The sequence below is a fragment of the Podarcis cretensis genome, assembly GCF_951804945.1.
Source record: "Podarcis cretensis genome assembly, chromosome: 6".
NCBI lineage: Eukaryota > Metazoa > Chordata > Lepidosauria > Squamata > Lacertidae > Podarcis > Podarcis cretensis.
This window is the reverse complement of record NC_137175.1, coordinates 17,558,196-17,615,360: the sequence shown is the minus strand read 5'-3', so window position 1 is coordinate 17,615,360 and position 57,165 is coordinate 17,558,196. Positions and strand designations below refer to the sequence as shown.

Sequence of the window (57,165 nt, the reverse complement as noted above, 5' to 3'; positions counted from 1 at the left end):
AGTATTCTTAAAGAAGGATTGGCTAGCTGGCTGGCTGAAAGACAGAGGAGGGAGCACTCTCTCAGTGTCTGATCTAATTGCCCTCATGTCCCACTTGCTCACTGGAAGGACAGATCGTGAAGCTGAGGCTCCAATACTTTGGCCACCTCATGAGAAGAGAAGACTCCCTGGAAAAGACCCTGATGTTGGGAAAGATGGAGGGCACAAGGAGAAGGGGACGACAGAGGACAAGATGGTTGGACAGTGTTCTCGAAGCTACCAGCATGAGTTTGACCAAACTGCGGGAGGCAGTGGAAGACAGGAGTGCCTGGTGTGCTCTGGTCCACGGGGTCACGAAAAGTCAGACACAACTAAACGACTAAACAGCAACAACCCCCTTGTGGACTTCTGTCATCTGGTGGCCAGGGCAGGAAACAGGATTGCGGGTGTGCATCTTATGTTCACCATAAACAATATCGCTGCATCTCTTTATTGTTGTTGTCATTAAGACAGAGCAAAGATGCGGTATCAGAGAGCATCTACTTTGAGGGCTGAAAGCAGTGAGAAGGGGAAGTTACCCTATTTTTTGCTCTATAAGACGCACCAGACCACAAGAAGCACCTAGTTATTGGAGGAGGAAAACAAGAAAAAAAATATTCTGAATCTTTCCAATCTACTTTTACTTTCTAATCATCTTGTTGTTGTTTAGTCCTTTAGCCGTGTCCGACTCTTTGTGATCCCATGGACCAGAGCACGCCAGGCACTCCTGTCTTCCACTGCCTCCCACAGTTTGGTCAAACTCATGTTGGTAGCTTCGAGAACACTGTCCAACCATCTTGTCCTCTGTCATCCCCTTCTCCTTGCGCCCTCCATCTTTCCCAGCATCAGGGTCTTTTCCAGGGAGTCTTCTCTTCTCATGAGGTGGCCAAAGTATTGGAGCCTCAACTTCAGGATCTGTCCTTCCAGTGAGCACTCAGGGCTGTTTTCCTTAAGAATGGATAGGTTTGATCTTCTTGCAGTCCATGGGACTCTCAAGAATCTCCTCCAGCACCATAATTCAAAAGCTAATTCATAATTTAAAAGCTAATCATCTTACTTTGGACAAAAGCCTCAACTTCCCTTTTGGCAAAGGCCCATTTAGTCCAGTATTCTTTTTCTCGCAGTGGTCAACCAGTTGCCCATGGGTAGCCTGGAAGCAGGACATGAAAGTACCAGTTCTCTCCCTACTTGTGAATCCCAACAACTGGTATTCACCCGGGAGGCATACAACTTCCCACAGTGGCGGCAGAGCATAACCATTCTAACTAGTAGCTGCTGAAAGCCCTGTCTTCTCTGAATTTGTCTAATCTTTTAAAGCAATGCAAACTGGCAGTCTTCTCTACCTCTTGCGAGAGCCAATTCTGAATTGTTCATGCAGTCCCTTCCTCCTTCTTAGGACAGATGTTCGCAGTCAGTCTCCTTGATTTAAAAGTTACTTTGCATCCATGTATCTGTGCTTAAGTTCACGAACTAACCTAATAAAACTGAAGGTATCCTTCAGAAACATCACAGAGGTCACAGGGAGAGCCAGGAGCATTTTATTTCATTGTTATGGAAAACTGAATTCCCCCACTCCACTGGCCTGACTGATGTTCTGTGGTGCGACAAATTGTGTAGCACTATAAACTGAGGCTTATATTTCAGTTGTGCTCAAGCACATCTGGAGCTGAAGATGCACTAGGTGGAAAAAAGCTGCCCTGCAATTGCTCCAGTGTGTGGAAGAGATGAAGGGTGAAAGGAATGCACACATGTCTTCTTTCAAGTGCTGTAGAAATTGCTTGGGAGTCGTTTCCCAATTCACTTAATGCTTGTTAATTGCTGTTCACGAAGTCAGATGACCCAACACACTTGTCAACTCCCCCTGCAAAAAACAAAAACAAAACAAAAAGCCCTCCAAAATGCAGAGAACATGGTCATTCTTCTCCCCATGCGAGACATACTTTTGGTATTAAAATTATTTTGCTACCAATTGTATGCTACTGAGCTAGCTTTGAAGTTCTTGTAGTAGCTAATACTAGCCCTGGTCGTCTCACCTCAAATGAATATTGTAGAGTTGGGAAAAGTTCAGAAAAGGTAAGCCAAAATGATAAGGGGATAGAGTGATTCCCCCAAGAGGAAAGGTTATAGCAGGCACGTCAAACAGGTAGATCACTGGATATCTCTGGTAGATCACTGGCTCCCCCAAAAGAAGCTCAACAAGTTTGACTCACCAAAAAAAACTCACCAAAAAACCCCCCCCTCCCAAAAAAAAGGGTGTGGATCACTGCCAATCTTTAACTCTGTGAGTAGATCACAGTCTTTTGGGAGTTGGCCACCCCTGGGTTACAGAATTTGAGACTTAGTTTAGAAGAAAAGCAAATAAGAGGCAACATGAGCAGATAGTCTACTCAGGCTTTACTTCCTTCCTGCTTCTTCTGCAAGTTCAGTCAGTATGAGTTAGCATATACTGGTGTTAACTTCTTGGATCCATATTGGTCACATTTAAAACTTAGACTTGGAATGGCTTTATTTGCCATGAGTAATAAATATTAAGTTTTCTTTATCCTTTCAACTAGTGGTCTAAACCACTGAGCCTCTTGGGCTTGCCGATCAGAAGGTTGGTGGTTCGAATCCCTGCGATGGAGTGAGCTCCTGTTGCTCTGTCCCAGCTCCTGCCAACCTAGCAGTTCGAAAGCATGCCAGTGCAAGTAGATAAATAGGCAACTCTGTGGCAGGAAGGTAAACAGCATTTCCGTGCACTCTGGCTTCTGTCACATTGTGTCAGAAGTGGTTTAGTCCTGCTGGTCACATGACCCAGGAAGCTGTTTGTGGACAAATGCCAGCTCCTTCGGCCTGAAAGCAAGATGAGTGCCTTTGACTGAACTTAACCATACAGGGGTCCTTTACCTTTACTTTTTACCTTACCAGACAATATTTACCAAACATCAGTAACCAGCAGGGTAAAGTAGCCTTGCATATAGTACCATAGGGGGGGCACTTACACATTGCCAAGAAAGGGCACACAGATTTGCTTAAAACTTGCATGTGCACTGGCATGCAAAATTGGGTGAGTATGTATAATGCATGCAAATGTGTGTCCTGGATCTAAGCAATGGCCGATCTAGTCCATTGCTCTGTTTTCCTCAACTAGCAGGCTCTAGGGTCTATGCTAGATTGTGGCTAATGTGTGTATTAGCTGATACGGTGTTCCACCACTCTGTCCCATTCAGTTTAGTAGAAATGGGATATGCAAAAACTGACTTAGGTACAATGTATGTAAACAGTCTGTGTGGTGGTTAGTCTCCAAGAACACATCCATTCGCTTTTAAAATACTACAGTGGTACCTCGGGTTAAGTACATACTTTGTTCCGGAGGTCCGTTCTTAACCTGAAACTGTTCTTAACCTGAAGCACCACTTTAGCTAATGGGGCCTCCTGCTGCCGCCGCACCGCTGGAGCACGATTTCTGTTCTCATCCTGAAGCAAAGTTCTTAACCCAAGGTAATATTTCTGGGTTAGCAGAGTCTGTAACCTGAAGTGTATGTAACCTGAAGCGTATGTAACCCGAGGTACCACTGTATTGTATAATCTTCTTCCATCAACTCCATATCAGATTTAAAATAACTGTGACCATGAATGATGACTTTCAGTTGAAACACTAAAAATGCAAATGAGTTCTCTTCAGGAATGTTTATTGAATCAGGAGAAAATCAAAATATACAACTATTTAGAATTCAGGTGCTAGTTTATATCATTAGTCTTATTCTTCCTTGCTTTTACAATAACATACATATCTGAATTTTCCATGAACACTATTAAACTTGCATCTCATATGATCTTTTGGAAGCAGGCAAAATTTTGTTCAGTCTTATAATCTGGTATAGTTTTCGTTTAAGAATTAAGTTTAGTTACAGGCATAAACTAAAAAATGTTTCTGTAAAACTGAAGTGTTTTTCTTTAATGATAAGAAAAAAATTAATAACAAAAGTAAATACATCCTTTGAGTTAGTGATATAAAGGGCTCCATTGTGCTGCATTTTTGTTAATACTTTAATCACTTTCTTTTCAAAAGCTAATTCCCCCCCATTTTATTACATCAAGGAAGAAAATAGATGAGAATGAGTTAGAAGTCCTGTACATTTCAGCCTTTTCAATATTAATAACTTGAAAATCAATTTGAAGCACACTCTTAAAAGTTGAGTTATATGACCTTGGCACTTATAACCACAAACTTTTTTTATTAAAAAAAATATTGTCAATGTTCAATTTATCAAATGATGATTTTAAAAGCTTTATACTTATTCTTCCACCCTCCACATAATTTTGCCACAAAAACAGAATCCTTCTTATCACCTCCATCTAACTATAATTATTTTAAACAGGACCCTTATTATGCTGTGCAACCCAATGCAATGTCTACTGTTCAATAAATCTTAATTCTGAGTAATTGTATTTTGTTTAGAATTGCAGGCTTAGAATGTTTTCTTACTTTGTTTGTTAGAATAATCATTCCATCTTCCACATTACCCTATGCAGACATAACACTTAGCTGTGGTTTACTTTCTTAACCATGGTTAAGCACTGCATCTGATTAATTAGATGATCATTAAGAGTTGCCTGGAAAATAGGGTGGGAAACTATGGACTGAAGTGTGTTTGCAAACCATAGTTTCCATTAGCTGTGGTTATGTACTGCATCTGTAATGACCAAACTACGGTTAAGGCAACAAGTTCGCCCTATATACATTGGGCAATTGTTTCAGGCTTCATAAGCCACAGGTTAGGAAACCACATATTTATGAAGCTGAGAATGACTAACAGAGCTATTCTCTGGTTATAGAGCATAACTAGGAAAACTAGATCTTTTCACTGCAAAGGATAGAACCAGGGTTAGCAACAAATGCTAACCATGCCCATTATATCTGCACCAGGTTACAGAGAGGTGTAAGAAGACTGCCGCCTCTTAAAAGGTTGTCTCTCTCACCTGACGATACATCTACAAAACTGATTTTGATTCCTAGAGTAGCCACAGGCAATCGAAAGGAACAACAGCACAGTGAGAGAACTCATACTTTGCAATATTGTAGGTGACAGATTCAATCTCACATATTGGGATGGGAAAGACCTGAGATCTTGGAGGGCTGTGACCATTTAGAGGCGGCAATGCTGAGCTATATGGACCAATGGTCTCAACACAGTATAAGATAACTTCCCCATGTTCAGAGATAGGCAAGTGGGAAGATCTGAACCTTCAGGTTGCAGTTTTGCTGGCTAACACAAACATTGAGCTTTGACCACCATCTTCCTGAGCAACTTAGTCTCCGCTATTCTCCACGCTTATGACAAGGAAGGATTCTACACCACTTGACTGCAACACTGCTGCGTGCTCACAGTTATTCTAATCAGTCCAGCTTAAACTGGTATGATGTGCTGTAAAGATTGTTAACAAGTAGACATCTGCATAGGTACACATAGGTACACATACAAGTAGACCTTATCTGCATAGGTACACATACAGGGAGAGCTTGGAATGCAGGCTTGGGATAAAGAACCGTTAGGGCTGTAATCAGCCTGCAAACCAGGGAAACACAATCTGCATATTGTGTAAAGAAAAAAGCAATGAAGATACAAATTATGAATATGCTAACTGGGTGCACTAAATTTGGCAGCTCTAATAAACTGCCCAACATGTTTACTGCAGCTGGGGGTAATAAGAGACTCTCATAATTTTGCTTTCCCCTTGCAGGGGTTAGGTGAAGTGGATCAATATGCTGGGCTCAGCCCTGGACAAAGGCATGCACATTAAGATCTGGTCATCAGAGACGTATGTCTTGGTTCAGTGAGGCTGCCCAGAGACAGAGTATGGGGGGGGGGAACTCTGCCATAAGATGGCATGACAGGGCCAGATGTGGGAGCAGAGGTCTCCAGTCAAAACCAAGCATTACTTTAATGCTCTAATTAGCAACCACATCTTGTTTTGAAAAACTCAAGACCAGGCACATGCTTTTCCCCGCCTCCCCAATTTTCATAGGGACTGCAGCATGAAGGAAAGGGAACCTTAACAATTCTCTTCCCAGATGCAATCCTGACAAAAATTGCCCTCCACTAACAGCAATTAGCTTTGATAGAATGGGAAGAAGACACTCCCTTTGCTTAATTTTAATCAGCTTCGTAGCTGGGGGGGGGAGGGATAAACCTCCCCTCCCCACATGCCCCTGGTATTCAATTTTAAAATGCACACATACACAGATGTGGTTGATAATAGAGCTATTAAAGTAACATCTGGCTTTGCCCTAAGAATGGTGAGCTTTTGTGTCGTGAGGATTTTTATGTTGGTGGCCATAGTCAATATTGCTCTCCCTACCCCTTGGACTGACACAACTCTCTTGTCTTTTCCTTTCCCATTAACCTTCCCAGCAGCTGAGCTGTCCTCAACTCTAAGAGTTTCTCCATTGCTTTTCTGTGACCTTTAAGTTAGCCTATTTGAAGAAAACCTTCTGAAGAAATCCAGAATGTACACCAGTCTTTGCTTGAGCCTAGCACAGCTATTGTTTGGCAACAACCACACGAAGCAAGGGGGTGGAAGGGAAGAGAAATGAACCGAAGGAAGTCTCCTTTTTTGCACTGCATGGGTGGGGGAAAATGATGGCAGAGATCCAACGATCCGTCATTTGGTTCGGTGTATTCATTACTTGGGTTTCACAAAAGGCACAATTGATACTGGATCTGTTTGTACTTCGGCATCGGACATCCGTTTGGGGCTCTGTTGACGGGGGAAAAAACAGAGAGAGAGAGAGAGATGTAAAGATATTGATGAAGATGCTAAATAGCTGATTATGTTGGAGCATCACATAGGCGTTTTCCACTTACATTCTTACTAAGCTTGTAGCCCATTTTATACAGACAGTGAAATAGGCTGTGTGTAAATTTTCACTTAAAAACAATTCTACACAATGCTGAGTAAAAAAAAAATTGTATCAAAAGAAAACCTGTAATATGTCCATAACCAGTAGGTTATGGGGAGGAGCCAGGACTTTGAAATAGTACACTTAGACTACTGGAAATCTTATTCAGCAGCTCTTGAGTCAGAGACTGCTTGCATGCTTGCAACTTAAGGTTGGTAAGCAAAAGGACTAGAAACTTGGGTTTTTAAGAAAAGAAAGACGAGGTTATGCACCCAGTGATCCCATTTTGCACTTTCTCTGTGCTTGTGCAGAATCACAGAAAACATCCAGTCCTGGCTGTAGCATCTGAAAGCTCATGTCTCAGGAAAGTTTATTTTGCATTTAATGTCATTCATAAGATAACCTTCATGTGGTTTGAATTATTCATGCAGAAAAGCCAGTATGTTGTGGGGCCTTATGTGATCTGGTAGGCAAGAAGAGGTTAGACCAGTTTAGATTTGCCAGTTCTAACACATTAGAAGTTATGACCCTACGTACATACATTGTTTAAAAAAAAAAAATCACCATTAGCATTCACATGTATAAGGAAGGCTCAAATAAATGATGTTATTAGCAGTGGCCTCCAAGAGGTTCCAGGAGTCTCTGCTTATCCCTTTAGCTTTCCTTATAGCAAGTAGTTGGAAGAGATGAAGTCAAAGTGCTTTCAGTATATACACGTATGTATTGCTGTTGTTAATTTAGTTCCCCCTGCTAAATGATTAGCAATTGGAAAAAATAAAGCACAAAGTATCCTGCCCAAAGGCTCACAATCTAGAAGACATGACACATATATGAACAGGAGATGGGAAGGGGTAAGAATTGGCAGGGGTAAGAAGGGATAAGAATTGACACATATATGAACTGGAGATGGGAAGGGGTAAGAATTGGGATTGATCCAGCAGAAGAAAAGATGAAAAACAGGCAGTCAGGTTCACAGTCCAAGATTCATAGGAAATGTATGATGGTGGCGGCTGTTGAATCAGCCTTTTTACCCAGTGTTTCTCTTTTCAATACTGGACTAAGTGCCACCCCACTGCTGTTGTCACCGGACAAGGTTAGGGAGGAGTAGTAGTAGGGAGAAATTTACCTTACTTGCATTTTAATGCAATTTTAGTGCAAAAACATCTAATTTGTATGTCCCCAAACAATGCATGAACCATAACACAATTATCCATCAAAATCCAGACTTTTCTGAATTTTGCAACCAAAAATTGTTTACAAAAGTGTATAAAAAGGGGAATGTGTACTAAAATGCAGAAACACCATGCAACAATGCATCATAGTAGGAAAATTGTTTGCAAAAATGTGTATATAAGGCAAAATTGCACACAAAAGTGTATAGATTAGGAGAAAACCCAGATATTTTTTTTCAGAGGACTTAAAAAAGAAAAAGTTGAAAACTGCTATGGAAACATGGAGAACTGAATATAAGTTTGGAAAAATGAGAAACCAAAATTGAGAGATTTGTCCATGCCTAAGGAGAAGGCTCCTTGCCCAGCCCCCCTTTAAATTTAGCACCGGCCCTGCTCTTTACCAAACGCATTACAACCCCAATTGACAAACTGGCATACAAGTGAACTCCTGGGAACAGAACATGCTTATACACGAAAGCTTCCCAGAATGGTGGCTACACCAGGATTGCTAAAGAAAAATGAAAGGTAACGTACAAGGCCCTTAAAAAACCCTCCGAATGACTGTCTCTTCTCTATCCTCTTCACAGTGTTTTCCTTCGCAGCTTCCCCTCCGTTCTGAAGGGAGTCTGTCTCGGCTGTTTGTTGCTCTGTGGAGTCTGGCTGGTCTTTGGCTTCCTGTTTGTTTCCTTGCTGGTTCTCTGCTGAACTCTCTTGGCTCCTCTCAGCCACAGGTTCTCTGTTCTCAGCCTGGGTCAAGGGCCTGTCTTTGAAGTCCAGTGTCTAAAGCAGTTTCAAACAGCAGTTATTTTTTAAAAGAAGAAAGAAAGAAAGAAATGCATTTGGCAGGAGGCCCCCCAGTTTATTTAAAATTAAAACTACTTCGCCTCCAATGCACATGCAACCCAAATGGTGGAAAATCTATTTGCTGCAATCCTATGCACACTTAATGAGGAAATAAGAGCCATGGTAGGGTTTATTTCTCCCTGCATATGCATAGGATTGGGCTGCATATCATAATACTAGTATGTTCAGCCTGCCACCCTCCTGCCCTCTCTCTCTCACACAAGTTGCCCTTTTTACAGTTGTGGGACTACTCTCGTGGAGGAAAATGCACAAGTGGCTTTCTGCAAAGCATTTCTTTTTACACATGTCTGTTGTTTTTATATTTCTCCATGCATAATAAAAAATCGAGGAAAGGCATTTAAGTTAGGGCCATGTCTAGATGGATCTTATTCAGGCATCCCTAACATGTTTTTAGAGAGTGTCCAAAGCATGCCACAAATATAATCTTGGTAGTAGTTACAACAATCCTCTAAAGCAGTCCAGGGTGACTGCCACTCCCATATTATAGATGGAGTTCTGAGGCTAAGAGGTAGCAGTTTGCTGAAGGCTGCTTAGTGACTTCAAGGCTGCAGCGATATTTGAACCACATGGCAAGACACATGGGCTGTTTGAATCAATGCCGCTCACCCAATTGACTGGAACCAGCTGCAGATGAACGTGGGATTTGCATGGTGTACTGCTTAACACTGCAATAACCGCCACAGCTTCCTAAACCAAAAAGGTATCCCCCTTTTTATGACAGAGCACTTTCTTTTCGAAAATTAACTATGAACTCAAAATTTAGGAACCCCTCCAAACCTGTGCCAAAGTTTTGCAGTTGTTTTGCAGCGAAAACCCTGTGTTTTGCAGCGCCCCACAAAATGAGTAATTGATACATAAAACACAGGGTTCGTACTGGATATGAACTATGAACCCCCAAATTTGGAATCCCCTCCAAACCTGTGCCAAACCTTTGCAGTTGTTTTGCAGTGAAAACCCCACATTTCACTGCACCCCACAAAATGAGTAATCGATACATCAAACACAGGGTTCATACTTAACATTAACTACGAACCCTAAAATTTGGAATCCCTAATGGGACCACTTTATTTGCATGCAGAAGGCCCTAGTTAAATCCTTGGCATCTCCAGGTGAGGCTTGGAGAACCCCTTTCTCAAATCCTGCAGAGCCACTGTCAATCAAGTGTGGTCAGTACTGAACTATATAGATTTCTGGCCTGACTTGGTATAATGCAGTTTCTCATGTTGGCAACTAGGCTGGCCAGATGCAAAGGAGATCAGGGCTCCTGCACCTTTCATAGTTATGCAGAGTAGGAAATGTCAGCAGGTATAATTTGCATAATAATAGGATCTATAATCTGGAGCCTAGGAAGTTACCATCTAAACACAACCCTAGAGACACAATGTTTTCTCATGCATGCATGCAACAACAGCATTACAACAAAGCAGTAACAGTGTTCTCTTCCCACGCCAGAGATGGGAGACAGAGACAGAGAAAGATTTGAAAGATCAAGATAACAGATAAATGACACTGGGCTACAGAAAAGAAAGATTGCAAGGAGAAATTTCCACAGTGTAAAATTACAATACTCCACCAGAAGATTGACAAGCCATGATTTGGTCAAGGTAGTCCAATGCCATAGAAAATTCTGCATGGAATTGCAAATGGAGAAAACATGACTTTTTACATTCATTCATTTTTAAAATATTATTATTGTTTCCAAAGTAACAACGATTACAAGACAGTTCACTATAGCAAAGGGAGTGAAATAAGAACAGGATATGGACAAAGTTCAAAAAGGTTCACAACAAAATGCTACAGTTTGTTTAAAAGAAAGAGGAAGTGAACGGCAATGTTAGATTACAAAGTGAAACGAAATAATATGACCCCTTTCCCTGCCTTTAGCCATTATTGTGCATCTGGGATGTTATGCCCAAGCTATACATCTGGAAGCCACACACATGCTTTAAAGGTGGCTGAAAGTCACAGGTCATGATATTTTCAGGGTTTATAGGCAACCTGTGGGTTAATGTAAAACTCTTAAGTTTTAATTATTATTTTTTAAAAAAACATTCTGAATTTAATTTGCTCGGGCAGCTTGCCTTGGTGTATGAAACCTCTGAATCCATACCTCTGGCATAATAACATTTACAGATTGCAGAATCAGCTTCTGGAGTCTGCATGAAGGAAGTTCCCATGCTGTTTCTTTTCAAACATCCCTACTATTATGTGTAGGCTGGTGCACAAGCAGTGCCTTGCTCAAGACTCAAACCACAATTAAGAGATGTAGGTGTGGGCTGCTTGATTGCAGAGACCCTCACTCATAGTTGCCAACTCCCTGGGACCCTGGGTGCCTGAGCACCCACAAATTTCCCCATGAAGAGGCTGGGCACCTACAGATTTGGGTGCCATGGTCATGCACACTGCATGGCACCCATGGCCCCCAGGCAACCATGGTCGCGGGGCCATGCTGGCACTCCTGCCCTCCCTGTAGCTCTTCCCTTCTTCTCTCTGTAGCTCTTCAATTTCTCCAAATACCTACAGTTTTTATCAGCCACACCGTTAACCACTGTGATAACACAAGCCCAGTATTTGAAACAAAGGTTAGCTTAGGTGCATCGTTGTCCACCATGGTTACAACAAACAATGACTAAAGGCTCGGGATGGCTGACTGAACCATGGCAAACAAGCAAACTATGAGCAGTAAGCCATAGAACAAACTTTGGCTTCAGTTCCTGGTTTGTCTGCTAGTTAAACAATGAGCCTGGGTTAGGATGTAACACTAAGCCAAACCATGGCTTGGCTTTCTGCAGCAGAGCAGAGCAGGACCAGAGAAGAAGCAAAGCAGTTCTCTCCAGGAACCCACATGCCTGCTCATTTGCACTAAGCCATGATCTGGTTTAGTGTTCCATGCAGACTGGGCCATTATGTCTACACAAACTATTCATGGCTGGTTTGAATTAAAAGCTGAGGGACTGACATAAGGGATAGGTGGGTTGGGGAAGCACTAAAGGAAGTATGTGACCCTCTAGCAATTACTAAGGATGTACAGTTAAGAGGAAATTATTCCCCCCCCCCCCCGTTTCCACCTGCCATGAAACTGTTAAAAACACAGGAGCTCTGCATTTTTAAAAATGCAGCCCCACCGCAACCACCCTGTGATTTCTAAGATCATCCCACTCCTTCTCTTCACAAGTTTCAGCTGACTGTGAAGAACAAATGGTGGTGTCAAGAAAAGGTTGCCCTTGAGCTAAGTGGAAAGAGCATGTTCAGGGTATCATCTTATCTTTGAATCAGGCAGAATATCAGCATGTTTCAAAGCAGCAAATTTGGCACATTTTAATGTTGAAGGAAAGAACGCAGGGAAATAGAAAAGTAAAGCTGTAAATAATGAACTGTATCACTCCCCTTCCTAACAGCTGATCCAGACCCAACAATCTGTCTCAGCTTGTAGGCAGCAAGCATTTTTTGAGAAAGGAAAACCAGATTAATGGGATCATAGTTTTCCCGACGAATGCTACTCACGTCTGCCCCAGAGATTTTAATTGATTCGAGACCTGAATCAATCAAACTCTTCAACCTTTGGTGGACTGCATTTTGGTAAAGATCAGGAAAGTGATAGCAGAGCATCCCAGAGGGGATGCCCCCAACAGAGGAGAGGACAAATGGGCCCTTGCACTGGCAGTGCTCCAGAGTGGTGCAGCAAACAGTCTTATTCTGCACGTTTTTTTGCTGTGCTGTGACCTCTTCCCTCTTCTTTCAGGGCTCTATACTGTTGCCACCACCATGAAGTTAAATGGAGCTGATTGGGAACTGTTCCCTTAGCAACGGTGAAGTGTTGTAGGCACATTGCATATGTACAGTGTTATAATGTAAGGCCTCAAGGCTTACTGAAAGGGACGGTCGGCTAAATGAATTGATAACAACCAGTGCAATGCCCAACACCAAACATCGTAAAGAAAAGTAAGTGTCCCCTATTTACCCAGTGCAAACTGAGAAGGGGTGTTTATTTGTTACACTTATTGCTGACTTTTCTTGCAAAGAGCTCACAGTGGCTTATATATGGTTCATGGGCAGTCAGTCCTTCATCCAGAGAGCTTACACACCCCACACACTGGGTGCATCTTCCAATGTCATGTTGCTCCTGGAGGGGTTGTGATGGGCCAGTGGGACCCCTGAGCCCCCAAAAGATAAGCTTCGGCTAGCTCACAGGCTTCAGCAATAGGCCTATGTTTTGTGGCTCACAATGGACAGCAAGGAGTATCCACATTTCACAAATGAAAGCTATCAGTCTGCTGCCTGTACTGTCCACGTCAGGTACTAAATCTCAAATCATTTGATCCAATATATGAAGACTGCAGTACAGCCATTTCTACTTCGTTATGTATTAATGGTGGCAAAGGTTTTAACAGCACATAACTGGGAAAAAGAAGCAAAGGTACTTATAATCACTGGTTGCAAGATAAAGAGCTAACCTTTAATTAAATGCAGTAAATTAATATACTAGTTGGAAGTTCACTTTTGCAATGGAACACGAGTTCCATCAAGATAGGATCTTCCTCTTCTTTTCCTGTGACACCCTCCACCCCAAATCTGCTCTGGAAAGTCCCCCAACTGTCTGGAACAGTTATTGAGTTACTGAAAGGAGAGGGAGAAGTTCTGCATAAGTGAAAATCTGCTGTGTGAGCAGAACAGCAGTGTTGGATTCAACCCATTAACTTTTAAATGTATTATTTCACTACTGTAGAAGAAATAGCAAACTAAGTTAATATGAAGTGAATGGACTTGATACAGTATTAATAACTTTACACAGATGCCAGACTGACATGCACTACACATAAAAATAAGAACATAGGGAGGATTTTAAAACAAACTTGAGAACAAACATACAGATAAGACGGAATTGTCTTTATTTATCCTTACATTGAATTTTTGTAAAGATCTGGTAGCTTAAAATGGTGTTAGAGGTTCTTTAGAAATGTATAAAATGCATGAACTATTGGATATATGATTGCAGTGCTTTTGCTAAATCTGGTCATTTAAAAACCCAAACAATTTATTAATTTTAGTTTTGACTGCAATTATGGATACAGAGATTTGTTTCCAAAGGCGATAGTGACAGTTTTTAAACCCAACAGTCCCAAATTCAGTTGCAAAAAATGAAGCAAGTAAAGTATGGAACACAGTTGGTCAGAGGCTGAACAAAACATGCTCAATGGACAGATGAGTTTTGCTGTCATGAAAGAAGAAGAAACAGCAAAGTAAGGCTCTGGAAGTAGATACCAGCTGAACCCGTCACCAAGAGAAGATCGAATCCATACACTTACTTGGGCATCAGGGGCTTGCCCATTTACCTCTTCTGGAGCAACTACTACTGCGTCACCTCTGACTGGCTAGAATAACAAAGGGTTAGATGCATTTCTTCTTACCATGTTTCTGTAATGTTGTGGTTACAGAGGACTTTAACAGGCAATGCTAGCTAGATTCCTTAGCCCCTAACCCTGTTTTTACACTTGTGAACTTTTTTCAAATGAATCCAATCCAGATAAAGCATACCTCCCTCTTTCAAATCTACGGAGCCCCTTAAATACTGTATGTCAGTTTAGGGCAAATGTGGAGACTTCTCATTTCCTCGGGTGTTCTTTATAGGCTTGCTGCAATTCTGAAGGCAGGCAACAACTTTGAGCAGGTCCTGTTAGAGTTCACTGGTGGGTGCTGTTTGACTGATTGTGTGGAGTGAAAAATCAACAAACATTTAGAAGAGGGAATGGCCTTAAGGTTCTCCAGAAATTGGGGTAAATGTGGATTAAATGGGAGGAAATTATACATTGGCATTTTGATGCTGGCAGTGTCAAGAAACGTGCATGTATGAAGAGCTTTGATTCCACAATACACACCTGTCTGGAACTTCTAAGTGCCCATTATCTGTTGTATGACTTATGGAGGTGGTGAGTTTACTCTATAGTTCTGACTGTTTCTAATATGGTGCCTGTTGCAGGTGGTGGGAGTAAGGAAGGGAGGTGAGATGGTGAGATCATGAGAGGAATTGCTCCACCATAGGCCACCAACAAATGTTGTGGTACTCAAACTACTCTGTTTGGCTTTTTCAAATACTTTACAAATTATCCCCTTCTAGATCATACTTTATACCTCCTCTCATACAGATTCAAAAATACCCTTCTTACCAATTTAAATAATTTCCTCAGATCCTTAGTTTTGCTGGGCTTCTCATCTCCTTTGGACTTCACTTCTGCGACTTCCTGACTTCTGCTTTCAACTTTAGCTGAGGCTTGGGGAGATGCTTCGATCCTCTCCGTGTTTATCACCTCGATGTCATCTGTTGGAGTCTGCAGGTTATTTGTAACAAATGTTAAGGAACAGTGGAATGCATTTAGATAAATCTAGAATTTAATTTAATTAATTATTTAAATAAATTAAATTGGCCTACTTTAGAAATTCAGAATCACAGGAATAAGAGTCATCATCTCAGAAGGATGAACATTTATTTCAAACTTAAAGAGACCGATTTTATAGGAAACAGGTTGGATTTTTGCACCCTGGATGCCACTCCCACCTTCTGTGAAACACAACTAGATTTTAGAGTTTCCTTGGAGAAAATCCTTTCTAGTAACTTCCTGCATATATTTGGCTGCTTATAAAAGCTAACAAACTGCTTCAGTGATATAAACTACTTTGAGATCTGTTGATAGTCCACAAATGACTTAAACAAACAGACCATCAGATCCCTTCCCAAAGAAAATTAGCATGCCAGGTGGAAAATTAGGTTAGAACCTTTTCCCCTGGTATGCTACATTTCTACATGCATGGCATTTATTTTTATGTTCAGACATGCCATCCCGCCTACCTGCAGCGTGAAGTGGTATAGTATAGCAAGAGTACACCAAGTGATTTCATTGAATGTATAGATAAAGCTCACATTCACATGCCCATGGTATCTGTAAATATCGCTGCTCAGTCCACTTTTGGCATGGCAATGGTGGAGTTTCTGCAACACTGTGGTTAACAAAGTGCCAAGGAGGTAGGCTATGAAATCCCTACTGCCTGTTTACTCACTGGTGCGGTAACCCATAACATTAGATGTTGGGGAGGAACTGAATGTTAGGGAGCAGAGAGTTGCTGCTGGAAGGTGGCAGTCAGTGATCCAGTTCTTCCATTTCTCCTTGGTAGTGTGAAGTGAAATTTTCCATGGTATTGACCAACATAATTTGCTACCCTGCTGCTGACCAGGGGGCAGTCAGTTATGTGGAGCAGAGTTGGGGAAACCCATAAAGCTGTGTTGTCAAGCATGTGGGCAAGATTAGCAAAACAGTCACAAGGAAAAAGGAGAAAACTGAACACAGAGCTGCTTTTCTTGCCAGCAGCCCATTGTTTGCATCACAATGTGCAGTTTCACGCTTAAATTTCAAGAGTGAAGTAACCATTAGCTACTTAGCCTGTGGTGTTATTAACAGTAGTAATAGAAATTACATCAATTGAGGACCCCTCCAGACATTTTGCGGGTGTTCATTAGTGGTGGATTTATATTGGACAGTCCACTTTATTAGTTGTTGAGAGATGCTGCTGCAATGTTGGAAAGGAGTCTGAAGGGGCACACGTGTGCTATGGCACAGCAAATTATGACCAGCGAACATTTGTGGTATGGAATGTTACAGGGTTTCAGGAGGAAGTTGGGGAGATGCACTGTTTGGAAATGCATCAGTACGTTTGCCCCACTGAAAGCAGGATTGCAAATAATCGCCCCGATACCACCATCAGCACAAATAATCATGAATTCACATAAAATGGATGTCTGGAGAGGTCCTGAGTTTACTGACAAGACAGTTAGAACAAATAATAAATCAGAAAATACACAACCTTAAAAAGAACCAGCACCATTATTAGCGGCTGTGATATGGTCACCATGTCATCTTCAACTTTTATTTTACTCTTAGTATAAAATGTAATGCAGCATTGCTATATTGCAACAAAAGATGACCGAACAGAAAGACAGAATACCTTAAATCACAGCTATGAAATAAAATACAGCATGGACATTAAAATCCAATGGCACTGTTCAAAGAAACCCTTGTAACCACTCCAGAACAACAAATATTGATGTGGTGCTTGTCAAACTGCATCCCCATTGATGTAAATTTTATTAGCATATGGCATTAGCTGTTGCACTGATGCAATTAAATTTGGTCTTCCAGCTCACCAGATGTAACCAGTTATCTAGCTGCAGGAGAATGCATCCTCAATAAGGCAGAATGCATCCTCAATAAGGCAGAGCAGAAGCAATCTCCTGGGACTTCATTTTTTTAAAAACAGTATAGTGTGGGATCATATTACAGCCAGTGCTGCTACAGCTGTAGCCCAAATGCGTTCTGTCTCTCATGCTATGTTGATGCAGTGGGTTTAGTTTCACCAGTGATAACAGTTGTATCCTGGGAGGAAATTCCAGGCACGTCTGGGTTCAAGGAGAATATCCAGTCATCCAGGAAGCCTAACTGACTGGCTATTTTATGGCTTACCAAAGACATAATGTTGCATTGATGGTACCCCTGCTACTGATTTGGCTCTCATTTGCTGATGACAGTTACTTTTGTTGATAGGGATACCTCAGCTGATGTGTTAATAGAGGTATGTTTGATGTAATTAAATCTAGCACAAATAAAAGCGACGTTTGATGTTTCAAGTTGCTATTATATTGCAGGTTGCTTTGAGCTTTTGAGAAATGGACAGGGCATGCATAAAAGACAAATGAGCGGTTATTTCCTTTAGCTCTGCTGCTCAATGAGCAATTTTTGAAGTCATTGACATGTGCAAGTAAATAAATAAAGACTCTCCCATGGAAAACCTGCATTTAATCTGGTTTTGCTGTGGCATCATCCATTCTAAGAAGCCTTTCAACACTGGGTCAACCCAGGACCTATCGTGAGGTATATGAAAAAACTCCTATAAATAAATCTAGCCAGAAAGGAAAACGGCTATCCAGAAAATCCACACGTACCTTTTTTCGAAAGAATTTACTTAGGGGTGTAGGAGTAGAAGAAGATCTCTCCTTTGTTATTATTATTTCTTTTGGAGTTTCGTTGGTGACAATCACTGTCGCTGTGGCTGGTTGTGGCGCAGGAGGGTCAGGAGCCCTTGTGTTCTGCTTTGCGGCTGGACTCTCCTGTGGTGGAGCGACGTTTGCTTCCGATGTCACGGTAGCAGTGATTACAGGCTGCTCAACAATCTGGAAACATACACAAGAATTTGTAAGTAGACAAAGGGCCATTTAAAGATTTGCAGAATGGGGTGGTGCTGGCCCACGCCAGACATTTACCTCAACACACATTTAAAGCACACGGCTTCCCCCCAAAGAATCATGGGAACAATAGTTTCTTAACGGTGCTGGGAACTGTAGTTCTGTGAGAGAGAAACTGCAGTTCTCAGGATTCTTGGGCAGGGAGAGTAATGGGTGCTGAATGTGTTTTCAAAAAGTGGGGGGAATAATAAGGATGGGGGAAAGAGACAAGATAACATGACACAACTATAGCTTATGAAAGAGCATCCATTCCTACATTTTTATGCATACCCTGTGCATTATAGCAGCCTTCCCCAATGTAGTGCCCTCTAAAAGCTATGGTTTTCCCAGTAGTGATGTATGGAAGTGAGAGCTGGACCATAAAGAAGGCTGATCGCCGAAGAATTGATGCTTAGGAATTATGGTGCTGGAGGAGACTCTTGAGAGTCCCATGGACTGCAAGAAGATCAAACCTCTCCATTCTGAAGGAAATCAGCCCTGAGTGGTCACTGGAGGGACAGATCGCGAAGCTGAGGCTCCAATAATTTGGCCACCTCATGAGAAGAGAAGACTCCCTGGAAAAGTCCCTGATGTTGGGAAAGATGGAGGGCACAAGGAGAAGGGGACGACAGAGGATGAGATGGTTGGATAGTGTTCTCGAAGCTACCAGCATGAGTTTGACCAAACTGCGGGAGGCAGTGGAAGACAGAAGTGACTGGCGTGCTCTGGTCCATGGGGTCACAAAGAGTCAGACACAACTAAACGACTACACAACAAAGATGTTTTGGATTACAATTCCCAGCATGGCAGCACTGGCTGATACTGCTGAGAACTGTAGTACATCTGGAGAGTACTAGTTGTGGAAGGCTGAGTTATAGCATGGGCGAAGAGGAAATGACTTTTATAGGAAATGACTTTTATAGGAAATGACTTTTAAAGTCACATTTTGGGCACATGATGGCTCTCTATACATTTGGACACTTAAGATATGGTAACCAAATTCTACATGGTGGATCCTGAGGTCAAAGAGCAGGTTTTTTTCTATTTTGATACAACTGGATGCCATTTTGAATCAAGATGGTGGGCTGTGCACTGTTCTGCACTGATTTTAACCACTAGTTTCAAAATGGCACTGATTTTTATTTTTTTTTAAGTTTGTACCTGAGCAATGCCAGGTACAAGACTGTTAGCTCTCTATTAAGCTGAAACTTGTAGAAATGTTCTTTGCAACTGGAAACTCATGAATGCTTTTCAACAGTGTTACTCACTTTGGTATTTGCTGCCTGCTGGGCATCTTTCTTTGCCTAAAAGAAGAGGAAATACACATACACAAGTCATTTGGGGTTTTGTCATTCCATAAAACCCAGTACCTGTGATTATGAACAGGGATAGAGTCACACGATCAGTTTGCCTTACGGTAGATATGATGAAACCCTATAACTTGGAACAGTGTTCAAAACTCCCATTGTTTTAGGTGCATTCTGCGACAGGGGATTTCATTAGTGTGAGCAGTTTCTGAGCTCTGGGCGCAGTACTGCTCCTGAAATTTCAGATTAAAACTGCAGACTGGAAGGAAAGGAGGACCTTTTTCTGCCTCCCCACTTCCAGCTACTCTCGGAAGACTGAAGAAGAGACCCTCTTAAGAATATTAGGGGGGTGGGCAGGGGAAGGACCGGACCTTGTGAAAAATGAACATAATATTTTAACTGCAGTTCATTCATTTTCAGCTTTGTATTCTTGTTATTAAAAAGTGTGTCTAGACATTTTGCTGTTGTTCAAAGTGATAGTCATTGCAACTGTTCCTGTTCCACCATAAATTCCTAGTGAAAGTGGCCATTTTTGAAAACATAGTATGCATTCATAACTTCCATTGTAAATTTCTCATACAGTGGTACCTTGGGTTACATACGCTTCAGGTTACAGACTCGGTTAACCCAGAAATAATACCTCAGGTTAAGAACTTTGCTTCAGGATGAGAACAGAAATCATGCTCCGGTGGCACAGCAGCAGCAGCAGGCCCCATTAGCTAAAGTGGTGCTTCAGGTTAAGAACAGTTTCAGGTTAAGAACAGACCTCCGGAATGAATTAAGTACTTAACCTGAGGTACCACTGTATACAATAATGAACTCCTCATGTAATCCCAATGCACCAATGAACTTGTATCCAGCTATTAGTATTTATGTTATTTCGGTTGTTTTTTTAGAAAACATACTTTTGGTTGAAATTAGTATTAACATAAGACCTGAAAAACAATGTTTCCCTGGTTCAGAAGGTGACCATGGTTTTGAGGAAGAATGTGCTGGCTTCAGAAGATATGAGGTACGGGGACAACAGGAAGCAAGACTGGCAGCTCCTGTTCACTGTGCCACTTTATAAATTTCATAGTGAAGTTTGCACATCTCCCTCTGTGACAAGATGCACATCTTGCTGATGTGTGAGCATGCATCTATCAATGTATATATTTAATTAATTAGCAAAACATACTATGAAGCAGCCTTTTCCCAGCTTGATCCTCGTGTCTACTCAGACATGCTTACCCCTGAACTACCTGAGATTTATTTCTTTTTAAGCACAGTTAGGGCTGGAGCCTCAAAACTTTTCTCTTGACCCTAAATAGGATCTTGTAGTTACAACTTCTATAGCTCATCCCCCTTCAGGTGAATGTGTTGATCTTTCCTTTTCAACTGAAAAGCAACTGATACGATACTTTCGTTTCAGAGCAGCCTAAGTGCCTTTCCCACTACCATTCTATTCCAAATCAATGCACTTATTATGTAATCCCCTCTACTCCCAAAAATTCCATGTGGGTGTCTGAGTGGAATTTCTGCACTCAGAAATTAACTTCATTTTCCATCCACAGCTCAAGGGTCTTTGCCTATATGCATTTCTCAGGATAGAATGCTCCCATTCTTTTCCTCCAAACAGAAATATTGATACTTAATATTGAATAATAATACGTTGACGTGGTTTTGGCTACGATTTTGTAATAATACGAATCCTACAATTCTTCAAAATTAGCCATGCATTCATTCTAGGTATTTACTGCTGACTTGCAGCTACTGCTTTGCTCTACAAGTGTGAGGGAGTTGCAGGGAACCAGCTGTCTACAGTTATCTGAAGAGTTATCCTAAAGGAGCAAGATTGTAGCTTGAGGGTACTCTTGGATCCATCATTGTCATTGGAGGTGCAAGTGGCTGCTATGGTGTGGAATGCTTCTTATAAGTGGAGAGCACATTCAAATTTCCCCCTTTCACTGTTGGGAGTTATATAGAATTCTGTTATTCTGTATTTCAATTTTACAGTGCTGGTCCAGTAGCTTTCTGGAGCTTCTTCAAGACTGCTAGAAAGAGACACCACAAATAGCACAACAACTGTGCCACCTACCTGTTGCAGGGTCGTTAATATAATGGCACGTGAAATTCTCTGAACGCTTTACATGCAGGTCAGGTCTAATTTTAATAGTCTCTTTTTGACTTCATTGTTTGCCAGATCGAACCTCAGGTTAAAGGCAGCACGGGCATTGTTAGTGAGAGGGAGTTATTAACACAACATGGGAAATGGTCGCTATGAATTGGTTAGAGGGTTTTCCTTCCTGAACCCTGAATTCACAGATGTTGCTTAAGGCGTAGATTTCCAGACTCTAAAACACTCAAGACGCCTTCTTTCTCCCTCCCCACTAAGCCGGATTTTGCCCTTCAGGAAGTCTGATCCTTGCAGTTTTTCATTCTGCGTCAACAATGCGAAGACTCATCTGCTGCCATTCAGGGTTCCATTTTTGTTAGTCTCCAGTACCAACCTTATGCCTGAACAGTTTGCTAAATGTACTGTGTCCTAATCTGGGGCTGTCTGGCTTCTTTTTCTTGGTGCCTTTCACGTGGGAATCGGCCGCCGTCTTCTCAGAAAGCTGCCCGCCAAGGCCTGTTTGAGATCCCTTTTGGGCGACATCATTCAAAGCTGAGTCTCCACTGCAGGCTCTGTTGTCCTTTCGCTCACAACTTTTATTTACTTAGCAAGATATATATATATATCGCTTAATCAAAGAAATATCTCTATGGCAGAGGTTTGCAGAACAGCGTATAATACTCATTTTAAAAAGCCTTTAAAAAGGGCAGGTAACAACAGTATCAAAATATGGATAAAAATCAGCAGCTCTCTTAAAAAAACCCCCCAAATGTACATAATACAATCACACATCCTGGTAAAAAGGTAAAGGGACTCCTGACCATTAGGTCCAGTCGTGGCCAATTCTGGGGTTGCAGCGCTCATCTTGCTTTATTGGCCGAGGGAGCTGGTGTACAGCTTCCGGGTCAGGTGGCCAGCATGACTAAGCCGCTTCTGGCAAACCAGAGAAATGCATGGAAACGCCGTTTACCTTCTTGCTGCAGCAGTACCTATTTATCTACTTGCACTTTGAGGTGCTTTCGAACTGCTAGGTTGGCAGGAGCAGGGACCGAGCAACAGGAGCGCACCCTAACGAAAAAAGCTTTTTAGCAGTGTTGAGTACAACCTAGGCCAAATATTAACAGGCAGGGAGTTCAAGAAAACAGGTTCTGCACACTCAAAAATCAATTGCTTACAAGTGCAGAACAAATCTTTTGTGACACTTGTAAATGTGCCTATGCATGAGAAGAATTATATGCACTATAATGTCATAAAATAGTACCCATATCTACACATCTCTCCAGTGAAGAGGACTGTGCGTTTCACTTATTTAAGAATTATCTCACTGTCTCTCCCCCAAAACATTCTTGAGGCTGGGCTGGTGAGCCTCTAATACAGCCCCCTCCCTGGTCACCCCCCTTAGCAGCCCTGCTCTTGTGCGCTTTTGCCTGACTGGAATGTGTCCTTGAACTGTGATAGTGTTTCTTGTTTGCCTGGGTGGAAAACAGAGAGAGATGAATTTCTGAAGAAGTGTCTGGCTTTGGTGTGGCTGGAATGCAGCCCACTGAATAAGGTCAAGAGTTACCGTACATCTATTGGCCTACTTTTTTTTATTTCATTACATTGCGCCCCACATACAAGTGTCATGTGTTTCCCAGAAGGCTGCCCATGAAGAAACGTGGCCTTTAGGACATTAAGGTAAATCATACAGCGGGGAGGGGGGGGAAATAACCAGTACTGCATAAGCACAGCATTCTGTGCACTAGTCAAACCTTCAGCCTTCATGGAACACTTTCAAATATTGATTCATCTCCTGAGAAACACCTGCATCTATGGCAAAGGCATAAAAGGCACATGCTGAGCTTTGCAGCAGTCCTGGATGAACGTGGCTTAGAATACATGTTTTGAATGATGTGTGCTGCACTCCTGAGCATAGCTGTCAATGTTTCCCCTTTCTTGTGACGAAACCTATTCGTAATAAGGGAATTTCCCTTAAAAAAAAAGGAAAACGTTGACAGCTATGCTCCTGAGCCACTGCTTCTCATCATGCAGGGCCAAGAAGGTGGCAGACACACAAAGATGCTTCCTTTTCCTACATAATATCCCAAGTCCTACAGCCCCAAAACAACTGGGAGCTTGCCACAGGTATCATGATGCTCCCCGAGAAAGGCTGCTCAGAAGCAATATACTGTAATTGGGAGTCTCCTGCTGCTTATGCAAACTGCCAAGGATAGTCATATGCTGTTGGGAGCTTTCTCATTTTTCTTTAGTCTGTTTAACTTCCTGCTTAGGACTAATAGTCTAGAAGACAGATGTCTTGTGGGCCACTGTACTCTCCAGAAAATGATCTAGGGGCCAAGCTTCCTAATAAAGTTGGTGCCACCTAGTGGTAAAGACCTCCCAGTTATTAAGCATGTGCTCAGGCACAACATTATACATAAAAAGGTAAATTTATATATTGCAGAAATGCACCATTATATGCAGAATTTAGTTTTCTGCCGTCAATGAACGCTTTGCACAAATGTGTCAAATTGCGAAAGAAATATTTAATATTAAAGTCCAGGTCCTTAATTGGCTGTGGCTCCAGCTTGGTAAGAGAAGTGCTGAAACAGGCGAACAACAAATTAGTTCTAAGGGCCATTTCATACATTGAACAGAAAAAAGCAACTCCCCAGACACAAACCCCTCTGGAACAGGGAGTTGCAGCACCCCTTGGTTTTCTCACACATGCACCTATATGAAACAGATACTCTCAAATATATATTTTCCAATTTACATTATTGGCATGCACCTGAACACCCTCTGCCCAGGTATAGTCCTTAAAAATGTAGCAACCCCACTCAGCTAGGAATCTGGTTGACCATGGGCTAGTCACTGTAGCTCAGTGTGGGCTACATGACAAGGTTGTTGTAGAGATAAAACAAGGCAGTGATTTGGTATGCTACCCAGAGTACCTTGAAATAAAGGTGGCATGAAAAGCAGTAAGTCAGATAAATAAATTGCAGTAACCAACAACACAGGTCTTTAATATTGCCTGTGTAATTATTTGCAATGTAGGTTGGGTTGTGCATGCATGTGTGAACCAGTCCCAAAGTACACATGAAGCCAGTTTAGAAAAGTATCCCAAGAAAAGGGAGGAGGGGTCTATATTGAACTTATATTGCCAGGATCCAATCACTCACCTTGTCCTCAGTGTCACCCTTGGAATCTGCTTTGCTTGGAGATACCTTTCAATTCAAAAAAAGAAAACAATCCATGAAATGTGCAATATTCAAAACCAGACCAAACTCTTGACATGAATTGAACGATAATTTAGCTGGAAGAGAAACATTAAGTGTGGGGCTCGATCTAGGCAAAATATACCTGCATTGCTGGGGGTTGGAAGTATGACCCTAGTGGTTCCTTCCAGTTCTATGGAGGATTGGACAAAGGCCAATGGTGTTCAAATGCAGAGAGAGACTTGTGTTAAGCACTGGAAAGAACAGCCTAACTGTAAAAGTAATTCAAAGCTAGAACAAGCTGCCTAGGGAGATTATGAAGTATTCCTCAAAGGCAAATTAAATGGGTATCTGTCAGCATGAAGACAAGATTGTAGAGCACTCTTCCCCCATAGAAAGCTGAAAGGGGTAAGATGGAACCATAGTGTCAGGGAACTGCCATCAGCTCAGAGGCGAGAGGTGGAAGGGCAGTTGTGTTATAGGGAACCTCTGAAAATCTTGCGAAGCAGTTCCTCCTCTGGTGAGGAGGAAAGCCCCACCTCCAGTGGAGAGGAGGTGGTAGGACCAGGGGATGCTAGGGAGAGCCTCAACATGGAGCCTGAGCAAACCGGAGAGGAGGGAAGTACCCCTTTGCCAGCGCCCATTCTGCGCAGTAGGTTTTGGCACAGGGAAGGGAGGAGAAGGTTGGGGGGTCACACAACTGTTATGCTGGGGGAGGTACAAGGACCGACCACTCCCAGATTCTGCTAGCGACTGAGCCAGACATGAACTTACGACGCTCTTCACTGTAAATAGTTTGCACTAAGAATAAAGCCTGGAAAAGACAGGTCGGAGTCTTGCCTGTTTGCTCTCGAGCAACCACACCAGCACCTGACACATAGGATTGTAAAGTTGGAAGGGACCCAAAGGGTTTTGGAGCTCTGCTCTCTGCAATGCAGGAATCCCAGTTACAGAATCCTAGCTGTAAATGATAGAGCCATCACGGCTTGTGGTGTGCCCACTCTTCTTTCCCGTTATGCTGTTCCAAGAATGCAAGAACATAAGTGCTCTGTTGGGTCAGGCCAAAGCCTGCCTGCCAGTCTGGCTAAGTGTTCCCTCGGCAGCCAATCTGATGGTTCTGCAAGCCTGCAAGCAGGGCAAGGCAAGGCAGGAGTGCAACAGAACTCTCCCCAGCAACTAGGATTTAGAGGCATGCTGCCCCTGTTACTAGAGGCAATGGATTGTCTAGTAGCCACTGATAGCCTTACTGTATTCTCCCTGAATTTGTCTAATCCGCTTTTAAAGCCATCCAAATGGGCAGTCGTCACTACATCCAATTCCATAGTCTTAACTATGTGTTGTGTTCTCTCTCGCCTGCTCTGATTCCCCCATCACCATTCAGCTTCAATGATTGGCCCCAAGTTCTAGTATTGTGAGACAGGGAGAAAAACTTCTTTGTCCACTCTCGCCATACCTTGTGTAATGTTATGCTGTTATGTACTGAAGTTCTCACCCTGGGCTAGCAGGGGGATACTGTAGATAGTTGTGCAAATAAGGGATCAAAAGTGACATTCAATGATTGGATAGTTTTAGAAAGTTGTTACAGTAACGTTGTACTGGAGCTCTATATAAGCAGGCTGACTGAACCCTTCAGTTCAGTTCTGGCCTGACCTGTGAATAAACAATAGTTGTTTGAAGAATCGCTGTGTCGTCTGATATGTTCACCCACAACTTAACATATACACCTCTATCAGGTCCCCACATTTTGCCTGCTAAAACTGCATAGCCCCAAATGTTGTACCCTTGCAGCTACTCCAGCCCCTTGATCATTTGGGTTGTCCTTTTCTAGCTTGATGATCTTCGTTTAGTGCTGTAGTGGCCATAACTGTACACAATATTTCAAGTTTTCCATTGCCTCTAGCCATGTATATTTAGTTAGGCTTAAAAAAAAGTTTGCAAAGCTTGTTTCACCAGCAGTTAAGCAATCACAGGCAATAGTGATTTCCTAGATCAAGTATGATAGCAATCCTTTGCTTGCTGACCTTGGAGTAAGCCCCACAGACCTCAATGGGACAAATGTCTAAATAAACATACTGTTGTGAGTTTTGAAGGGACAGGGTTAGGCCGTATGCCCAAGTCCCTTCTAATTTTTGGATCCGGCAAGGATTCAGTTGTTGGAATAGCCAGGCCACCTTCTTAGTGTGTTAAGAACCCTATCTGCTTTTGCATCTGGCCACCCCATGGTGAACCAGTGCACTACTTTGAACACAATATTTTTGTGGCAAATGCTGCCTACAACTAAATTGACTAATACTTAAAAAGCAGACAAAGACAAAGTGCATGTTAGAAAAGTTTAAGTTCCTTGGTAACATTTCCTGTCATATTGCAGAGATATTTTATTAGATTTATTACACAACCCTACGCATTTTTATTCCTAAACGAGTCCCCTTGTTGTTGTTTAGTCGTTTAGTCATGTCTGAATCTTCGTGACCCCATGGACCAGAGCACACCAGGCACTCCTGTCTTCCACTGCCTCCCGCAGTTTGGTCAAACTCATGCTGGTAGCTTCGAGAACACTGTCCAACCATCTCATCCTCTGTCTTCCCCTTCTCCTTGTGCCCTCCATCTTTCTCAACATCAGGGTCTTTTCCAGGGAGCCTTCTCTTCTCATGAGGTGGCCAAAGTATTGGAACCTCAGCTTCCTGATCTGTCCTTCCAGTGAGCACTCAGGGCTGATTTCCTTAAGAATGGATACGTTTGATATTTTTGCAGTCCATGGGACTCTCAAGAGTCTCTTCCAGCACCATAATTCAAAAGCATCAATTATTCAGCGATCAGCCTTCTTTATGGTCCAGCTCTCACTTCCATACATCACTACTGGGAAAACCATAGCTTTAACTATAACGAGTCCCCAGTCCTCCGTAAATGGAAACAAGTTCCATTGAGCTCAGTGGACCTTCTCTCTGAATAAAGATGCCTGTGATTACTCTGTTAATATAGCTTTCCTTCTCCTTCCACAACAGCAGAACAATTCTCCAAGGCGTCGTCCACACTTCCACTTTTCCCGTGCCTTGAAAGCACAGGTCCAAGTGGTTTTCCATTTGTCCCATGCTTTCTATACACTGTTCAGAGTGGTTTTGCCTTTGCTCTACTGCTTTCCCCTGAAAACCTGCTCTTTAGCACTAAATCGGAACAGATGGCAATCTGCAGAAAATCCAATTGCCATTTGTTCTGATTCAGTGCTAAAGAGCGTGGATTTTCTCGGGGGAAAGCAGTGGGGCAAAGGGAAGTGTAGATGATCTTTTAGTTGTGCCTACATGGAAGTGCTTGAGTAGAAAATAACAAATGGTTTTAATCTGACCTTCACAGCTAATGAATAAAACATCCCCATGCACACTTAAGATATATTTTTCTAGTTAAATGACATTTTAAAATTCAGGTAGAGTAGCTAAATGCAAAAGAGGGCAGGGCTCCTGCTTCTTAGGTAATTGTGTAGGAGTTTCAACAGGTGTAGCTTGCATAATAAGCAACACCCACAGAAATGCCCTCTCCTATACATCTATTAAAAGTGCTGAATTACCATCTTTTTTTGCATCTAGCTACACGACAAATAAATTGCTTTCTGCCTTGGTCAACAACAATTGATACTCATTCTATTGAATATACCAGTTTTGGTTTTTTCTCACTTTCTTGTTTTTCTAGTCTTAAGTTCAGTTCTCCATGTTTCCACATCAGTTTGCAGTTTTGTTTTTGTTTTGTGACCCCCTCCCCTCCACCTGCACTTTTTGTATGCAATTGTGCCCTCTTCCCTCCTAAATTTCTCTCTGTAACCACGGGGCAGCAATTTTCATAGAATCATAGAATCATAGAGTTTTAGAGACCACAAGGGCCATCGAGTCCAACCCCTGCCAAGCAGGATTTTATCTTACAACAATTCATACATACTCCAATTCCATTCTGATAAAGTGATAAAGTGATGGGAAAAATCTTACCAAGGTTTTAAAGAAACTCATGATGACAGAGTCAGAGTTGTTATAGTCTGTCCCAGCTGCTGCTGTCTTAACGTTCTCTGGCTTTACGTCTCCTTGAGCAAGATCCTCAGCAGCCAAGCAATTGACACCTGCTGAATCCGGCTGCAGAGAGTTTTGATTGCACTCATCTATTACGTCCTGTATAAAGGGAGCACAATTCGGTCAGTTCCTCGCTTGTTGAATGCCCAGTAGAAGATTGTAAAAGTAGCCTGTTTGCCACTTGCATCATGTTGCTCTCTGAGCCACAATCCTAATTCCATCCATATTTCTTCAGCCTACATATCCAGAACAATTGGGCATTTATGCAAGCCCCGTCTAATATATGCAGCATTTGCCGTTGGCCAGGGGAACATTGTTCCGAACCAGAGAGAATAGCAAATACAAGAAGCCAGGTTGCATATGGCATGCAATCTCCGTTTCTGTTCAGTGCAGCTGAACACTGAATAGCAAGCAACACATGTCTGCAGCTTTGATCTCTGAATTCTTTACTGTCAGTTCACACCACATCCAGTTTACTCGTGCTCAGTTTACTATCCTTTTCCAGGAAGGCACACACACACACACACACACATTGTGCAGGTTCAGGTTTGTTGGCTTATCTGTTTAAATCCAGCTAAAATAATCAATGTTGCTTACTTGAGGAGAGGGACACTCTTGAGTCTGAATCAGAGGACAAGGATTCTAAATCTCTGGTGAAGTCCATTAGTGGATGAGCTCAGGCAAATGTACCTTCAAGGATGGAACACCATAGCTCAGTGGCAGATCATCTGCCTTGCATGAAGAAGTTCCCAGGTACAACCCTGGCATCTCCAGGTAAAGTCTCCTGACTGAAATTCTGGAGAGCTGCTCTCAGTTACTGTAGACAATACTGAGATATTTATTTATTTAAAGTATTTATTTATTTTGTTTATTTAAAGTAAATATAAATTCTCTCTCTCTCTTTATATACATGTCTCTCATGTTACGTCCGCTTCAGGTTACGTTCTTTCAGGTTACGTCCCGCGTGACCCGGAAGTACTGGAAAGGGTTACTTCCGGGTTTCGCCACTCACACATGTGCAGAAGCACAAAATGATGTCACATGCATGTGCAGAAGCAGCAAATCGCAATCCACATGTGCGCAGATGCACCGCTGTGGGTTGCGTTCTTTTCATGTTGCGAATGGGCCTCCGGAATGGATCCTGTTCGCAACCAGAGGTACCACTGTATATATATCAGATATACACAGTGGCAGAGCATTCCCAAATTTATTTCCTTACATTACATTTCTATGCCATTTTTCTTTCACTATGGAACCCAAAGTGGCCCACATACACAGATCAGAGCTGCCTAGCTTCAGTAAGATGGTGGTCTCATGTGCCTTCATGATATATGCTTGACCAAAGAAGTCCTAACAACCTGTGGCAAATCTGTTATTATTATTTTTTAAATGAGGTTTCCTCTAGTATATAAGCATGGAGAAATTATATTACATTTTCTCAGGCCTTAAACATTTGTTTTCTTTACAAAACTTCTTCTGTCTTTAAATGTAGGCTGGAGGGAGAGTGGCAGTTTTGGCTGGGGTCAACCCTGTTTTATTGCAGCTTGCTTTCAAATGATGCCAAAAACACCGATGTGCAAAGAAATGTACAGCTGATTGGTATGATGCACAGAAGCCAAGTCACAGTCCAAAGTTCAGTTTTGGCACCTGCTACGCATCCACCCACTCTGCCTCCTTCCGACAGTTCTGAATTGATTTCATACCTTCCAGCCATTCAGAGATAAGGAAAGGGGTTCTCTTGCCTGCTTGTAACATGCACTACTGAAAATTGCTAAAATCTACCTTGTACTGAGTCAGACCATTTGGTCCATTCATCCCAATAATGTCTACACAGACTGGCAGAGGCTCTCCAGGGATTCAGGCAGGGAGGCTTTTCCAACCCTACCTGGAAATGCTGGAGATTAAATCTTGGACCGTCTACTTGCAAGGCAGATGCTCTACTCTACACATGCTCACAAACCAATTAATATCCTCCAGAAGCACTGAAGACCCCTCCCACACCTGCTCTGTGCAGGGTGGGGGACTTAGACTTCTGCTCATATGAACCACCTTACCTCTGTGAATGAGGGGGTCCAGGGCTGTGTGACATCATTAAGGCATTTGTACATGACATTGGCGTACAATGCGGTGTGCTGATGTTGCATGTGCATGCTACATACTGGTATGTGTGTGTGTGGACGCCTCACAGCATAAGCGCATGGCTGGAAAAGAGGTTTGGGGGGCCCCTGACCCTCTAATTGAAAATTAGGGGGATTGGCCCCCACAGCTCCACACACTTGGTGCCCGTGCTTCTGGTGGTCACAGCAACAAAATATTAAAATACAATAGACCACCAAACATTAAAAGCTTCCCTAAACAGGGCTGCCTTCAGGTGTCTTCCAAAAGTCTGCTAGTTGTTTTTCTCTTTGACATCTGCTGGGAGGGCGTTCCACAGGGTGGGTGCCACTACCGAGAAGGCCCTCTGCCTGGTTCTCTTTAACTTGGCTTCTCGTAGCGAGGGAACTGCCAGAAGGCCCTTGGCCCTGGACCTCAGTGTCCGGGCAGAACAATTGGGGTGGAGATGCTCATTCAGGTATACTTTTAGAGCTTTAAAACCAACACTTTGAATTGTGCCCAGAAATGTACTGGGAACCAATGTAGGTCTTTCAAGACCGGTGTTATGTGGTCTTGCTGGCCGCTCCTAGCCACCAGTCTAGCTGTCGCATTCTGGATTAGCTGTAGTTTCCGGGTCACCTTCAAAGGTAGCCCCACATAGAGCGCAATGCAGCTGAGAGATAACTAGAGCATGCACCACTCTGGCGAGAAAGTCTGCGGGTAGATAAGGTCTCAGCCTGCATACCAGATGGAGCTGGTAAACAGCTGCCCTGGACACAGAATTGACCTGTGCCTCCATGGACAGCTGCAAGTCCAAAATGACTCCTAGGCTGTTCACCTGGTCCTTCAGGGCACGGTTACCCCATTCAGGACCAGGGAGTCCTCCACATCTGCCCGCCTCCTGTCCCCCCAAAACAGTACGGTACTTCTGTCTTGTCAGGATTCAACCTCAATCTGTTAGCCGTCATCCATCCTCCAACCGCCTCCAGACACTCACACAGGACCTTCACCACCTTCACTGGTTCCGATTTGAAAGAGAGGTAGAGCTGGGTGTCATCCGCATACTGATAAACACCTAACCCAAACCCCCTGATGATGTCTCCCAGGACAGCCAAAAGGAGTGGAGGATCAATGGAGCAAAAAAACAGCATGGATGTAGGCTCGGCGCACTTAAAGGAGCAAGCACCATCTCAAGACAAAGACTGGGCATCCATTCATAACCTTTTCTAACTGCAACAAGACATCTGGAACCTGCCAAATGCACATGTTCCCTTGCGGAAGAATGTTTTTTGCTGGCATTGTTGCCAGATCCATTTTGGGGCAATGGGGTTTCTTTTTCTCATTGTACCTGCATGTTATGTCAAAATTCAATCTTTAAGCAATAAAGATTTTTTTTTCAAAGAAGAAGAAGAAGAAGAAGAAGAAGAAGAAGAAGAAGAAGAAGAAGAAGAAGAAGACGACGACGACGACGACAAGGACCTGGTAGCCCTGGGAACATGTCTATGTTCTACCTATGTTCTACTAGCAGACAGGACATGACTCCCATGCTTTTAATAGTTGTGTAGGAGAGGGAATTTAAGCAGGTGTAGCTACACCTGCTGAATTTTCCCTTTTCTACCCAACTTTTAGAGGTGCACAGCCTTGTCCTCTTTTGCATATATGGCCACCGTATTAGCCAGGTAAACTTTAATTTGGAACCATCATGTGCCCTCAGAACGTGGGCTACTAGGATGCTATCAAGGCTATAGTCAGATGTGGGGATTACTGGGTTGGTTCTCCTGGTTATAATGCTAGTGCTTCTGACCTAGTTTCTAGTGTTCCTTTTAAACTGTGGTACCTGTTGCATTATGGAACTGCGGCCTTTAGTGGATATACCTCCATGTCATGCTAAATTTTAAATGCTAGGATACCGCCCCAAATTTCACCTCAGAAAATTACAGTGCAACTTTCCTGTAATTTTCTGAGTAAATAATAATGAGGTTGCTAACTTATTTTTCTTTGTCTCTGGAAACAATTAACATGCAAACAACATGCTAAACATCCACTAGATTCCAAGTTGTTTTTACATCATGTGAAGCTCTGGAGCCAAGTGAGGATTCCCGGGTAAGATCCTCCCTCTATTGTGTGGGCAGGTAGTTCCTCCCCTACCTGGCCTGGTCTCCTTGGCAACGCTTCCCCCAGGTGGGATTGGACAACTGACTGAGGTAGGCAGAGACCTTCAGGTATCCCACCTGAGGGAAGGCGAAGCCAAGCCTGTGTTGATGGAGCTGCTCCAGATCCAGGGGCTCCGCGCGTCCACGCAAAAGGAGCCCCCCGTTTTATGCGGGGAGCAGTCATTACATCATGTGAAAGATCACATAAAATGTGGAAACTATCAGGTAAGGAAACATCAAAAGGAATTAATTGCTGTCTGAATGCAGCCCAACTCTTTTAAAGACGTGGGGGATTTTATTCACAGATAGTTTGGCACTAAGAAACATCATAATGCCTTCAAAATCATGATAACGTTCAGATGGCCTTTTGAAATATGCATATTTTTTAGTTTGTTCCTAAGCTTCTCCTTAGGGTACCCAGTAGTTAGATAAAACCAGCTTTGTATTTGTGTAATATTTGTGTAAGTTTTATTTCTTGTTAATTCTTGTTGCAAATGATGGCATCCAACTGCTACATCCCAAATATTTACACTTTATTTTATTTTTGTGTGCTTGGATGTTTGCTCCTATATAAGAGCAATTTCAGGCATTGCAGGGGGTACATAATAAAGCCAAATCTACTATGAATCTATTTAGTATTTGTAAAATAATAAAAAGGTAATATTGCTTTGGTACATTGCTGAGTCTGTTCTGCCCTCTCTCCTTCCCTCCCCTTCTTATAAAGAATTTATAGAGAATGGTTTACATATTATTAAGAGGGAAACATACATCTGAGTGGGTCAGCTGTGGGTTGAGGACAGAGATTCTTGATATGTGTGAAATTTTGCATGCATGGAATTGCAGTATAACAAAAGTTCTTCTTAGCTTCATGGAAAGTTCATGGAGAAAGGGCCCATTCTCCGGCTGGCATCCAATGTGTTAAATGAATCTGTTTTATTAGGCAAAAGCACAAGATAATGCCTGCTTAATCTCTCCCGCCTACCATTTTGCAAGCTGACCTCCAAAAGTTACACAGATCAGTTGGCTTGGAATGTCCTAATACGTTGTTTAGAAATGTCGTGTAATAAGAAACTTAATGCAGCGGTCAAGAGCAGCTGCCAAAAAGTAGTGTGAAGGCTTTCTAAGAAAAAATAATGTGCCGTATAGAATGTGCACATTTTTTACCATTCTTCGTCATCGTAACAATAACGATAAAGATATAAATGAGGCAAGCAAAGCCTGCAGTCATTGTGCCGCACTTGATGCGAATCAAAATGTGATATTGTGATATAAATGAATGTGTAGCAAGAGTCAACTAATAAAACTGTGGCTTTGCAAGAGAAATAATTGTTTGTACAGCAGCACCTTTATTGGAAAGCAAACATTTTAGCGTCACTTTGACATTCTCCTTTTCCTTCCATGTAGGAAGAAATTTCCCTCCTTTATTTTGATTAATTAGATAAATAAACATTAAACTTCCAGGCCAGGGAGGGTAGAGGCAAGTACAGAGAGTTATTCTTACTATTAAATTTGTAGTCCATTCTTCCAAGGAGCTCAGGGGTTGTGCACATGTCCCCCCCCCCTATTGCTTGTATAGTTAAGTAAATCTAGCTCAGAGATCCTAGAGGTTGTAGTGAGAAGCAGGTTTTGCCATCTCTCAATGGGAGTCAATCAGAACTGAGCCAATTTCTCTTTCCATATCCTTAATCCATCATCTGCATAGCCCTACATCTTAGGGTGTCTTCAGAAGTACTCCTGGTGAGCCCGCTACTGATCCATAGTCCTCCTACCAATTGGGAAGTAGGTAAGTAGAAGAGGAAGAGGGGAAAAAACCCCACACTGGCTCTCATAGGGATGAACATTTGTACGCACTCTTAGCCATGGAGACTATATAGGGACATTGACACACAGAGAACGTGGAACTCCTTATTAGACAGGCAGACAGACAGACAGACAGACAGACAAGAGCTCTCTTCAGGCAAAGCATTAGCCTAGCAGCAAAGACGGTGTCCTTGCTCCACTGACACCCTCCATTGTGGTTTCAGTTGCCTTCCATGAATTGGAAGGCGCAAGTATGGCAATGAGCAGTAGAGGTGACACACTCATACACACTGGTCCTTCCCTCGCATGTTTAGCACTAGGCTAACAATGCCCGAAGAAGGCTAGATATATAATAAAAAGTCTGCATACCTCTCTAAAGACAGCCCCTAATTGGAGATTTATGTGGGGAAAGAGGCTCTCCCTGAAAGCCAGAGAGCATTGTGGAAGCCTAAAAGCTTGTTTGTACATCTCTCTGTGTGTGGTAACTTTGACACAACAGGGGCCTAAAAGAGTTATGAACAGAAAAGCTTAGATTTGTGTGCTGAGTGGGTTGGGCTTTGGGGGGGTAAGCAGATGACAAATAAGACATCTGTTGGTTTCATAAGCATTTCTGATAAATAAAATTCCTGGCTGAACTACTGGAGAAAGGCCACAGAGCTATGCAACAGAGTGGGATTCAGTCACATACTGGCAAATTCTGGTTGCGCAACAATGGTTGGTTGGGAGAGCTTGTGCAACAAACCCGCTTCTCCCAAAGACCAGAGTTTCTGCAGTAAGGAAAGTGATGGAGAAATGAACTAGAAAGTGTGGGATAACACTTGCTTCGATTCAGCATCATCTAACCTCCCCACAAGCAAATCAGAATTAATGCTCAGTAAATAACCAGCAATGTCTCATCTACCTGTAAACAAATCAGGATGAATGCTCAACAACAGGTGATATGGGAACGCGCTGAGAGAGAGAGAGAGAGAGAGAGAGAGAGAGAGATGGCTATTCTGAGGATGGTCATTTAACTATTTGTCCTGTCAGAGCTACTGAGACATTTTGATGCCTATGGCAAAAGACAGGATGGCTACCTCTCCCAGTTACAAAAATCGAACCATATTGGCAGCTGAACCTTACTTCAGCAGTGGCAGCAGAGCATCCTCCTTCACCACACCTGAGGGTTCATTTGGAGCAGGCAAATCCAAAGTCCGTTTCTGGGGCCTAATCCAGCCCACCGGCTGATTTAATCCAGCCCCTGTGGCAGTATATGTCCTGGGCTAAAAGCTCAACAAGTTTGGTCGGCCCTCACGCATGTTCACTTCATCAAATCTGGCCCTCTTTGAAAAAAGTTTGGGCACCCCTGATCTAGAGGGTGCATAACAGGCCGCTTAGCTCATACAGCTCCATCCTTCAAAACCTCACCACCAATCCACATCCTCCAGTATCTGTGCCCTGAGGCTGCCATGTCACTCTGCTTAATGGTCTGGCCCTGCAGTAATATATCTATATCCAAATCTATATCTATATCTATATCATCTATAAATGGCGTTTCTGTGCGCTGCTCTGGTTTCGCCAGAAGCGGCTTAGTCATGCTGGCCACATGACCCAGAAAAACTGTCTGCGGATAATCGTCAGCTCCCTCGGTGTGGTGTAGTGGTGAAGAGCGGTAGTCTCGTAATCTGGGGAACCGGGTTCGCGTCCCCGCTCCTCCACATGCAGCTGCTGGGTGACCTTGGGCCAGTCACACTTCTCTGAAGTCTCTCAGCCCCACTCACCTCACAGAGTGTTTGTTGTGGGGGAGGAAGGGAAAGGAGAATGTTAGCCGCTTTGAGACTCTTTAAAGGGAGTGAAAGGCGGGATATCAAATCCAAACTCTTCTTCTTCTTCTTCGGCCAGTAAAGTGAGATGAGTGTCGCAACCCCAGAGTGTTGTGACTGGACTTAACTGTCAGGGGTCCTTTACCTTTACCTTTATATCATCTAGATCTTTTTTTTTTTGGGGGGGGGGTTATAAAATCTATAGTACAAGAGGCATAGCTGTCAACTTTCAGATTTGAAAATAAGGGACCAGCAGCCTCACCTGTCCCAGGGACAGTCTACGGGATATCTAACAATCTGGGATAGCAGCAGGAAGCAGCAGGAAACGGCGCTGGAATAAGGGAATTTCCCGCAAAAAAAAGGGAAGGTTGACAGCTATGGCAAGAGGGGGAGTCAGCACTACCCATTAAATTTTTTGTACATACAGAATATTCTGGTTATTATAAAATGTGTATATGTTAGCATCAGCTCTGCCATTTTGGGTGGGTATAATGAGAAGCTATATGAAAAGCTTGTATTCTTGCCAAGCCCTTTTTTGTTCCCATGAAGAGCACGGCTCACTCAGTGAAACATTTCAGTCACATAATTTACCTTGGCTTGAATAGCGAACGCTTCATCGGTTAATGAATCCTGCCCTTGTTTTAATTATGCAGCTTCCTGAATGTAGTTTTGTGGCGCTTGAAAATAAGGCCATGGTTCAGCCAAACACAGAATGCCTGTGTAGTTCCTGGACTAGAATCTAAAATGGAGGCATCTCTCCCTCTCTCTCTTTCCCTCCCTCTCAGCAATGTTAGTTGTTGTTTGTTGGCATTGTGACATGCGGAAAAAGCTTTGAAGTGATTAAGCTCCCACAGAAGCTATCAGTCATGGCTTACTTAAAGAGTGAAGTGTGCCTGAAGCAAAATCTGAAAAATTACGATTAAATCAAATATTTAGACTTCCAGTATAAATATCTCATCTGTATACAGTAATCAGACGTTCGGCTTTTTGCCGTCTGTCAGAGGCCAAAGATACCAATTTTATCAAAAGTGTGTTGATTACCACTGAGCTTTTTATTTGAGCCTAATTCTGCCCACCTGAACACTTGTATAAATAAACCACTTCGGAATTAATGGGAAGTCAAATAAGAGCTGCAGATTGCATTTATTTCAGAAGATATGTCTGGAAAACTAAAGATCTGCCTCGTAAAGCTTATAGCTTGATGGCAAAATAAAAATCATTAGCATTTTATAATACCTGGAATTTCAAGTTCTACACACAGTTTTTTTTTTTTTTTTGAGTAGAATCTCAACAAACAAACCAACAAACAAATCCTGCTTCCTAGAAATTATCTCAATAACTGTATCCTGGCAGTAAGCTCCCTATGCTCCAACTGCTTCTAGTTACCAATAAATATTGCTGTTTTCTGGAATGAATCCATGGAAAATAATTGGGTGATATCTAACTAAGTCAATGGGCCCATTCTGAACATGGCTAATGCTGGATATCATTCACTGTTGCTATCTTTTGCTCTTTTGTATACCTTCTTTAAAATTTTAGTGCTATAACGGCCAAAGTAAAACACAAACATTAATTGCATGAATGCAGTTAAAACCCATGGTTTGGTATATGTAAGTAGGAGCTATAGAAATGCCCAGGACATTTTGCTGCCTGAAGCACAGGGCAATATGGCATCCCTCTCATTCCAGGAAAAGAATTTGACTAGATTGGCAGCTGAATATTACTTCTATAGAAGTGACAGAAAAACTTCACTCACTGCACCAGAGGGCTTCAGGGTAGCTTTGAGGATGCAGTTCTGAGCTCCAAAACATTGCCAACCCTTCCTGCTGCCCAACATCTGTTGCTTGAGCCACTTGCCTCACTTCAATCCACAAAACTTGACTTTAACAACTGGACCAATAAAAAACTTAACTGTGAACCCAAACCATGGGATGAACCACTACCAATGCTGTTTCGTCCAATCAATAGGGGTAGTCACTGTGGTGACGTACAGATTTTTGTTGGACTACAACTCTCATCAGCACCTGCCAGCATGACCAATGATGATGGAGGTTGTAGTCCAACAACATCTGGAGGACCCTGTGTTGGCTCCTCTTGCTGTACACAGTAGTGAATTTTGTCTAGTGTGGCCTGGTTAGGTCTTTGCAGTTTTCTTGCGCAATGAATTCCTATGTCAGTACACAGCCAAACTAGAGAACTGAGATATGCCAGAAAGACAAAGGAAAGTAATCAGTTAAATTTTCTGCAGAGTTTAAGGGCCAACATAGAGGGGATGTAACTTCCATCTCTCTCCAAATTCATAGAATTGTAGAGTTGGAAGGGACCCTGAGGATCATCTAGTCCAACCCCCTGCAATTGCAGATGTGCTTGGGTGGTGTGAATTGCACCAAGGCCATATCTGGGGAAAACATTTTCCCAATCTCACTTGTTTCCCTGAAAGTGCTACTTGCCTTACCATGGAAAACACACAAGTACCATACTTATGTCCTATCACTGACATTAAACACAGAAGATCCAAGGTTCAATCCTGGCATCTCTGGTTAGGAAAAGACCTGGTGATAGAAAGACCTCTGAGATTCTAAATGACTGCTGCCAGCCAGAGTAGACAATACCAGGCTGGATGGATCAATGTTCTGAGTTGGGATAAGATGGCTCCCTATAAGAAAAATGTAATCAGATGAAGGTCAACCATAGTGGAAATCCAGTTTGGTTTGTGTGTGCTTTGAAAAAGAAAAAAAGAAAGTTGGAATATCTAATCATTCACATCTTATTTATTTTGACCTTTGATAGAAGGGCATGAGACTTTGGAGAGCTACTGTCGGACAGGGTGGATAGTCTTCAGCTAAATGTAACAACAATAAATGAAGCCCTGTAACTCTCAGTAATGGAATAAGCCACATAGGATTCTCATTCCCCAGAGGTTTTTGGTTTTTTCAAGCCATCAGAATGTTTGGGGGTTATGTATGAAGTGTCCAAAATATATGTTGTTAGAAATAAAAGCTATTGGGTCTTTATGCTCAAAATTCAACTGCAGGCAAACTCAAAACCGAACATAAAAATAAAAAGGTGGGGTACAAGAGAGATTATTTTAAAAACTCCCCCCCCCCGATTCACAGAATCCTATTAGTAGTAATTCCACCTTTTATTTTAAAGAGCAACCTGCACAATAGAGTTTACTTCTTTACAAGCAGGGGATGAAGTTAGTACAAAATGCATGGCTGAATTTAAACTGTAGAAATGGTTGTAATCTCAAGAGTATTATCCAGAAATTGCTCTAGGAAAGTGAAAGAAGTCTACTTTGGTTTCACCTTGCCTTCTCCGTGTATATAGTTTCATGGTGAAATGATATACATAAATTTGGTGACACCTGCCTCACACTAAGGTCACCACAAGTTGACCAGTGGCTGAATCTTGAACACCAAAACCAAAGAAGATAAGAACGCAAAAACATAAGAAGAGCATTGGTAGAAATGTCTCCAATTTCACAACTTTTCTTATGATAGAAATATTTCAGGTAGCTGAAATTGTCACCACACCTTAATTACCATTCAGTGAGACTGGGGCGGGGAGCAGGCAATGATGCTCAGTGGGCCAAATTTGGCTTCTGGGCTCCTAGTCAGCAAATTGTGCTGCGGGGCCAACATTGCAGTTGCAGTGGATTATTATTTCTCTCCAACAGGTGGCTGTTCCACCTCTGTCACTCGACGGGGATTTAGCTTCTTATCACATTGTACAGTGTGATGCTATCTTGTCCCATTAAAAAAACAAAAACACCTCCAGACAGACTTAATTAGAGACAAATTATACCATCCTGTTTTGTTTACTTGCCTTCCCCTGCAAGACATTCTCTGGCGTGCTTTGTAATCCTGCAGTTCCTTCTGCTGTGATGATGACACCTGGATTCTCTTCCTTCACCTCCCCTTGACTTTGGTCTTGTGCTTTGATCTTGTCTTTCCCCCTTTCCACTTTGAAGAGTCTGTCGAAAAAGCTTAACTCTTTGGGCTTGGACAAAGCGGCATCCTCCTCCTCTGCCTTCCCCGGTGCTGTGAGTTCAATTTCACTGAGAGATTCTTCCCTTAGGTTTTTATCTGAAGCTTCCTCTGTCACAGCTGCAGCAGGAAGGTCCACATTCTCACTCAAGGCTTTGTTCGCTTGGGGTGCTTCTGAGCTGACATCAAGCTGAGCCGATCCAGCCGATGCATTTGCTGCTTTCTCTTCGGTACGTCCTGGTACAGGCCGTGAAAATGCAAAGACAAAACGAGATTTGGCAGCTGGTGGGGCCGCCTTGGCCTCCTTCCCAAGATTATTTCCACTGGCCTCGGAGCTGGAGCTGAGCTCCATTGTCTTCTGGGAAGAAACGGCCACATTATCCTGGACAACACTCACTCTTGCATCCACTACAAGTACAAACAAGAAAACAGCAATTATCCATCATGACAGGAAAGATGCACTATTAATCATAGCTGCCTGTGTATTTAATGGACTGATTGTAAACTGCAATGGCTAAACAAGCACAGTGTGTACGTGTCATTCTCATTACAAAGTGTGAGCTTTGGCCTATCCGCTTACACATGGAATATGGGTTGCTGAAGCCCACTGTATTGTCATTGTTGACTATTTATGGCCCACACTTTGATGACACTGGAATGCTCCCTTAAGCTATAGGGCAAGGGTGAGGAACTGTTCCTGGTCAGCTGGCCAGATCCTTATCTCCCTACCTCTGGAGAGCTAAATTGGAAAGGTGAGAGTCCTAGAAATAGCAGGTGATGCTGTGCTTTGAAGCCCCAACTGTTGGGACGTCAAAGTGCAACATGGAGGTTGTTTGAAAGCTCTTTTGCAAACAGCCCCATGCTGCACTTTGAATGTCCAAAACATGGGGCTGTTTGTAAAATGGCTTTTAAATAGCCCAGAACTGTATTTTGGCTTTGTATGTTTGCTCACAGTAGGGGGGCAGGTAGATACAGCCAATTGAGCAGGATAGAACTCCCCATTCACCAGCTGATGTGTTAAGGGTTCAAGCCTGCTAGATGCAGGGGTCTGCTTCACCAGCACATTCCCTGATGATGGCAGGGTTAGAAGGAACCTACTGTTAATCATTTGCAGCAATTTGGATTTGTCAAAGGCTTTGTCTCTGCATGCCCTGTGTGGTAACGGGCACAATTATTTTTTTGTTTTTAAAGACAAAAGTTACAAAAGTGTAGCTTCCCGCTTATTATTCTTTGTTGAATCATTAGAAACTGAAACCACATAAGAAACTGCATGCTGGAGAATTCAAAAGCAGAGCATGCTTTGAGTTGAGTGTAGCTAGTTCCTGAAAATGTGGGGATGGAAATCTTTAGAAATCTGATAAGTATTTGCATTGTTGTGAGAAAGATGATATTTCTAGAAGTAAAGGCAAGATTCCCCTTGCCAGAAACAGTGTAAAATTGTCCTCAAAGGGAAAGGAAAATTGTGAGGTTTCAAGGTACAGTTTCTGAGAATTAACAATGTGGAAATGCAACAAAACCTGTTCTTTTATTGCAGAATGAATAATCTAATTGTTAACTCCCGTCAAAGCACAATAGCTGAAGGAATTTTATTTGCTGTGACTATTCCAATGCTGCCTTTAAATCAGAGCCAGCCTTACCTTCGGCTATTCCCTCCCTTGAATGGCAGAGCTGAGTGTGCCAACCAGCATATCATTAACCCCCTAAGTAGCCTACTGCTAACCTGCATTCCACTGTCTTTTGCTCTAGAGCTTGGAACTGCCACTTCAGCAGCAGCATTCAGGTGGTGCAGGTGTGGCTGTGTTGCTCTCCTGACTTCCCAACACTGTGCATCGTGGACGCTTACAGGGAAGGTGGATGGGTGGGTGGCAAGGCAGCAGGGAGCTTTGCAGGTACAGGCCTGGTGGCAGAGCGAATCTGATGCTCCTGCTACCAGGCCCACACTGTGCCGAACTCTCTGCTGCCTTGGCCCACCCACTCTCCTGTTTGGACCGTCAGGACAGCAACACAGCTACACCTGCCCTGCTCTGCCAGCTGCTGCTGATCAGCAGTGGAGCAGGCCATATTTCCTGGAGGCTCCATCCTTTCCTAGCACTTAGCCCAGCTCCTGATTTGAGGTGTTACATGTGCTTCACCCTCCTCCCAAGTAGCTCACATGCAGCTAGCTCGGTGTTCCTCAAACTTGGGTCTCCAACTGTTTTTGGACTACAACTCCCATCATCCCTAGCTAGCAGGACCAGCGGTCAGGGATAATGGGAACTGTGGTTCCAAAACAACTGGAGGCGCAAATTTAGGAAATCCTGAGCTAGCTGGACTTTCTTTCTTTTCTGCCCTTGTAAACCTGGGGGTGGGTGTTAAGGGAAGATCCAAGGGCCAGCCAAGAACCCAAGCAGTCCTGGGGCCAGATTGTTAACGTCCTCAGGGCCGTTAGTGGTGCAGAGATCTGCTGAGGGATCGCCCTCTTTCTCCACCTTCTTCAAGGAGAGAGAGAGAGCCTTGATTCCAGGACTGGGTAGGGCTGAACCATGACTTCCTACCACTCTGTTGTCCTTAATAGCACCTTGTCCTTGGTCTGGGGCCATCCCTGCAATCCTCAAGCTCCCTTGAGTCACTGTTGTCCTATCCCTGAACCTCCTTAGAGAGGCTTTGAGAACTCTGGTTCTAGAGCAATGGATCAAAAAACCTGCCATAAGCTCTCATTAATCAGCATGTACAAGGCAGCAGGATCTAGCCTGAAAATGGCGTCCTTTCACTCACACAAGCACAAAGATAAAAGCCTGCCACGGTTGATTGACATACCTTTGATTTCAGAAACTACACCAAGGCAAGACAGACATGAAAATCATTTCTAAATGCGTTTCTTAAACAGCTGTGGAAAGACATGAGCCAAGTGTACAAGACAAAGCAGGAAAATGGAAAGATCCCACTGTGATGATGCCTTTGCAGCTGTGAACTAGTAAAGCATTATAGGAATGGGGCTTATTTCAGGGTGTCTAGAACCATCAGCAAAATGGAAAAGAAAGTGATCGTGAGCAATATTCACATGATATTTAACAGTCGCCACTTTCCATTTCAAGCCCTGTTGCAAGAACATGTCTGCACAGCTTGTGACCCACCAAGGTTGAATTTCACCAAGTAGTACTTATGTTTGATGCATATTCTGCAGCTGGTCCAAACAATCCAGGATCGGCTAATAAACCCAGCTAATTAACTGCCCCACAAGAATCAGAGATATTGGCTTTCCTCCCCATTCACATCTGTGTAGCAGACTCTAGCTAGAAATGCATCTTCACTGAACACATACAGTTCCACCTCTAAGAGGCTTCCAACTCACATCAGCCCCAGCCAGTATGATAAATGATGGGAGTTAACAACATCTGGAAGCTCCCATGTTAGCCACCCCTGGTCTAGACATAGCTTTCAGCCTATTCATATGACCCAGCTTTTATTATAATAATGTGAACTGCCCTGAGAACCACGTATGAAGGGTGGTATACAAATTTAAATAATAATAAAGGCAAGCTGGGTATTTTAGCTGCAGAATCAGGCCATATAACAAAGCAGGTAGCTTCCACTGGGTCCACAGATGAAGAGGGCAACTTTTCAGGCACCGGAGCTCCACCAGAACACAGGAATAGCTTGGACACATTGACTATCTGGGTTGCTTTTGTTATTTTAGCAGATTGGTAAACTTACTGCCACCCATTTACTAAATATGCTGCTAAATACACAAGCCAGGGTGCTATGAAGTCTGGGAAAGTATCAACAAGATGAAAGATGCAGAGAAAGAATCAGAAATTGTAAGTTTGATGGTGCTCCATGATGTCTTTGTTTCTCTATAGTCTCCTTTGGCATCACTAGGATACATTGTTCTTTAGCACTTTATGATGGGGCACTTTATTTGTGAATACTTCATCCTCTTGCTCATGAGGAGGATCTAAAAAGCTTCCCTGGAGCTTGGCCGCTTATTGGTCTTGATCTCCAAATGGTATAAATGTGTATGGAGTAATTGTGAGCTGGGACTGGTTATGTTTGCTCCATATAATTTCCCTTTGCATGGTGTGGGGAGTGGGAGTAAGAGTGAGACATCATCTTTCTTACCCACCAACTCACCCATCTGATGCCCCTGCCCTGCTCTGCATATGAGGCTTTCTGGGAGCCTCATGGAAAACACTTAGCGGTTCCTAAAGACCTCAGTATAGAAGCTATCAATATCTATTTATAGACACATGCTACACCTTAACTTTCTCAGCAGGGTTCTTGTTGTTTGACTCTTAACCAGCACCTGTTTTTAGTTTGTAAGTAGCTTAACAGAGTAATGCAACATTTCTTGAAAATCAAGATCTAGCACATTTCAGATTATCTTGCAATGATTTATGGTTTTCTTAAATTATGCATGCCAGAGCAGTAAACAAGTGCCAATTTTTCAGAAAGACCAGGCTTGTTTTTTGAGAGAAAGGGCTTCACTTATTTGCCCTGGCAGAAAGGGTTATTAATCCATGGAATTTAGGCCAACGTCTCAAATTAGGGCTTTGAATACACAGCTGTGACTTCAGCCATGACTATATGTTAAGAGGCATATAAATGGCTTCATGCACCTTGAAGCAAAGGTGCGACTCCAAATATCACACCACTGCCTTTGAGAAAGGGAGTGCAGAACTCCCCCCCCCCCACTTTTGTTTGTGGGCAAGGCTAGATACAAACCTGGATAAAGCGTGATTGCTATATTGCTGACATTTTTTACTTTTAGCATATAGGGCAGGTGTGTAAAAATACTTCCTGTGCTATGATGGTAAATAACAGGAAGGCCTTGAGAGATGCACAGTTTTGAATGCCGTGTGGGACCCAACAACTTGGAAGCAACTATCCACATAAGCAAAGTGTCTTGTTGAGAATGGGGTTCAGCTAAAATTTGATGCATCAGAACGATGTGTGCTGGATGTGGCACCATAAGACAGACAGCAAACAGCTGCAAAAACATGCTGCCTAATGAAAGAAATGCTTCTGATTTAATACAGACATGGGGCAGAGGGAAGTACGTGCTTATCTTTTTAATCAAGATCTCCATTAAAACAAACGTTACCATCTTCAGAGAAGCTTTATGTGAACAGCTGCACTTGTTCAGGTTGTAACACAAAACAAGTTAAATGCCACCAAGCCTGCACACCTGTTGTCTGTATTCTGACAATTGCTTGACATCCCCTCCTGTTTTGTTTTTTGCTTTTCCTGTTTTATAGTACCAGCAGAAAACAAAAACAGGAGGCTTATCAACCCCCAGGTGTTGGGCTGTTTCTGCTTGTTGTTCTACACAACTGGGGTCACCAAACTTTTGGGCCCATGGGCACATTTGGATTTTTGAGTGAGTGCTGTGCACTCAGTAGGATTCAGTCAGATTCAGTAAAATTAATCTGAGCTTTGAAAAGTACATAAAGTACAGTGGTGCTTCGCAAGACGAAATTAATTTGTTCCGCGAGTTGCTTCGTCTTGCGATTTTTTCATCTTGCGGAGCGCAGATTCCCCGGGTATTAACGGTTTTACGAAAAAGGAAGCAAACTCGCAAGACATTTTCATCTTGCGAAGCAAGCCCATATGGAAATTTGTCTTGCGAAGCACCTCGAAAACCGGAAAACCCTTTCGTCTAGCGAGTTTTTCGTCTTGCGAGGCATTCGTCTTGCGGGGCACCACTGTACAATGGGAAGTGAGAAAGAAGAAGAAGAGTTTGGATTTGATATCCCGCTTTATCACTACCCTAGGGGGTCTCAAAGCGGCTAACATTCTCCTTTCCCTTCTTCCCCCACAACAAACACTCTGCAAGGTGAGTGGGGCTGAGAGACTTCAAAGAAGTGTGAGTAGCCCAAGGTCACCCAGCAGCTGCATGTGGAGGAGCAGAGATGTGAACCCGGTTCCCCAGATTACGAGTCTATTGCTCTTAACCACTACACCACACTGGCTCCAGAAAGAACAGCACTCTTCTGATTTCCTTCTTCATATCTCTCCAAGGGGGGCGGTAGAGTATAGGCATTGTCATCAGAACTTAAGGAGAGCCCTGCAGGATCAGTTCAATAGCCCATCTAGTACAGCATCCTGTTCCCAAAGTGACCACCCAGATGTCTGCAAGAAACCCATGAGCAAGACTCAAACACAAGAACACTCTCTACCACCACTTCATGACCAGGGCATAGGGGCTCAGAGGTTTCAAACACACCAGCGGGAAGACTTCAGGGGCACCATGTTGGTGACCTCTGTGTTACAAGTTGGGGGACACTCCCATTGTCCTTGAGTGTGCATACACACAAGACGGGCAGACATAAGCATGGGCAAATGTCAGTCCTCTTTTGCAGAGAGCATAGTCTGGCAGACAAGCCAACTTCTGAATGAGTCAGAGAAAGAAGTCAAATACCATTAATCACTCTGAGTTAACACCCACAACTTATATATGATATTGACATATCTGCTTTTTGTGCTGCGCCTGAACCTCCACCTCTGTACTGTACACAGAGAAGAGTCAAGTGACCAATAAATAAATCAAATATAAGCAGAGCTATGGAGAATAGGGTTCATTTGTAGATTGGTGCCATCAGAATATGGACAGCCATTTTGAAACAATCCCCTGGAGGTCTGTTTGTGGGAATGTTATACAGAAATTAGTCCACACAAATTTGTCTGTTCTTGAGATCCAGTAGTAATCTCGTAACCTGTTCACAGACACACCCAGGAAGCTCTGCAGTCCCCATTCCAATCGTTACATTGGAAGATTGCCCTAAAGCCCACAGCAAAAAGCATTCAAACCCTTTATAGGCTAGGGATTTGGAATAATTCAAACTTTGCCTTGCTTTTCTATAACACAGTTTCAAAGGAAAACAAAACCAGCTAGGCCAGACCCTCCTTTCTGGTCTACTGGCAATGATCAACTTTCCCTCAAATCATGTCCAACTCTATGTTTTGCAACACGTCCCTCTCTCTTCCCCTATCAATTTTCCTGATGATTTTAGATTTTAGACTGGAGTTGCACTCATTTGGTGAAGTGAGTGATTACAGACCCCAAGTGGAATCACTTGATCACATTAAGGGCCAGCTGCATTAATATTCACTGCATGACACATATGCATCTCTCTGTTTCAGAAATAGATTCCCATACCTTGATCCTAAACACACACTTTCATAAATGCAGCAAACTAGCCATGCAGAAGCCACACAGCTCGTACTAAGCAGGCAGGTGTTTCCTCGGGGGTGTGATAAATGATGTGGTTTTGTCTTACATGGTTTTATCTCATGCATGTTTTATAAAAGCTTCCTGGCTTGTCATTGTTTCTGGCTCCCAGCCTTTGCCTATAATATACTATAGCATACAGTGTGGACTGTATACCAATATGATTAATGTCTGCTTAATTTGTATGATTTACATACGTCTCCTGTGAAAAGGAATGGCAGAGAGAAATGCCAAAGAGATCGTATCTTTTATTGGTCTGAACTGCAATCAGTATAGGAAGAGGCAAACTGATGAGTGACACAGAATAAAAAGTATTTTGTTTCTAGACAATGATCTAAGCGAAATAACTAAGAAACACCCATTGTCCCCATATGTGTCCAAGAACAAGGGCTGGATTATATGTAGCAATCACGTAGAGCTGTCCTGAACACTCTATCCATTGCAGCTAGCAAAGAGTTTGAACACCTAGATTAGCAGAGGTTGACCCACTAATGTGCATCACAAAGGCACATTCTCATATCAGATTACATAACAACTGTCCCCTAAAATCTTGTACGTTTTTATACCCAGGAAGTGAACATTTGCATAAATGTTTGCGAGTGGATTTCTCTTTGCACAGGGGGCTTGTTTAAGTCAGCTGGAGTTGGAGGGCCCATCCAGAAATGGGCATGGCAGCCTTTCCTTCTCTGAACATACCTGCATCACCATTTGCAGAAGGAACAGTCTGTACAGTCGCGATTGTGACAGGTCCATTCTTAAGGTTTTCAGGAGGTTCAGATGAAACCTAGAGCATCAGACTGAAGGTTAGTCGTTGAAACTGCTTGGTCACAAACCCTTGCACAATTTTGAACACTGCAGTAATGAACCCTGACTCGGTTCAGAAGAGTGTGGTTCATTATTACCTTGGGCTTGTGCATTCCCTCTTTCCTCTCCCTGTTCCCATCATGCCCTTTACATCAGAACTGGGCAAACTATGTTTTGCTCAAACCACTTTTCCAGGCTCAGGTGTGTAACAACAAACCATGGCTTGCCATTAAACTAGAAGTCAGGGAAAGAATGGGAAAGTGCGAGTAGAGGAAGGAAGAGGAAGGTAGCCTAAGATGTGCAAGCATGAAAGAATTCTGGGCACTGGAGTTCGCCCCTCAATGAGCTACAATTCCTGGCAACCCTTAACAAATTACAGTGGAACCTTGGTTCTCGAACAGCTTAGTTGACAAACAAATCAGCTCCCGAACACTAAAAACCTGGAAGTGTTCTGGTTTTCAAACGTTTTTTGGAAGCCGAACATCAGACACAGCTTCCGCTTGACTGCAGGAAGCTCCTGCAGCCATTCGGAAGTAGCACCTTGGTTTTCGAACGTTTCGGGAGTCAAACTGACTTCCGGAATGGATTACATTTCAGAACCGAGTAACCACTGTACAATGCCCGGAGTGCTTTGAGGGAAAGAATGTGCTTCAAATGTGCTTTAAATGTATAGTGTGTATGCATCCTGGTAGGAGATGTGTGGGTGGAGGAGACTCAGCTATGGAATTCTTAAATTTACTTTTGTGCTTGGATCACTCCCATTTGTATTTGGGTATTTCGACAAACAAATAGCATGGGACTTGATCCTTCTGAGCCACAAAGCTTTGTCTATCCCTGGTTGGTGTTCTATTTGCTTACCTAATCATCCTTTAGCTAGAGATCCACCCTGTCCACTGCTGCCCTTCACAGTCCTTGCTTGATGTATCCCATCCCTACCACCATCCTGGAGCTTTTCCCTTACATGTGCTGTTTTTATAGGTAGAGGCATCCATCCAGGCATGCACATATCCCTGCAATTTCCCAACACAGTACAAAACACAAAAGCAACATTTAAATGCTGCATAGCTGGGTCTCCATCTCCTCCCAGTATCTAAATACAGACTGCATTTCTTTCAGCCCAGCAAGTGTAGTGGAGGGCTGCCAGAGACACAGCTTGTGCCATGGGTAGGCAAACCAAGGCCCGGGGGCCAGATTCGGCCCAATTGCCTTCTCAATCTGGCCTGCGGACGAGAATCGGTGTGTTTTTACATGAGTAGAATGTGCCTTTTTATTTAAAATGCATCTCTGGGTTATTTGTGGGGCGTGCCTGGTGTTTTTACATGAGTAGTGGGGCACAGGAATTCGTTCATTTTTTCCCCCTTCAGAATATAGTCCAGCCCCCCACAAGGTCTGAGGGACAGTGGACCAGCCCCCTGCTGAAAAAGTTTGCTGCTTGTGCATTTTCAATACAATTTGACCAGACGAAGCAGAACAAAGAAATCACCTCTGAATATGCTGTTATGTGAACAGGTTCGTCGTCTTCAGGTTCCCTTTGCATGGACATTGTGTTTCCCATAGTGGACGCTGTGTTTGAGAAAATACAGAATTTAGGAAACATGGGGCTGACTAAGCAGCCTTTAGCCACACTTCAGAGCAGGGATGTATTCGCAGAACCCTATGGGGATGTGAGAGACACTAAACCGTAGTTCGTATTCTCACATACTCCACCACTTCTCTGAATCATTGAGAAGTTTCAGATGCATCTGTTTGCCCAGTTTTAAATTACCTTTGGGAGGTGGTTACTGGAGGCTTAGTGGCATTAGGCAGTATTTACATGTATTAACAAATGTACTGGCAGAGCACAGGCGGAAGCACAGCTTAACTTACAAATACTCCACCGGACAGTGAAAGTCATAGAACCATAGGTTCATAGAATTGTAGACCTGGAAGGGACCTAAAGGGGCATCTATTCTACCCCTGTGCAATCCACTGCTCCCACATAGGACCTCTTGAGAGAGGCAGGCTGCACCTCAAGATGCAGAGCCCAAACTCAGCTCTGTCTCAGCACCTATTTCAAAATGTAGTCTTGCTCTTTTCACACACAGACACCTAGATCACAACATCCTTAGCTGGGGTGGGGAAGGTGTTGCCCTTCCCATTTGAAAAACTACAGATGCTTTATCAATAAGCAATTGTTCAACAATTTAGTCCCATGGAATCAGCATCACATGAAAATACCTAGCCATTAATCTGCAGTTCCCCTAACAATAAATGTCCCATTAAGGAAGTCTCCAGCAGTACTTCTGACACCATTAACCCTGTCCTGTTCAAACCCAGATCTGTTGCTCATGTGGTAGAGACAAGGCATGACACCTCTGCCCTCCATCATGCAAATTATGCTCACAACTTAAGGAATAAGGTGAGTCCTGGTGAATTAGGCCAAATGCTGATCTTGTCCAGCATCCTGTTCTCACAGGGAGCAACCAGATGCCTATGAGAAGCCTGCAAGCAAGACTAGAGCCAGGCAAAACCCCTTGAGGATTTTGAGAGCAGGGCTGGTATGGGCATGTGGCCTGGAAAGCCCCAATAGCTGGACAGCGGAGAGGAGGGCTGAGGTCTCTCACTCCTAACGTACAGCATGTATTTTACCAATGGCATAGAAAGCTGCCTTATGACATTGGTATGTCTAACTCAATACTGCTTACACTGACTGAATCCTTCCTAGCCCGACCCAGAAATTCCACAGACTGAACCTGGGACTTGTTGGAGCCTAGCTGTTACAGCATTATGAAAATGCAAAGAAAGAAAGATAGCACCCAATAAATCAAGTCAAACGACTCACTAAAAATGAAGCGAACAAGAGAGACATTGTGTGGTCCCTTAAGCAGATCTCACTTGGAAGGGATTTCCACAATAATTCAAAAAGTATCTGAAAGTCAGGCAGGAAAATTTAATACCCCACACCAAACTGTTCACTTTTGTATTTTAATTTGCACTGCCTTTGCACATGATTGGGGCAGACCTACATGCAAAAGCGTGAGTCTGCCACCATCAAGTATCATCCACTTTGATTAATTGATTGGACAAGTTTATTTATATGACACTTTTCCACAGTGAACGGTGCCCAAAGGGGCTTACAGCAATCATTCAAATCATAAAAATACATAGCATTGGAAATAAAAATATACAAAATGCAGAACATGTCAGTAAATTCAAGAATGACAAAAATCAACAATTGGGCAAATGCAGAATAAATTCAATCATAAAAAAACAAAAAACAAAAATCTAGGCTTAAGTACATAACATTACAAAGCAAACTAGAGTTAATCAGCTGCCCAAAGTTTGCTTAGCAATGGACAACCCTGCATGATGTATACAATATCTAATACAATGTAAAAGGCAGGAAGTTTTGTCACCAAATTCAGGAATATGAAGTTTGGATCATGAGCCTTAGGTGCCAATCTGCCTACGACAAAAACACAGGTGGGGAAAAATGTGGAACATGTGAAATATGTCAGACACGTGACTTATTGCTAAACAAATATCCGGCTGCACAGCCAGCAGTGGCACTCAGTAGACGGATGCTACTGCCTGTGTACACACCCAAGGGGAAATAAGGGTTGGCAACCTGTAAAAACACTTGTTTGGCATTTCTGCAATTGTCTTGCTGGTCCCAGAAAATGTGTGTCAAGTGGTGCCCACCACAAATCTGGAGGGCAAAGTTTTCTATCTGTCTCCACTCTGTCTCTACTCTCTTTCCCTGCTTCAGAGCCAACCGCTAAGGGAAGGGACTGGGATTAGTCACTCGGAGTAAACAAGAACCACCCTTGAACAATTCAAACAGGCACCCAGCTGAGCTCATGTCCTATTTGAAGCCTCTGCGATTTCTGCTTGGCCTTGAAGGCAAGCCTCCAGATTGTTCATTCCCTGTGCTGAATTCTTCTAACAGGGGAAACTCACACATTGGACTCCACAGGCAAACAGGTCCTGGGAACTTTGAAAGGGGGGAAGTGGATCAGGGGAGGGTGATTTGGAGCAGGAAAACGACTGGCAGTGGAAAGGGTTAAGCAACCCCTCTTCACCTGCCACATCTCTAATCAAGCCTCCTTTTCTTCAGAAAAAGCAAGGATCAGGGCATGTTAATGTGATAATGTTCATTGCCCCTTCTTATCTCTGTTTCCTGCCTGCTTGTATGCAGGGTTTACTTGGGTGGCCAGTGTAATGTGCAAGTCAGAATACTGTGGGCACTTCCAAACTGTTGCTATTTTCAGATGGGATTCAATCATTACCGGCAAATTCAGGTTGCCAAAGATTTGGTGATCTCGTGCAACAGACCTGCCTCCCCCCAATCAGACTTTTTTTGATATATGAAAAATGATGGGGAAACACACTGTAAAGTGTGGACAACATTTATTCTACACAAATCAGGGTGAATGCTCAGTAAGAAGTTAATCTGGAAGTGCCATGTGTCACGAACATTGCTGCTGCAATGCTCTGGAATTTCCTGGCCTATTCACAACATTGCAAATTCATAGAGGTTGCAAGCAGGGTCAGTGCCAGGCAATTGCTGAAATGCCCTCTAGCAGAGTTCACCGTGCATCACTGGGGCCCAATGCCTGGCATACCTCGCAGAGGCAGCACTTGGATGTAGGGAGTGAAGTGCCAATTTAATGCATAATGCAACTGATGCAGTGTTGCGCCATAACTTTGTGAGACATCAGATTGTTACCCAGTGCTGGTCATAGGCTCAGGCCTGATCTACCTAGGCAATGTGATCTGTCATTTTAATTTCCCACAATGCCCTGGGAGCAACACTACACCAGAGGTAGTAAATGGGCAAGTGGAGCCCTGGCAGCTGCCCAAGGATTCTGGCTGCTGGTGCCACCCGTGGCTGCTAATATGAGCTGGAGGAGAGAAGAAAAAGGAAATTTGCAGCCAGGTGTAACATGTGAATTGGTTCCAAACATGGCATACTTAACCAATGTATTTATATAATTCACGAGAATGCACTACATTCCTCCACAGAGCCCACCTTTCCCACAAAGCCCTCCAGTCCTTTTCAATGAAAGAAATCAAATCAAATCCGATTCAGGGTTAATTTGTGCATTACAATACACTGGCAAGAGGAGATGTGCAAAACCATTTGTGCAACCTCTGTCAACACTTCTGAGTATTGTGCAAAGGTGAAGTATGCAAGCTGCATTCTCTTGCCGACAGCATAATGCTCAAGTTGTGCAAACTCCACAAGTGTGAAAAGGTGTGTGTAAGGTTCCTATCCGTGTCTCATTATAAAGAGTGGAACATCTCGTAATTTGGACTCACTCCGTTTGAAATGTCTCTCTCTCTCTCAGCCTCAGTTTCCTTTTATAAAATGGGAATGATAGTAATCAACCTTAGAAGAGTGTTGTGAAAATGATTAAGAAAATGCTTTTTTAAAAATGATGGCACCTTACACCAGCTAAGCTACACACAGTGTAAGTAAACAGCTAGAGAAACAACTGCTGCCACTACTATTTTTCTTAACTGTCTTTAATGCTTTTTTAAAATTATTTTGTCGTGATCTAACCTGGGACCTTCTGGTTAAGGGTATGTAATAAATATTATTAAAACAACAATAACAGATAGTGACAATATAATATCACCATCACCTTTGGTAGTCATGTCCAAAACTCAGATGATAATGGACAGAAATACTCCAATGTATTGGCTGCATCATCACGTTAAAACTTACTATAGTATGTTTAGATGCAGAGACTATACCAAAATGAGAAGGAAGATATAGCTACAGTTCTATATAAGTCACTTCAAACTGTATACAGCTCTCCTGTTGTATTTTCATTTACCCCAACCTTCCACCAAGGGGCTCCAAGCAAGAAGCATAGTCCATTTTTTCCTTACAACAACCCAGTGAGGTAGATTAGCCTGGAGATAGGAACTGGGCAAAGTGATCTTCCATGCCTGAGCTGGGATCGCATCAATATCCCACTGAGAAGCAGTGTGATGCAGCAGCTAGAGTGTTGGAACTGACTTGGGGAGTCCTAGGCTTGAATCTCAGTTCACAGAGTGACCCCTGAGCACATCACCCTCCTAATCTGCCTCACAGGGTTGTTGTGAGAATGAAGTAGCCTGCCCTCAAGCTAAAGCATTGCTGCTTTGGATCCTCTCTGACATTGCAAGGGACCCTTAAGCACACCTCTTGAGTTTTATCCACCTTCCTTCTGCAACCCTTAAGAAATCTGAGATTGCTTGGGCAGTTGAGCTGGCCTTATCCCCTATCAGAGATCTGATTTCAACAAGGGCAAGAGGAATGATTCTACTTTAAGGCAGAAGCAAGAAGGAACAGCACACACACAGCCATGTTGACAGGCAAACAAAACAACACTGTTTTGCAGCTCCAGAAACTGGCAAAATCCCATAGGAAGGGCCATCCTTCAGCTTTCTTAATGCCTTGGGGCAGGGGAGAGAGGAGGAGGAGGAGGAAATGCTCCAAGCCTGAAAGCTCCGAGAAGACCATAGCAACAAAAAAGAAAAGGACAGCTTACCTTGGATGCTTTTCTGCCAAGACTCTGGCACTGCTGCGTAGTTCTCTCGGAGCTGTTCAGGAAGAGGTGCTGCAGCTTACAAAAGTCCTTCCCAGAGGCCAACAGGTGCCTTGCTGTGCCTTGGGCAATCTTCCGTACGAAATAGCGCAAACACTGGGTTAGCCACATATGGAGAGGGTGGAGTCCCTGCTCAAGTATTTTTGCTTCCTGGCTTCCAGGGCCACCCAAACCTGTTCAGTTACAAGCGTCCTTTTCTGGAGTTGATGATGCCTGTTAACTCCGTATGAGTAAAATGAAAGTCTGCACATGCACTCCTTGTACTCTCAATGCAACTTAAGGAGATGTTTGTGCAGAGGTAAATCACACCAAGTTCCTTTTTTAAAAAAGATTTTTTTTTATTGATTTCCACAAGCTTTACAAATTTACTTAAATTTCAATATATGTTTTTTTCTAATATTTTGACTTCCCACCCTTATCTCTGTGATGTTTTTATTCCCACCTTATAACTATTGCTTTATATAACATACTTTTATCTAATACAATTATCCTCTACAGTGGTACCTCGGGTTACAGACGCTTCAGGTTACAGACGTTTCAAGTTACAAACTGCGTTAACCCAGAAATAGTACCTTGGGTGAAGAACTTTGCTTTAGGATGAGAACAGAAATTGCGCGGTGGTGGCGCGGCGGCAGCGGGAGGCCCCCATTAGCTAAAGTGGTACCTCAGGTTAAGAACAGTTTCAGGTTAAGAACGGACCTCCAGAATGAATTAAGTTCTTAACCCGAGGTACCACTGTAATTCATTTATTGTTGCTTTCATCCTGCTGCTCATAATTCAAACCCTGACCACATTTTCAGGCCCCACAAATAACCCAGAGATGCATTTTAAATAAAATGACACATTCTACCCATATAAAAACATGCCGATTCCAGGACCGTCTGCAGGCCAGATTTAGAAGGCGATTGGGCCGGATTTGGCCCCCGGTCTTTAGTTTGCCTACCCATGGTTTAGGCCATCCTGGATCTCCAGGAATTATTAGGAATAATGAGCAATGTTTTCATAGGCAAACCAGTGTAATAAAACATTATCTTTATAAAGGGCAATAACTAGCCTTTCTTGTACACTTCAAGTCATAAATAATAATGGACACCGAAGATCAGCAAAGATTACAATCACAGAACTGTTTTTGTTTCTTCCCTCCCCCCTTCAGCATTGCAAAATAAATATTTAGATGCGGCAATTTCATTATTTTTGCTGAAACTTCATCAACCATATCTTTTGGAAAGTGGTTTGTTTGTTCACTATGAATTGGGACAGCTCTTAAGGTATTGTAACCAAATTTTCCATGATGGTTCCTGAGATCAAGGAGCAGCTTGTTTGGCCACCATTTTGAATCAAGATGGCGGGCCGAACCTTTTAAAACTGCTCTGATGTTTTGGTTTCTTAGACTTCCTGGGCAATGCTGGGTAGAATACTGCTAGCATGTGATAACTGACGACTATTCTTCTGGAAAGGCAGCAACCACAAAGAACCAGCTACATGCATCTTTAAAGTGGGCTGAAAGCTTGTTTTGGATCATTCCTCTTGCTTGTCTGGATAGAGAGAGATATGGAACCTCTGCTTATTGCACGGCTGGAATGTAGCCTATGGTACAAAGCATCACATCTGTCGCGCCACCAGCTTCAATTTATGGTCCTGCCCAGTGCTATTTTTCTAGAAAAAAGAGGAGCTGGAGCTGACCATGAACTTCTCCCTTGTTCTCCTCCTAGAATGGCACTGTTGCCCACCAGAGATGCCGGAGCCAAGCTCTGGCTGAAAAAAAGCCCTGGTCCCACCTACCACTGACATGTGGCCCCTGGAAGGCTGTCCAAGGGCCAGTGTGGCCCTTGAGCTGAACAAAGTTCCCCACCCCTGCTTAAGTTAGGGGAGGGGATCAGGAACG

General features: G+C 43.0%; 1 protein-coding gene across 5 annotated transcripts; it reads right to left on the bottom strand.

The window, feature by feature from the left end:
* Positions 1–3,672: 3,672 nt before the first annotated feature.
* BCAS1 (brain enriched myelin associated protein 1) lies at positions 3,673–55,375 on the bottom strand. 5 transcript variants are annotated; one of them, XM_079979288.1, is made up of 13 exons: positions 55,224–55,375; positions 50,186–50,265; positions 48,595–48,682; positions 40,531–41,099; positions 28,776–28,952; positions 24,769–24,813; positions 22,002–22,136; positions 19,474–19,509; positions 17,927–18,154; positions 15,102–15,263; positions 14,244–14,309; positions 8,608–8,853; positions 3,673–6,759 (listed from the first exon to the last, which is right to left on the bottom strand). In XM_079979288.1, the coding sequence occupies exons 2-13, from the start codon at positions 50,255–50,257 to the stop codon at positions 6,685–6,687; spliced, it is 1,899 nt and encodes a 632-aa protein (XP_079835414.1). In that variant the 5' UTR covers positions 50,258–50,265; positions 55,224–55,375; the 3' UTR covers positions 3,673–6,684. The 5 variants fall into 5 exon arrangements, with proteins under 5 accessions (XP_079835414.1, XP_079835416.1, XP_079835417.1 ...); XM_079979290.1 differs by lacking the exon at positions 14,244–14,309; XM_079979291.1 differs by lacking the exon at positions 22,002–22,136.
* Positions 55,376–57,165: the final 1,790 nt, after the last annotated feature.

Bases quoted from the DNA above. Each gene is read 5' to 3' on its own strand.
- BCAS1 (XM_079979288.1), bottom strand. From the start codon at position 50,257: ATGGGAAACACAATGTCCATGCAAAGGGAACCTGAAGACGACGAACCT. The intron at 24,814-28,775 runs GTAAGATTTTTC...TTGAATTGAAAG, and splicing joins TGAGTTTCTTTAAAACCTTG to GTATCTCCAAGCAAAGCAGA. The intron at 14,310-15,101 runs GTAAGAAGGGTA...TTGTTATTCTAG, and splicing joins TGAGGAAATTATTTAAATTG to CCAGTCAGAGGTGACGCAGT.